Below are 72,089 nucleotides of genomic sequence, written 5' to 3'. Positions count from 1 at the left end.
GTCCTCCAGCCGAGTTGACGCCATGGGTCTATTGCTGCCTCGGGCACCTTATGGCCGTTCTGCTGTGAATCTAGATTATCGAATGGGACGAAAAACTGATAGTGAATTGTAACGTTCAGGGCCATCTAATGACGATGGATCACTCAAATTACGTCCCGATGCAATACATCGTCCCGAGCCGACTTGACTCCATGGGACTATTGCTGCCTCGGGCACCTTATGGCCGTTCTGCTGTGAGTCTAGATTATAGAATGGGATGAAAAACTGATAGTGAATTGTAACGTTCAGGGCCACCTAATGACGATGGATCACTCAAATTGCGTCCTGATTCAATCCCTCGTCCTCCAGCAGAATTGACTTCATGGGTCTATTGCTGCCTCGGGCACCTTATGGCCGTTCTGCTGTGAGTCAAAGATTTTCGAATCGGACGAAAAACTGATAGTGAATTGTAACTTTCAGGGCCACCTAATGACGATGGATCACTCAAATTGCGTCCCGATTCAATACATCGTCCTCCAGCAGACTTGTCTCCATGGGTCGATTGCTGCCTCGGGCACCTTATGGCCGTTCTGCTGTGAGTCTAGATTATAGAATGGGATGAAAAACTGATAGCGAATTGTAACGTTCAGGGGCACCTAATGACGATGGATCACTCAAATTGCATCCCGATTCAATACATCGTCCTCCAGCAGACTTGTCTCCATGCGTCTATTGCTGCCTCGGGCACCTTATGGCCGTTCGGCTGTGAGTCAAAGATTTTCGAATCGGACGAAAAACTGATAGTGAATTGTAACGTTCAGGGCCACCTAATGACGATGGATCACTCAAATTGCGTCCCGATTCAATACATCGTCCTCCAGCCGACTTGACTCCATGGGTCTATTGCTGCCTCGGGCACCTTATGGCCGTTCGGCTGTGAGTCAAAGATTTTCGAATCGGACGAAAAACTGATAGTGAATTGTAACGTTCAGGGCCTCCTAATGACGATGGAACACTCAAATTGCGTCCCGATTCAATACATCGTCCTCCAGCAGACTTATCTCCATGCGTCTATTGCTGCTCGGGCACCTTATGGCCGTTCGGCTGTGAGTCAAAGATTTTCGAATCGGACGAAAAACTGATAGTGAATTGTAACGTTCAGGGCCACCTAATGACGATGGATCACTCAAATTGCGTCCCGATTCAATACATCGTCCTCCAGCCGACTTGACTCCATGGGTCTATTGCTGCCTCGGGCACCTTATGGCCGTTCTGCTGTGAGTCTAGATTATCGAATGGGACAAAAAACTGATAGTGAATTGTAACGTTCAGGGCCTCCTAATGACGATGGATCACTCAAATTGCGTCCCGATTCAATACATCGTCCTCCAGCAGACTTGTCTCCTTGGGTCTATTGCTGCCTCGGGCACCTTATGGCCGTTCTGCTGTGAGTCTAGATTATCGAATGGGACGAAAAACTGATAGTGAATTGTAACGTTCAGGGCCACCTAATGACGATGGATCACTCAAATTGCGTCCCGATTCAATACATCGTCCTCCAGCCGACTTGACTCCATGGGTCTATTGCTGCCTCGGGCACCTTATGGCCGTTCTGCTGTGAGTCTAGATTATCGAATGGGACGAAAAACTGATGGTGAATTGTAACGTTCAGGGCCTCCTAATGACGATGGATCACTCAAATTGCGTCCCGATTCAATACATCGTCCTCCAGCCGACTTGACTCCATGGGTCTATTGCTGCCTCGGGCACCTTATGGCCGTTCTGCTGTGAGTCTAGATTATCGAATGGGACGAAAAACTGATAGTGAATTGTAACGTTCAGGGCCTCCTAATGACGATGGATCATTCAAATTGTTTCCCGATTCAATACATCGTCCTCTAGCAGACTTGTCTCCATGGGTCGATTGCTGCCTCGGGCACCTAATGGCCGTTCTGCTGTGAGTCAAAGATTTTCGATTCGGACGAAAAACTGATAGTGAATTGTAACATTCAGGGCCACCTAATGACGATGGATCACTCAATTTTCGTCCCGATTCAATTCCTCTGTCCTCCAGCCGAGTTGACTCCATGGGTCTATTGCTGCCTCGGGCACCTTATGGTCGTTCTGCTGTGAGTCTAGATTATCGAATGGAGTGAATTGTAACGTTCAGGGACTCCTCATGAGGATGGATCACTCAAATTGCGTCCCGATTCAATACATCGTCCTCCAGCAGACTTGTCTCCATGGGTCGATTGCTGCCTCGGGCACCTAATGGCCGTTCTGCTGTGAGTCAAAGATTTTCGATTCGGACGAAAAACTGATAGTGAATTGTAACATTCAGGGCCACCTAATGACGATGGACCATGCAAATTGCGTCCCGATTCAATACATCGTCCTCCAGCCGAGTTGACGCCATGGGTCTATTGCTGCCTCGGGCACCTTATGGCCGTTCTGCTGTGAATCTAGATTATCGAATGGGACGAAAAACTGATAGTGAATTGTAACGTTCAGGGCCATCTAATGACGATGGATCACTCAAATTACGTCCCGATGCAATACATCGTCCCCAGCCGACTTGACTCCATGGGACTATTGCTGCCTCGGGCACCTTATGGCCGTTCTGCTGTGAGTCTAGATTATAGAATGGGATGAAAAACTGATAGTGAATTGTAACGTTCAGGGCCACCTAATGACGATGGATCACTCAAATTGCGTCCTGATTCAAACCCTCGTCCTCCAGCAGAATTGACTTCATGGGTCTATTGCTGCCTCGGGCACCTTATGGCTGTTCTGCTGTGAGTCAAAGATTTTCGAATCGGACGAAAAACTGATAGTGAATTGTAACTTTCAGGGCCACCTAATGACGATGGATCACTCAAATTGCGTCCCGATTCAATACATCGTCCTCCAGCAGACTTGTCTCCATAGGTCGATTGCTGCCTCGGGCATCTTATGGCCGTTCTGCTGTGAGTCAAAGATTTTCGAATCGGACGGAAAACTGATAGTGATTTGTAACATTCAGGGCCACCTAATGACGATGGACCACACAAATTGCGTCCCGATTCAGTACATCGTCCACTAGCCGACTTGACTCCATGGGACTATTGCTGCCTCGGGCACCTTATGGCCGTTCTGCTGTGAGTCTAGATTATAGAATGGGATGAAAAACTGATAGCGAATTGTAACGTTCAGGGCCACCTAATGACGATGGATCACTCAAATTGCATCCCGATTCAATTCATCGTCCTCCAGCAGACTTGTCTCCACGGGTCTATTGCTGCCTCGGGCACCTTATGGCAGGCCTGCTGTGACTCAAAGATTTTCGAATCGGACGAAAAACTGATAGTGAATTGTAACGTTCAGGGCCTCCTAATGACGATGGAACACTCAAATTGCGTCCCGATTCAATACATCGTCCTCCAGCAGACTTGTCTCCATGCGTCTATTGCTGCCTCGGGCACCTTATGGCCGTTCGGCTGTGAGTCAAAGATTTTCGAATCGGACGAAAAACTGATAGTGAATTGTTAAGTTCAGGGCCACCTAATGACGATGGACCACTCAAATTGCGTCCCGATTCAATACATCGTCCTCCAGCCGACTTGACTCCATGGGTCTATTGCTGCCTCTTGCACCTTATGGCCGTTCTGCTGTGAGTCTAGATTATCGAATGGGACAAAAAACTGATAGTGAATTGTAACGTTCAGGGCCTCCTAATGACGATGGATCACTCAAATTGCGTCCCGATTCAATACATCGTCCTCCAGCAGACTTGTCTCCATGGGTCTATTGCTGCCTCGGGTACCTTATGACCGTTCTGCTGTGAGTCTAGATTATCGAATGGGACGAAAAACTGATAGTGAATTGTAACGTTCAGGGCCTCCTAATGACGATGGAACACTCAATTTGCGTCCCGATTCAATACTTCGTCCTCCAGCAGACTTGTCTCCATGCGTTCGGCTGTGAGTCAAAGATTTTCGAATCGGACGCAAAACTGATAGTGAATTGTAACGTTCAGGGCCACCTAATGACGATGGATCACTCAAATTGCGTCCCGATTCAATACATCGTCCTCCAGCCTACTTGACTCCATGGGTCTATTGCTGCCTCGGGCACCTTATGGCCGTTCTGCTGTGAGTCTAGATTATCGAATGGGACAAAAAACTGATAGTGAATTGTAACGTTCAGGGCCTCCTAATGACGATGGATCACTCAAATTGCGTCCCGATTCAATACATCGTCCTCCAGCAGACTTGTCTCCATGGGTCTATTGCTGCCTCGGGCACCTTATGGCCGTTCTGCTGTGAGTCTAGATTATGGAATGGGACGAAAAACTGATAGTGAATTGTAACGTTCAGGGCCACCTAATGACGATGGATCACTCAAATTGCGTCCCGATTCAATACATCGTCCTCCAGCCGACTTGACTCCATGGGTCTATTGCTGCCTCGGGCACCCTATGGCCGTTCTGCTGTGAGTCTAGATTATCGAATGGGACGAAAAACTGATAGTGAATTGTAACGTTCAGGGCCTCCTAATGACGATGGATCACTCAAATTGCGTCCCGATTTAATACATCGTCCTCCAGCCGACTTGACTCCATGGGTCTATTGCTGCCTCGGGCACCTTATGGCCGTTCTGCTGTGAGTCTAGATTATCGAATGGGACGAAAAACTGATAGTGAATTGTAACGTTCAGGGCCTCCTAATGACGATGGATCACTCAAATTGCGTCCCGATTCAATACATCGTCCTCCAGCAGACTTGTCTCCATGGGTCGATTGCTGCCTCGGGCACCTAATGGCCGTTCTGCTGTGAGTCAAAGATTTTCGATTCGGACGAAAAACTGATTGTGAATTGTAACATTCAGGGCCACCTAATGACGATGGACCATGCAAATTGCGTCCCGATTCAATACATCGTCCTCCAGCCGAGTTGACGCCATGGGTCTATTGCTGCCTCGGGCACCTTATGGCCGTTCTGCTGTGAATCTAGATTATCGAATGGGACGAAAAACTGATAGTGAATTGTAACGTTCAGGGCCATCTAATGACGATGGATCACTCAAATTACGTCCCGATTCAATACATAGTCCCCAGCCGACTTGACTCCATGGGACTATTGCTGCCTCGGGCACCTTATGGCCGTTCTGCTGTGAGTCAAAGATTTTCGAATCGGACGAAAAACTGATAGTGAATTGTAACATTCAGGGCCACCTAATGACGATGGACCACACAAATAGCGTCCCGATTCAGTACATCGTCCTCCAGCCGACCTGACTCCATGGGTCTATTGCTGCCTCGGGCACCTTATGGCCGTTCTGCTGTGAGTCTAGATTATCGAATGGGACGAAAAACTGATAGTGAATTGTAACGTTCAGGGCCACCTAATGACGATGGATCACTCAAATTGCGTCCCGATTCAATACATCGTCCTCCAGCAGACTTGTCTCCATGGGTCTATTGCTGCCTCGGGCACCTTATGGCCGTTCTGCTGTGAGTCTAGATTATCGAATGGGATTAAAAACTGATAGTGAATTGTAACGTTCAGGGCCACCTAATGACGATGGATCTCTCAAATTGCGTCCCGATTCAATACATCGTCCTCCAGCCGACTTGACTCCATTGGGCTACTGCTGCCTCGGGCACCTTATGGCCGTTCTGCTGTGAGTCAATGATTTTCGAAACGGACGAAAAACTGATAGTGAATTGTAACTTTCAGGGCCACCTAATGACGATGGATCACTCAAATTGCGTCCCGATTCAATACATCGTCCACCAGCCGACTTGTCTCCATGGGTCTATTGCTGCCTCGGGCACCTAATGGCCGTTCTGCTGTGAGTCAAAGATTTTCGAATCGGACGAAAAACTGATAGTGAATTGTAATGTTCAGGGCCTCCTAATGACGATGGAACACTCAAATTACGTCCCGATTCAATACATCGTCCTCCAGCAGACTTGTCTCCATGCGTCTATTGCTGCCTCGGGCACCTTATGGCCGTTCTGCTGTGAGTCAAAGATTTTCGAATCGGACGAAAAACTGATAGTGAATTGTAACATTCAGGGCCACCTAATGACGATGGACCACACAATTTGCGTCCCGATTCAATACATCGTCCTCCAGCCGACCTGACTCCATGGGTGTATTGCTGCCTCGGGCACCTTATGGCCGTTGTGCTGTGAGTCTAGTTTATCGAATGGGACGAAAAACTGACAGTGAATTGTAACTTTCAGGGCCACCTAATGACGATGGAACACTCAAATTGCGTCCCGATTCAATACATCGTCCACCAGCCGACTTGTCTCCATGGGTCGATTGCTGCCTCGGGCACCTAATGGCCGTTCTGCTGTGAGTCAAAGATTTTCGATTCGGACGAAAAACAGATAGTGAATTGTAACATTCAGGGCCACCTAATGACGATGGATCACTCAAATTGCGTCCCGATTCAATACATCGTCCTCCAGCAGACTTGTCTCCATGGGTCTAATGCTGCCTCGGGCACCTTATGGCCGTTCTGCTGTGAGTCAAAGATTTTCGAATCGGACGAAAAACTGATAGTGAATTGTAACTTTCAGGGCCACCTAATGACGATGGAACACTCAAATTGCGTCCCGATTCAATACATCGTCCTCCAGCCGACTTGTCTCCATGGGTCGATTGCTGCCTCGGGCACCTAATGGCCGTTCTGCTGTGAGTCAACGATTTTCGATTCGGACGAAAAACAGATAGAGAATTGTAACATTCAGGGCCACCTAATGACGATGGATCACTCAAATTGCGTCCCGATTCAATACATCGTCCTCCAGCAGACTTGTCTCCATGGGTCGATTGCTGCCTCGGGCACCTAATGGCCGTTCTGCTGTGAGTCAAAGAGTTTCGAATCGGACGAAAGACTGACAGTGAATTGTAACATTCAGGGCCACCTAATGACGATGGACCACGCAAATTGCGTCCCGATTCAATACATCGTCCTCCAGCCGAGTTGACTCCATGGGTCTATTGCTGCCTCGGGCACCTTATGGCCGTTCTGTTGTGAATCTAGATTATCGAATGGGACGAAAAACTGATAGTGAATTGTAACGTTCAGGGCCACCTAATGACGCTGGATCACTCAAATTGCGTCCCGATTCAATACATCGTCCCCAGCCGACTTGTCTCCATGGGTTTATTGCTGCCTCGGGCACCTTATGGCCGTTCTGCGGTGAGTCTAGATTATCGAATGGGACGAAAAACTGATAGTGAATTGTAAGGTTCAGGGCCACCTAATGACGATGGATCACTCAAATTGCGTCCTGATTCAATACATCGTCCTCCAGCAGACTTGACTTCATGGGTCTATTGCTGCCTCGGGCACCTTATGGCAGGCCTGCTGTGACTCAAAGATTTTCGAATCGGACGAAAAACTGAAAGTGAATTGTAACGTTCAGGGCCTCCTAATGACGATGGAACACTCAATTTGCGTCCCGATTCAATACATCGTCCTCCAGCAGACTTGTCTCCATGCGTCTATTGCTGCCTCGGGCACCTTATGGCCGTTCGGCTGACTGTCAAAGATTTTCGAATCGGACGCAAAACTGATAGTGAATTGTAACGTTCAGGGCCACCTAATGACGATGGATCACTCAAATTGCGTCCCGATTCAATACATCGTCCTCCAGCCTACTTGACTCCATGGGTCTATTGCTGCCTCGGGCACCTTATGGCCGTTCTGCTGTGAGTCTAGATTATCGAATGGGACAAAAAACTGATAGTGAATTGTAACGTTCAGGGCCTCCTAATGACGATGGATCACTCAAATTGCGTCCCGATTCAATACATCGTCCTCCAGCAGACTTGTCTCCATGGGTCTATTGCTGCCTCGGGCACCTTATGGCCGTTCTGCTGTGAGTCTAGATTATCGAATGGGACGAAAAACTGATAGTGAATTGTAACGTTCAGGGCCACCTAATGACGATGGATCACTCAAATTGCGTCCCGATTCAATACATCGTCCTCCAGCCGACTTGACTCCATGGGTCTATTGCTGCCTCGGGCACCCTATGGCCGTTCTGCTGTGAGTCTAGATTATCGAATGGGACGAAAAACTGATAGTGAATTGTAACGTTCAGGCCCTCCTAATGACGATGGATCACTCAAATTGCGTCCCGATTCAATACATCGTCCTCCAGCCGACTTGACTCCATGGGTCTATTGCTGCCTCGGGCACCTTATGGCCGTTCTGCTGTGAGTCTAGATTATCGAATGGGACGAAAAACTGATAGTGAATTGTAACGTTCAGGGCCTCCTAATGACGATGGATCACTCAAATTGCGTCCCGATTCAATACATCGTCCTCCAGCAGACTTGTCTCCATGGGTCGATTGCTGCCTCGGGCACCTAATGGCCGTTCTGCTGTGAGTCAAAGATTTTCGATTCGGACGAAAAACTGATTGTGAATTGTAACATTCAGGGCCACCTAATGACGATGGACCATGCAAATTGCGTCCCGATTCAATACATCGTCCTCCAGCCGAGTTGACGCCATGGGTCTATTGCTGCCTCGGGCACCTTATGGCCGTTCTGCTGTGAATCTAGATTATCGAATGGGACGAAAAACTGATAGTGAATTGTAACGTTCAGGGCCATCTAATGACGATGGATCACTCAAATTGCGTCCCGATTCAATACATCGTCCTCCAGCAGACTTGTCTCAATGGGTCTATTGCTGCCTCGGGCACCTTATGGCAGGCCTGCTGTGACTCAAAGATTTTCGAATCGGACGAAAAACTGATAGTGAATTGTAACGTTGAGGGCCTCCTAATGACGATGGAACACTCAAATTGCGTCCCGATTCAATACATCGTCCTCCAGCCGACTTGTCTCCATGGGTCTATTGCTGCCTCGGGCACCTTATGGCCGTTCTGCTGTGAGTCAAAGATTTTCGAATCGGACGAAAAACTGATAGTGAATTGTAACATTCAGGGCCACCTAATGACGATGGACCACACAAATAGCGTCCCGATTCAGTACATCGTCCTCCAGCCGACCTGACTCCATGGGTCTATTGCTGCCTCGGGCACCTTATGGCCGTTCTGCTGTGAGTCTAGATTATCGAATGGGACGAAAAACTGATAGTGAATTGTAACGTTCAGGGCCACCTAATGACGATGGATCACTCAAATTGCGTCCCGATTCAATACATCGTCCTCCAGCAGACTTGTCTCCATGGGTCTATTGCTGCCTCGGGCACCTTATGGCCGTTCTGCTGTGAGTCTAGATTATCGAATGGGATGAAAAACTGATAGTGAATTGTAACGTTCAGGGCCACCTAATGACGATGGATCTCTCAAATTGCGTCCCGATTCAATACATCGTCCTCCAGCCGACTTGACTCCGTGGGTCTACTGCTGCCTCGGGCACCTTATGACCGTTCTGCTGTGAGTCTAGATTATCGAATGGGACGAAAAACTGATAGTGAATTGTAACGTTCAGGGCCTCCTAATGACGATGGATCACTCAAATTGCGTCCCGATTCAATACATCGTCCTCCAGCCGACTTGACTCCATGGGTCTATTGCTGCCTCGGGCACCTTATGGCCGTTCTGCTGTGAGTCTAGATTATCGAATGGGACGAAAAACTGATAGTGAATTGTAACGTTCAGGACCTCCTAATGACGATGGATCACTGAAATTGCGTCCCGACTCAATACATCGTCCTCCAGCAGACTTGTCTCCATGGGTAGATTGCTGCCTCGGGCACCTAATGGCCGTTCTGCTGTGAGTCAAAGATTTTCGAATCGGACGAAAAACTGATAGTGAATTGTAACATTCAGGGCCACCTAATGACAATGGACCACGCAAATTGCGTCCCGATTCAATACATCGTCCTCCAGCCGAGTTGACTCCATGGGTCTATTGCTGCCTCGGGCACCTTATGGCTGTTCTGCTGTGAATCTAGATTATCGAATGGGACGAAAAACTGATAGTGAATTGTAACGTTCAGGGCCACCTAATGACGATGGATCACTCAAATTACGTCCCGATTCAATACATCGTCCCCAGCCGACTTGACTCCATGGGACTATTGCTGCCTCGGGCACCTTATGGCCGTTCTGCTGTGAGTCTAGATTATAGAATAGGATGAAAAACTGATAGTGAATTGTAACGTTCAGGGCCACCTAATGACGATGGATCACTCAAATTGCGTCCCGATTCAATACATCGTCCTCCAGCAGACTTGTCTCAATGGGTCTATTGCTGCCTCGGGCACCTTTTGGCCGTTCTGCTGAGAGTCAAAGATTTTCGAATCGGACGAAAAACTGATAGTGAATTGTAACATTCAGGGCCACCTAATGACGATGGACCACACAAATTGCGTCCCGATTCAGTACATCGTCCTCCAGCCGACCTGACTCCATGGGTGTATTGCTGCCTCGGGCACCTTATGGCCGTTGTGCTGTGAGTCTAGTTTATCGAATGGGACGAAAAACTGATAGTGAATTGTAACGTTCAGGGCCACCTAATGACGATGGAACACTCAAATTGCGTCCCGATTCAATACATCGTCCACCAGCCGACTTGTCTCCATGGGTCTATTGCTGCCTCGGGCACCTTATGGCAGGCCTGCTGTGACTCAAAGATTTTCGAATCGGACGAAAAACTAATAGTGAATTGTAACGTTCAGGGCCTCCTAATGACGATAGAACACTCAAATTGCGTCCCGATTCAATACATCGTCCTCCAGCCGACTTGTCTCCAGGGGTCTATTGCTGCCTCGGGCACCTTATGGCCGTTCTGCTGTGAGTCAAAGATTCTCGAATCGGACTTAAAACTGATAGTGAATTGTAACATTCAGGGCCACCTAATGACGATGGACCACACAAATTGCGTCCCGATTCAGTACATCGTCCTCCAGCCGACCTGACTCCATGGGTGTATTGCTGCCTCGGGCACCTTATGGCCGTTGTGCTGTGAGTCTAGATTATCGAATGGGACGAAAAACTGATAGTGAATTGTAACGTTCAGGGCCACCTAATGACGATGGATCACTCAAATTGCGTCCCGATTCAATACATCGTCCTCCAGCAGACTTGTCTCCATGGGTCTATTGCTGCCTCGGGCACCTTATGGCCGTTCTGCTGTGAGTCAAAGATTTTCGAATCGGACGAAAAACTGATAGTGAATTGTAACTTTCAGGGACACCTAATGACGATGGATCACTCAAATTGCGTCCCGATTCAATACATCGTCCACCAGCCGACTTGTCTCCATGGGTCTATTGCTGCCTCGGGCACCTTATGGCCGTTCTGCTGTGAGTCAAAGATTTTCGAATCGGACGAAAAACTGATAGTGAATTGTAATGTTCAGGGCCTCCTAATGACGATGGAACACTCAAATTACGTCCCGATTCAATACATCGTCCTCCAGCAGACTTGTCTCCATGCGTCTATTGCTGCCTCGGGCACCTTATGGCCGTTCTGCTGTGAGTCAAAGATTTTCGAATCGGACGAAAAACTGATAGTGAATTGTAACATTCAGGGCCACCTAATGACGATGGACCACACAATTTGCGTCCCGATTCAGTACATCGTCCTCCAGCCGACCTGACTCCATGGGTGTATTGCTGCCTCGGGCACCTTATGGCCGTTGTGCTGTGAGTCTAGTTTATCGAATGGGACGAAAAACTGATAGTGAATTGTAACGTTCAGGGCCACCTAATGACTATGGATCACTCAAATTGCGTCCCGATTCAATACATCGTCCTCCAGCAGACTTGTCTCCATGGGTCTAATGCTGCCTCGGGCACCTTATGGCCGTTCTGCTGTGAGTCAAAGGTTTTCGAATCGGACGAAAAACTGATAGTGAATTGTAATGTTCAGGGCCTCCTAATGACGATGGAACACTCAAATTACGTCCCGATTCAATACATCGTCCTCCAGCAGACTTGTCTCCATGCGTCTATTGCTGCCTCGGGCACCTTATGGCCGTTCTGCTGAGAGTCAAAGATTTTCGAATCGGACGAAAAACTGATAGTGAATTGTAACTTTCAGGGCCACCTAATGACGATGGATCACTCAAATTGCGTCCCGATTAAATACATCGTCCTCCAGCCGACTTGTCTCCATGGGTCTATTGCTGCCTCGGGCACCTTATGGCCGTTCTGCTGTGAGTCAAAGATTTTCGAATCGGACGAAAAACTGATAGTGAATTGTAACGTTCAGGGCCTCCTAATGACGATGGAACACTAAAATTGCGTCCCGATTCAATACATCGTCCTCCAGCAGACTTGACTTCATGGGTCTATTGCTGCCTCGGGCACCTTATGGCCGTTCTGCTGTGAGTCAAAGATTTTCGAATCGGACGAAAAACTGATAGTGAATTGTAACATTCAGGGCCACCTAATGACGATGGAACACTAAAATTGCGTCCCGATTCAATACATCGTCCTCCAGCAGACTTGACTTCATGGGTCTATTGCTGCCTCGGGCACCTTATGGCCGTTCTGCTGTGAGTCAAAGATTTTCGAATCGGACGAAAAACTGATAGTGAATTGTAACATTCAGGGCCACCTAATGACGATGGTCCACACAAATAGCGTCCCGATTCAGTACATCGTCCTCCAGCCGACCTGACTCCATGGGTCTATTGCTGCCTCGGGCACCTTATGGCCGTTCTGCTGTGAGTCTAGATTATCGAATGGGACGAAAAACTGATAGTGAATTGTAACGTTCAGGGCCACCTAATGACGATGGATCACTCAAATTGCGTCCCGATTCAATACATCGTCCTCCAGCAGACTTGTCTCCATGGGTCTATTGCTGCCTCGGGCACCTTATGGCCGTTCTGCTGTGAGTCTAGATTATCGAATGGGACGAAAAACTGATAGTGAATTGTAACGTTCAGGGCCACCTAATGACGATGGATCTCTCAAATTGCGTCCCGATTCAATACATCGTCCTCCAGCCGACTTGACTCCATGGGTCTACTGCTGCCTCGGGCACCTTATGACCGTTCTGCTGTGAGTCTAGATTATCGAATGGGACGAAAAACTGATAGTGAATTGTAACGTTCAGGGCCTCCTAATGACGATGGATCACTCAAATTGCGTCCCGATTCAATACATCGTCCTCCAGCCGACTTGACTCCATGGGTCTATTGCTGCCTCGGGCACCTAATGGCCGTTCTGCTGTGAGTCTAGATTATCGAATGGGACGAAAAACTGATAGTGAATTGTAACGTTCAGGGCCTCCTAATGACGATGGATCACTCAAATTGCGTCCCGATTCAATACATCGTCCTCCAGCAGAATTGTCTCCATGGGTAGATTGCTGCCTCGGGCACCTAATGGCCGTTCTGTTGTGAGTCAAATATTTTCGAATCAGACGAAAAAATTATAGTGAATTGTAACATTCAAGGCCACCTAATGACAATGGACCACGCAAATTGCGTCCCGATTCAATACATCGTCCTCCAGCCGAGTTGTCTCCATGGGTCTATTGCTGCCTCGGGCACCTTATGGCCGTTCTGCTGTGAGTCTAGATTATCGAATGGGACGAAAAACTGATAGTGAATTGTAACGTTCGCCCTGAACCTAATGACGATGGATCTCTCAAATTGCGTCCCGATTCAATACATCGTCCTCCAGCCGACTTGACTCCATGGGTCTACTTATGACCGTTCTGCTGTGAGTCTAGATTATCGAATGGGACGAAAAACTGATAGTGAATTGTAACGTTCAGGGCCTCCTAATGACGATGGATCACTCAAATTGCGTCCCGATTCAATACATCGTCCTCCAGCAGACTTATCTCAATGGGTCTATTGCTGCCTCGGGCACCTTATGGCAGGCCTGCTGTGACTCAAAGATTTTCGAATCGGACGAAAAACTAATAGTGAATTGTAACGTTCAGGGCCTCCTAATGACGATGGAACACTCAAATTGCGTCCCGATTCAATACATCGTCCTCCAGCCGACTTGTCTCCAGGGGTCTATTGCTGCCTCGGACACCTTATGGCCGTTCTGCTGTGAGTCAAAGATTTTCGAATCGGACGAAAAACTGATAGTGAATTGTAATGTTCAGGGCCTCCTAATGACGATGGAACACTCAAATTACGTCCCGATTCAATACATCGTCCTCCAGCAGACTTGTCTCCATGCGTCTATTGCTGCCTCGGGCACCTTATGGCCGTTCTGCTGAGAGTCAAAGATTTTCGAATCGGACGAAAAACTGATAGTGAATTGTAACTTTCAGGGCCACCTAATGACGATGGATCACTCAAATTGCGTCCCGATTAAATACATCGTCCTCCAGCCGACTTGTCTCCATGGGTCTATTGCTGCCTCGGGCACCTTATGGCCGTTCTGCTGTGAGTCAAAGATTTTCGAATCGGACGAAAAACTGATAGTGAATTGTAACGTTCAGGGCCTCCTAATGACGATGGAACACTAAAATTGCGTCCCGATTCAATACATCGTCCTCCAGCAGACTTGACTTCATGGGTCTATTGCTGCCTCGGGCACCTTATGGCCGTTCTGCTGTGAGTCAAAGATTTTCGAATCGGACGAAAAACTGATAGTGAATTGTAACATTCAGGGCCACCTAATGACGATGGAACACTAAAATTGCGTCCCGATTCAATACATCGTCCTCCAGCAGACTTGACTTCATGGGTCTATTGCTGCCTCGGGCACCTTATGGCCGTTCTGCTGTGAGTCAAAGATTTTCGAATCGGACGAAAAACTGATAGTGAATTGTAACATTCAGGGCCACCTAATGACGATGGTCCACACAAATAGCGTCCCGATTCAGTACATCGTCCTCCAGCCGACCTGACTCCATGGGTCTATTGCTGCCTCGGGCACCTTATGGCCGTTCTGCTGTGAGTCTAGATTATCGAATGGGACGAAAAACTGATAGTGAATTGTAACGTTCAGGGCCACCTAATGACGATGGATCACTCAAATTGCGTCCCGATTCAATACATCGTCCTCCAGCAGACTTGTCTCCATGGGTCTATTGCTGCCTCGGGCACCTTATGGCCGTTCTGCTGTGAGTCTAGATTATCGAATGGGACGAAAAACTGATAGTGAATTGTAACGTTCAGGGCCACCTAATGACGATGGATCTCTCAAATTGCGTCCCGATTCAATACATCGTCCTCCAGCCGACTTGACTCCATGGGTCTACTGCTGCCTCGGGCACCTTATGACCGTTCTGCTGTGAGTCTAGATTATCGAATGGGACGAAAAACTGATAGTGAATTGTAACGTTCAGGGCCTCCTAATGACGATGGATCACTCAAATTGCGTCCCGATTCAATACATCGTCCTCCAGCAGACTTATCTCAATGGGTCTATTGCTGCCTCGGGCACCTTATGGCAGGCCTGCTGTGACTCAAAGATTTTCGAATCGGACGAAAAACTAATAGTGAATTGTAACGTTCAGGGCCTCCTAATGACGATGGAACACTCAAATTGCGTCCCGATTCAATACATCGTCCTCCAGCCGACTTGTCTCCAGGGGTCTATTGCTGCCTCGGACACCTTATGGCCGTTCTGCTGTGAGTCAAAGATTTTCGAATCGGACGAAAAACTGATAGTGAATTGTAATGTTCAGGGCCTCCTAATGACGATGGAACACTCAAATTACGTCCCGATTCAATACATCGTCCTCCAGCAGACTTGTCTCCATGCGTCTATTGCTGCCTCGGGCACCTTATGGCCGTTCTGCTGTGAGTCAAAGATTTTCGAAATGGACGAAAAACTGATAGTGAATTGTAACATTCAGGGCCACCTAATGACGATGGACCACACAATTTGCGTCCCGATTCAGTACATCGTCCTCCAGCCGACCTGACTCCATGGGTGTATTGCTGCCTCGGGCACCTTATGGCCGTTGTGCTGTGAGTCTAGTTTATCGAATGGGACGAAAAACTGATAGTGAATTGTAACGTTCAGGGCCACCTAATGACTATGGATCACTCAAATTGCGTCCCGATTCAATACATCGTCCTCCAGCAGACTTGTCTCCATGGGTCTAATGCTGCCTCGGGCACCTTATGGCCGTTCTGCTGTGAGTCAAAGATTCTCGAATCGGACGAAAAACTAATAGTGAATTGTAACGTTCAGGGCCTCCTAATGACGATGGAACACTCAAATTGCGTCCCGATTCAATACATCGTCCTCCAGCCGACTTGTCTCCAGGGGTCTATTGCTGCCTCGGACACCTTATGGCCGTTCTGCTGTGAGTCAAAGATTTTCGAATCGGACGAAAAACTGATAGTGAATTGTAACTTTCAGGGCCACCTAATGACGATGGACCACACAAATTGCGTCCCGATTCAGTACATCGTCCTCCAGCCGACCTGACTCCATGGGTCTATTGCTGCCTCGGGCACCTTATGGCCGTTCTGCTGTGAGTCTAGATTATCGAATGGGACGAAAAACTGATAGTGAATTGTAACGTTCAGGGCCACCTAATGACGATGGATCTCTCAAATTGCGTCCCGATTCAATACATCGTCCTCCAGCCGACTTGACTCCATGGGTCTACTGCTGCCTCGGGCACCTTATGACCGTTCTGCTGTGAGTCTAGATTATCGAATGGGACGAAAAACTGATAGTGAATTGTAACGTTCAGGGCCTCCTAATGACGATGGATCACTCAAATTGCGTCCCGATTCAATACATCGTCCTCCAGCAGACTTATCTCAATGGGTCTATTGCTGCCTCGGGCACCTTATGGCAGGCCTGCTGTGACTCAAAGATTTTCGAATCGGACGAAAAACTAATAGTGAATTGTAACGTTCAGGGCCTCCTAATGACGATGGAACACTCAAATTGCGTCCCAATTCAATACATCGTCCTCCAGCCGACTTGTCTCCAGGGGTCTATTGCTGCCTCGGGCACCTTATGGCCGTTCTGCTGTGAGTCAAAGATTCTCGAATCGGACTTAAAACTGATAGTGAATTGTAACATTCAGGGCCACCTAATGACGATGGACCACACAAATTGCGTCCCGATTCAGTACATCGTCCTCCAGCCGACCTGAATCCATGGGTCTATTGCTGCCTCGGGCACCTTATGGCCGTTGTGCTGTGAGTCTAGATTATCGAATGGGACGAAAAACTGATAGTGAATTCTAACGTTCAGGGCCACCTAATGACGATGGATCACTCAAATTGCGTCCCGATTCAATACATCGTCCTCCAGCAGACTTGTCTCCATGGGTCTATTGCTGCCTCGGGCACCTTATGGCCGTTCTGCTGTGAGTCAAAGATTTTCGAATCGGACGAAAAACTGATAGTGAATTGTAACGTTCAGGGCCTCCTAATGACGATGGAACACTAAAATTGCGTCCCGATTCAATACATCGTCCTCCAGCAGACTTGACTTCATGGGTCTATTGCTGCCTCGGGCACCTTATGGCCGTTCTGCTGTGAGTCAAAGATTTTCGAATCGGACGAAAAACTGATAGTGAATTGTAACATTCAGGGCCACCTAATGACGATGGAACACTAAAATTGCGTCCCGATTCAATACATCGTCCTCCAGCAGACTTGACTTCATGGGTCTATTGCTGCCTCGGGCACCTTATGGCCGTTCTGCTGTGAGTCAAAGATTTTCGAATCGGACGAAAAACTGATAGTGAATTGTAACATTCAGGGCCACCTAATGACGATGGTCCACACAAATAGCGTCCCGATTCAGTACATCGTCCTCCAGCCGACCTGACTCCATGGGTGTATTGCTGCCTCGGGCACCTTATGGCCGTTGTGCTGTGAGTCTAGTTTATCGAATGGGACGAAAAACTGATAGTGAATTGTAACGTTCAGGGCCACCTAATGACTATGGATCACTCAAATTGCGTCCCGATTCAATACATCGTCCTCCAGCAGACTTGTCTCCATGGGTCTAATGCTGCCTCGGGCACCTTATGGCCGTTCTGCTGTGAGTCAAAGATTTTCGAATCGGACGAAAAACTGATAGTGAATTGTAACTTTCAGGGCCACCTAATGACGATGGACCACACAAATTGCGTCCCGATTCAGTACATCGTCCTCCAGCCGACCTGACTCCATGGGTCTATTGCTGCCTCGGGCACCTTATGGCCGTTCTGCTGTGAGTCTAGATTATCGAATGGGACGAAAAACTGATAGTGAATTGTAACGTTCAGGGCCACCTAATGACGATGGATCTCTCAAATTGCGTCCCGATTCAATACATCGTCCTCCAGCCGACTTGACTCCATGGGTCTACTGCTGCCTCGGGCACCTTATGACCGTTCTGCTGTGAGTCTAGATTATCGAATGGGACGAAAAACTGATAGTGAATTGTAACGTTCAGGGCCTCCTAATGACGATGGATCACTCAAATTGCGTCCCGATTCAATACATCGTCCTCCAGCAGACTTATCTCAATGGGTCTATTGCTGCCTCGGGCACCTTATGGCAGGCCTGCTGTGACTCAAAGATTTTCGAATCGGACGAAAAACTAATAGTGAATTGTAACGTTCAGGGCCTCCTAATGACGATGGAACACTCAAATTGCGTCCCAATTCAATACATCGTCCTCCAGCCGACTTGTCTCCAGGGGTCTATTGCTGCCTCGGGCACCTTATGGCCGTTCTGCTGTGAGTCAAAGATTCTCGAATCGGACTTAAAACTGATAGTGAATTGTAACATTCAGGGCCACCTAATGACGATGGACCACACAAATTGCGTCCCGATTCAGTACATCGTCCTCCAGCCGACCTGAATCCATGGGTCTATTGCTGCCTCGGGCACCTTATGGCCGTTGTGCTGTGAGTCTAGATTATCGAATGGGACGAAAAACTGATAGTGAATTGTAACGTTCAGGGCCACTTAATGACGATGGATCACTCAAATTGCGTCCCGATTCAATACATCGTCCTCCAGCAGACTTGTCTCCATGGGTCTATTGCTGCCTCGGGCACCTTATGGCCGTTCTGCTGTGAGTCAAAGATTTTCGAATCGGACGAAAAACTGATAGTGAATTGTAACGTTCAGGGCCTCCTAATGACGATGGAACACTCAAATTGCGTCCCGATTCAATACATCGTCCTCCAGCAGACTTGACTTCATGGGTCTATTGCTGCCTCGGGCACCTTATGGCCGTTCTGCTGTGAGTCAAAGATTTTCGAATCGGACGAAAAACTGATAGTGAATTGTAACATTCAGGGCCACCTAATGACGATGGAACACTAAAATTGCGTCCCGATTCAATACATCGTCCTCCAGCAGACTTGACTTCATGGGTCTATTGCTGCCTCGGGCACCTTATGGCCGTTCTGCTGTGAGTCAAAGAATTTCGAATCGGACGAAAAACTGATAGTGAATTGTAACATTCAGGGCCACCTAATGACGATGGTCCACACAAATAGCGTCCCGATTCAGTACATCGTCCTCCAGCCGACCTGACTCCATGGGTCTATTGCTGCCTCGGGCACCTTATGGCCGTTCTGCTGTGAGTCTAGATTATCGAATGGGACGAAAAACTGATAGTGAATTGTAACGTTCAGGGCCACCTAATGACGATGGATCACTCAAATTGCGTCCCGATTCAATACATCGTCCTCCAGCAGACTTGTCTCCATGGGTCTATTGCTGCCTCGGGCACCTTATGGCCGTTCTGCTGTGAGTCTAGATTATCGAATGGGACGAAAAACTGATAGTGAATTGTAACGTTCAGGGCCACCTAATGACGATGGATCTCTCAAATTGCGTCCCGATTCAATACATCGTCCTCCAGCCGACTTGAATCCATGGGTCTACTGCTGCCTCGGGCACCTTATGACCGTTCTGCTGTGAGTCTAGATTATCGAATGGGGCGAAAAACTGATAGTGAATTGTAACGTTCAGGGCCTCCTAATGACGATGGATCACTCAAATTGCGTCCCGATTCAATACATCGTCCTCCAGCCGACTTGACTCCATGGGTCTATTGCTGCCTCGGGCACCTTATGGCCGTTCTGCTGTGAGTCTAGATTATCGAATGGGACGAAAAACTGATAGTGAATTGTAACGTTCAGGGCCTCCTAATGACGATGGATCACTCAAATTGCGTCCCGATTCAATACATCGTCCTCCAGCAGAATTGTCTCCATGGGTAAATTGCTGCCTCGGGCACCTAATGGCCGTTCTGTTGTGAGTCAAAGATTTTCGAATCGGACGAAAAACTGATAGTGAATTGTAACATTCAGGGCCACCTAATGACAATGGACCACGCAAATTGCGTCCCGATTCAATACATCGTCCTCCAGCCGAGTTGTCTCCATGGGTCTATTGCTGCCTCGGGCACCTTATGGCCGTTGTGCTGTGAGTCTAGATTATCGAATGGGACGAAAAACTGATAGTGAATTGTAACGTTCAGGGCCACCTAATGACGATGGATCACTCAAATTGCGTCCCGATTCATTACATCGTCCTCCAGCCGACTTGACTCCATGGGTCTATTGCTGCCTCGGGCACCTTATGGCCGTTCTGCTGTGAGTCTAGATTATCGAATGGGACGAAAAACTGATAGTGAATTGTAACGTTCAGGGCCTCCTAATGACGATGGATCACTCAAATTGCGTCCCGATTCAATACATCGTCCTCCAGCAGAATTGTCTCCATGGGTTGATTGCTGCCTCGGGCACCTAATGGCCGTTCTGTTGTGAGTCAAAGATTTTCGAATCGGACGAAAAACTGATAGTGAATTGTAACATTCAGGGCCACCTAATGACAATGGACCACGCAAATTGCGTCCCGATTCAATACATCGTCCTCCAGCCGAGTTGTCTCCATGGGTCTATTGCTGCCTCGGGCACCTTATGGCCGTTCTGCTGTGAGTCTAGATTATCGAATGGGACGAAAAACTGATAGTGAATTGTAACGTTCAGGGCCACCTAATGACGATGGATCTCTCAAATTGCGTCCCGATTCAATACATCGTCCTCCAGCAGAATTGTCTCCATGGGTAGATTGCTGCCTCGGGCACCTAATGGCCGTTCTGTTGTGAGTCAAAGATTTTCGAATCGGACGAAAAACTGATAGTGAATTGTAACATTCAGGGCCACCCAATGACGATGGATCTCTCAAATTGCGTCCCGATTCAATACATCGTCCTCCAGCCGACTTGACTCCATGGGTCTACTGCTGCCTCGGGCACCTTATGACCGTTCTGCTGTGAGTCTAGATTATCGAATGGGACGAAAAACTGATAGTGAATTGTAACGTTCAGGGCCTCCTAATGACGATGGATCACTCAAATTGCGTCCCGATTCAATACATCGTCCTCCAGCAGACTTATCTCAATGGGTCTATTGCTGCCTCGGGCACCTTATGGCAGGCCTGCTGTGACTCAAAGATTTTCGAATCGGACGAAAAACTAATAGTGAATTGTAACGTTCAGGGCCTCCTAATGACGATGGAACACTCAAATTGCGTCCCGATTCAATACATCGTCCTCCAGCCGACTTGTCTCCAGGGGTCTATTGCTGCCTCGGACACCTTATGGCCGTTCTGCTGTGAGTCAAAGATTTTCGAATCGGACGAAAAACTGATAGTGAATTGTAATGTTCAGGGCCTCCTAATGACGATGGAACACTCAAATTACGTCCCGATTCAATACATCGTCCTCCAGCAGACTTGTCTCCATGCGTCTATTGCTGCCTCGGGCACCTTATGGCCGTTCTGCTGTGAGTCAAAGATTTTCGAATCGGACGAAAAACTGATAGTGAATTGTAACATTCAGGGCCACCTAATGACGATGGACCACACAATTTGCGTCCCGATTCAGTACATCGTCCTCCAGCCGACCTGACTCCATGGGTGTATTGCTGCCTCGGGCACCTTATGGCCGTTGTGCTGTGAGTCTAGTTTATCGAATGGGACGAAAAACTGATAGTGAATTGTAACGTTCAGGGCCACCTAATGACTATGGATCACTCAAATTGCGTCCCGATTCAATACATCGTCCTCCAGCAGACTTGTCTCCATGGGTCTAATGCTGCCTCGGGCACCTTATGGCCGTTCTGCTGTGAGTCAAAGATTTTCGAATCGGACGAAAAACGGATAGTGAATTGTAACTTTCAGGGCCACCTAATGACGATGGACCACACAAATTGCGTCCCGATTCAGTACATCGTCCTCCAGCCGACCTGACTCCATGGGTCTATTGCTGCCTCGGGCACCTTATGGCCGTTCTGCTGTGAGTCTAGATTATCGAATGGGACGAAAAACTGATAGTGAATTGTAACGTTCAGGGCCACCTAATGACGATGGATCTCTCAAATTGCGTCCCGATTCAATACATCGTCCTCCAGCCGACTTGACTCCATGGGTCTACTGCTGCCTCGGGCACCTTATGACCGTTCTGCTGTGAGTCTAGATTATCGAATGGGACGAAAAACTGATAGTGAATTGTAACGTTCAGGGCCTCCTAATGACGATGGATCACTCAAATTGCGTCCCGATTCAATACATCGTCCTCCAGCAGACTTATCTCAATGGGTCTATTGCTGCCTCGGGCACCTTATGGCAGGCCTGCTGTGACTCAAAGATTTTCGAATCGGACGAAAAACTAATAGTGAATTGTAACGTTCAGGGCCTCCTAATGACGATGGAACACTCAAATTGCGTCCCGATTCAATACATCGTCCTCCAGCCGACTTGTCTCCAGGGGTCTATTGCTGCCTCGTGCACCTTATGGCCGTTCTGCTGTGAGTCAAAGATTCTCGAATCGGACTTAAAACTGATAGTGAATTGTAACATTCAGGGCCACCTAATGACGATGGACCACACAAATTGCGTCCCGATTCAGTACATCGTCCTCCAGCCGACCTGAATCCATGGGTCTATTGCTGCCTCGGGCACCTTATGGCCGTTGTGCTGTGAGTCTAGATTATCGAATGGGACGAAAAACTGATAGTGAATTGTAACGTTCAGGGCCACCTAATGACGATGGATCACTCAAATTGCGTCCCGATTCAATACATCGTCCTCCAGCAGACTTGTCTCCATGGGTCTATTGCTGCCTCGGGCACCTTATGGCCGTTCTGCTGTGAGTCAAAGATTTTCGAATCGGACGAAAAACTGATAGTGAATTGTAACGTTCAGGGCCTCCTAATGACGATGGAACACTAAAATTGCGTCCCGATTCAATACATCGTCCTCCAGCAGACTTGACTTCATGAGTCTATTGCTGCCTCGGGCACCTTATGGCCGTTCTGCTGTGAGTCAAAGATTTTCGAATCGGACGTAAAACTGATAGTGAATTGTAACATTCAGGGCCACCTAATGACGATGGAACACTAAAATTGCGTCCCGATTCAATACATCGTCCTCCAGAAGACTTGACTTCATGGGTCTATTGCTGCCTCGGGCACCTTATGGCCGTTCTGCTGTGAGTCAAAGATTTTCGAATCGGACGAAAAACTGATAGTGAATTGTAACATTCAGGGCCACCTAATGACGATGGTCCACACAAATAGCGTCCCGATTCAGTACATCGTCCTCCAGCCGACCTGACTCCATGGGTCTATTGCTGCCTCGGGCACCTTATGGCCGTTCTGCTGTGAGTCTAGATTAACGAATGGGACGAAAAACTGATAGTGAATTGTAACGTTCAGGGCCACCTAATGACGATGGATCACTCAAATTGCGTCCCGATTCAATACATCGTCCTCCAGCAGACTTGTCTCCATGGGTCTATTGCTGCCTCGGGCACGTTATGTCCGTTCTGCTGTGAGTCTAGATTATCGAATGGGACGAAAAACTGATAGTGAATTGTAACGTTCAGGGCCACCTAATGACGATGGATCTCTCAAATTGCGTCCCTATTCAATACATCGTCCTCCAGCCGACTTGAATCCATGGGTCTACTGCTGCCTCGGGCACCTTATGACCGTTCTGCTGTGAGTCTAGATTATCGAATGGGACGAAAAACTGATAGTGAATTGTAACGTTCAGGGCCTCCTAATGACGATGGATCACTCAAATTGCGTCCCGATTCAATACATCGTCCTCCAGCCGACTTGACTCCATGGGTCTATTGCTGCCTCGGGCACCTTATGGCCGTTCTGCTGTGAGTCTAGATTATCGAATGGGTCGAAAAACTGATAGTGAATTGTAACGTTCAGGGCCTCCTAATGACGATGGATCACTCAAATTGCGTCCCGATTCAATACATCGTCCTCCAGCAGAATTGTCTCCATGGGTAGATTGCTGCCTCGGGCACCTAATGGCCGTTCTGTTGTGAGTCAAAGATTTTCGAATCGGACGAAAAACTGATAGTGAATTGTAACATTCAGGGCCACCTAATGACAATGGACCACGCAAATTGCGTCCCGATTCAATACATCGTCCTCCAGCCGAGTTGTCTCCATGGGTCTATTGCTGCCTCGGGCACCTTATGGCCGTTCTGCTGTGAGTCTAGATTATCGAATGGGACGAAAAACTGATAGTGAATTGTAACGTTCAGGGCCACCTAATGACGATGGATCTCTCAAATTGCGTCCCGATTCAATACATCGTCCTCCAGCAGAATTGTCTCCATGGGTAGATTGCTGCCTCGGGCACCTAATGGCCGTTCTGTTGTGAGTCAATGATTTTCGAATCGGACGAAAAACTGATAGTGAATTGTAACATTCAGGGCCACCTAATGACGATGGATCTCTCAAATTGCGTCCCGATTCAATACATCGTCCTCCAGCCGACTTGACTCCATGGGTCTACTGCTGCCTCGGGCACCTTATGACCGTTCTGCTGTGAGTCTAGATTATCGAATGGGACGAAAAACTGATAGTGAATTGTAACGTTCAGGGCCTCCTAATGACGATGGATCACTCAAATTGCGTCCCGATTCAATACATCGTCCTCCAGCAGACTTATCTCAATGGGTCTATTGCTGCCTCGGGCACCTTATGGCAGGCCTGCTGTGACTCAAAGATTTTCGAATCGGACGAAAAACTAATAGTGAATTGTAACGTTCAGGGCCTCCTAATGACGATGGAACACTCAAATTGCGTCCCGATTCAATACATCGTCCTCCAGCCGACTTGTCTCCAGGGGTCTATTGCTGCCTCGGGCACCTTATGGCCGTTCTGCTGTGAGTCAAAGATTCTCGAATCGGACTTAAAACTGATAGTGAATTGTAACATTCAGGGCCACCTAATGACGATGGACCACACAAATTGCGTCCCGATTCAGTACATCGTCCTCCAGCCGACCTGACTCCATGGGTCTATTGCTGCCTCGGGCACCTTATGGCCGTTGTGCTGTGAGTCTAGATTATCGAATGGGACGAAAAACTGATAGTGAATTGTAACGTTCAGGGCCACCTAATGACGATGGATCACTCAAATTGCGTCCCGATTCATTACATCGTCCTCCAGCCGAGTTGTCTCCATGGGTCTATTGCTGCCTCGGGCACCTTATGGCCGTTCTGCTGTGAGTCTAGATTATCGAATGGGACGAAAAACTGATAGTGAATTGTAACGTTCAGGGCCACCTAATGACGATGGATCTCTCAAATTGCGTCCCGATTCAATACATCGTCCTCCAGCAGAATTGTCTCCATGGGTAGATTGCGGCCTCGGGCACCTAATGGCCGTTCTGTTGTGAGTCAAAGATTTTCGAATCGGACGAAAAACTGATAGTGAATTGTAACATTCAGGGCCACCTAATGACGATGGATCTCTCAAATTGCGTCCCGATTCAATACATCGTCCTCCAGCCGACTTGACTCCATGGGTCTACTGCTGCCTCGGGCACCTTATGACCGTTCTGCTGTGAGTCTAGATTATCGAATGGGACGAAAAACTGATAGTGAATTGTAACGTTCAGGGCCTCCTAATGACGATGGATCACTCAAATTGCGTCCCGATTCAATACATCGTCCTCCAGCAGACTTATCTCAATGGGTCTATTGCTGCCTCGGGCACCTTATGGCAGGCCTGCTGTGACTCAAAGATTTTCGAATCGGACGAAAAACTAATAGTGAATTGTAACGTTCAGGGCCTCCTAATGACGATGGAACACTCAAATTGCGTCCCGATTCAATACATCGTCCTCCAGCCGACTTGTCTCCAGGGGTCTATTGCTGCCTCGGGCACCTTATGGCCGTTCTGCTGTGAGTCAAAGATTCTCGAATCGGACTTAAAACTGATAGTGAATTGTAACATTCAGGGCCACCTAATGACGATGGACCACACAAATTGCGTACCGATTCAGTACATCGTCCTCCAGCCGACCTGACTCCATGGGTCTATTGCTGCCTCGGGCACCTTATGGCCGTTGTGCTGTGAGTCTAGATTATCGAATGGGACGAAAAACTGATAGTGAATTGTAACGTTCAGGGCCACCTAATGACGATGGATCACTCAAATTGCGTCCCGATTCAATACATCGTCCTCCAGCAGACTTGTCTCCATGGGTCTATTGCTGCCTCGGACACCTTATGGCCGTTCTGCTGTGAGTCAAAGATTTTCGAATCGGACGAAAAACTGATAGTGAATTGTAACTTTCAGGGCCACCTAATGACGATGGATCACTCAAATTGCGTCCCGATTCAATACATCGTCCACCAGCCGACTTGTCTCCATGGGTCTATTGCTGCCTCGGGCACCTTATGGCCGGTCTGCTGTGAGTCAAAGATTTTCGAATCGGACGAAAAACTGATAGTGAATTGTAATGTTCAGGGCCTCCTAATGACGATGGAACACTCAAATTACGTCCCGATTCAATACATCGTCCTCCAGCAGACTTGTCTCCATGCGTCTATTGCTGCCTCGGGCACCTTATGGCCGTTCTGCTGTGAGTCAAAGATTTTCGAATCGGACGAAAAACTGATAGTGAATTGTAACATTCAGGGCCACCTAATGACGATGGACCACACAATTTGCGTCCCGATTCAGTACATCGTCCTCCAGCCGACCTGACTCCATGGGTGTATTGCTGCCTCGGGCACCTTATGGCCGTTGTGCTGTGAGTCTAGTTTATCGAATGGGACGAAAAACTGATAGTGAATTGTAACGTTCAGGGCCACCTAATGACTATGGATCACTCAAATTGCGTCCCGATTCAATACATCGTCCTCCAGCAGACTTGTCTCCATGGGTCTAATGCTGCCTAGGGGCACCTTATGGCCGTTCTGCTGTGAGTCAAAGATTTTCGAATCGGACGAAAAACTGATAGTGAATTGTAACTTTCAGGGCCACCTAATGACGATGGAACACTCAAATTGCGTCCCGATTCAATACATCGTCCACCAGCCGACTTGTCTCCATGGGTGTATTGCTGCCTCGGGCACCTTATGGCCGTTCTGCTGTGAGTCAAAGATTTTCGAATAGGACGAAAAACTGATAGTGAATTGTAACGTTCAGGGCCACCTAATGACAATGGACCACGCAAATTGCGTCCCGATTCAATACATCGTCCTCCAGCCGAGTTGTCTCCATGGGTCTATTGCTGCCTCGGGCACCTTATGGCCGTTCTGCTGTGAGTCTAGATTATCGAATGGGACGAAAAACTGATAGTGTATTGTAACGTTCAGGGCCTCCTAATGACGATGGATCTCTCAAATTGCGTCCCGATTCAATACATCGTCCTCCAGCAGAATTGTCTCCATGGGTAGATTGCTGCCTCGGGCACCTAATGGCCGTTCTGTTGTGAGTCAAAGATTTTCGAATCGGACGAAAAACTGATAGTGAATTGTAACATTCAGGGCCACCTAATGACGATGGATCTCTCAAATTGCGTCCCGATTCAATACATCGTCCTCCAGCCGACTTGACTCCATGGGTCTACTGCTGCCTCGGGCACCTTATGACCGTTCTGCTGTGAGTCTAGATTATCGAATGGGACGAAAAACTGATAGTGAATTGTAACGTTCAGGGCCTCCTAATGACGATGGATCACTCAAATTGCGTCCCGATTCAATACATCGTCCTCCAGCAGACTTATCTCAATGGGTCTATTGCTGCCTCGGGCACCTTATGGCAGGCCTGCTGTGACTCAAAGATTTTCGAATCGGACGAAAAACTAATAGTGAATTGTAACGTTCAGGGCCTCCTAATGACGATGGAACACTCAAATTGCGTCCCGATTCAATACATCGTCCTCCAGCCGACTTGTCTCCAGGGGTCTATTGCTGCCTCTGGCACCTTATGGCCGTTCTGCTGTGAGTCAAAGATTCTCGAATCGGACTTAAAACTGATAGTGAATTGTAACATTCAGGGCCACCTAATGACGATGGACCACACAAATTGCGTCCCGATTCAGTACATCGTCCTCCAGCCGACCTGACTCCATGGGTCTATTGCTGCCTCGGGCACCTTATGGCCGTTGTGCTGTGAGTCTAGATTATCGAATGGGACGAAAAACTGATAGTGAATTGTAACGTTCAGGGCCACCTAATGACGATGGATCACTCAAATTGCGTCCCGATTCATTACATCGTCCTCCAGCCGAGTTGTCTCCATGGGTCTATTGCTGCCTCGGGCACCTTATGGCCGTTCTGCTGTGAGTCTAGATTATCGAATGGGACGAAAAACTGATAGTGAATTGTAACGTTCAGGGCCACCTAATGACGATGGATCTCTCAAATTGCGTCCCGATTCAATACATCGTCCTCCAGCAGAATTGTCTCCATGGGTAGATTGCGGCCTCGGGCACCTAATGGCCGTTCTGTTGTGAGTCAAAGATTTTCGAATCGGACGAAAAACTGATAGTGAATTGTAACATTCAGGGCCACCTAATGACGATGGATCTCTCAAATTGCGTCCCGATTCAATACATCGTCCTCCAGCCGACTTGACTCCATGGGTCTACTGCTGCCTCGGGCACCTTATGACCGTTCTGCTGTGAGTCTAGATTATCGAATGGGACGAAAAACTGATAGTGAATTGTAACGTTCAGGGCCTCCTAATGACGATGGATCACTCAAATTGCGTCCCGATTCAATACATCGTCCTCCAGCAGACTTATCTCAATGGGTCTATTGCTGCCTCGGGCACCTTATGGCAGGCCTGCTGTGACTCAAAGATTTTCGAATCGGACGAAAAACTAATAGTGAATTGTAACGTTCAGGGCCTCCTAATGACGATGGAACACTCAAATTGCGTCCCGATTCAATACATCGTCCTCCAGCCGACTTGTCTCCAGGGGTCTATTGCTGCCTCGGGCACCTTATGGCCGTTCTGCTGTGAGTCAAAGATTCTCGAATCGGACTTAAAACTGATAGTGAATTGTAACATTCAGGGCCACCTAATGACGATGGACCACACAAATTGCGTCCCGATTCAGTACATCGTCCTCCAGCCGACCTGACTCCATGGGTCTATTGCTGCCTCGGGCACCTTATGGCCGTTGTGCTGTGAGTCTAGATTATCGAATGGGACGAAAAACTGATAGTGAATTGTAACGTTCAGGGCCACCTAATGACGATGGATCACTCAAATTGCGTCCCGATTCAATATATCGTCCTCCAGCAGACTTGTCTCCATGGGTCTATTGCTGCCTCGGACACCTTATGGCCGTTCTGCTGTGAGTCAAAGATTTTCGAATCGGACGAAAAACTGATAGTGAATTGTAACTTTCAGGGCCACCTAATGACGATGGATCACTCAAATTGCGTCCCGATTCAATACATCGTCCACCAGCCGACTTGTCTCCATGGGTCTATTGCTGCCTCGGGCACCTTATGGCCGGTCTGCTGTGAGTCAAAGATTTTCGAATCGGACGAAAAACTGATAGTGAATTGTAATGTTCAGGGCCTCCTAATGACGATGGAACACTCAAATTACGTCCCGATTCAATACATCGTCCTCCAGCAGACTTGTCTCCATGCGTCTATTGCTGCCTCGGGCACCTTATGGCCGTTCTGCTGTGAGTCAAAGATTTTCGAATCGGACGAAAAACTGATAGTGAATTGTAACATTCAGGGCCACCTAATGACGATGGACCACACAATTTGCGTCCCGATTCAGTACATCGTCCTCCAGCCGACCTGACTCCATGGGTGTATTGCTGCCTCGGGCACCTTATGGCCGTTGTGCTGTGAGTCTAGTTTATCGAATGGGACGAAAAACTGATAGTGAATTGTAACGTTCAGGGCCACCTAATGACTATGGATCACTCAAATTGCGTCCCGATTCAATACATCGTCCTCCAGCAGACTTGTCTCCATGGGTCTAATGCTGCCTAGGGGCACCTTATGGCCGTTCTGCTGTGAGTCAAAGATTTTCGAATCGGACGAAAAACTGATAGTGAATTGTAACTTTCAGGGCCACCTAATGACGATGGAACACTCAAATTGCGTCCCGATTCAATACATCGTCCACCAGCCGACTTGTCTCCATGGGTGTATTGCTGCCTCGGGCACCTTATGGCCGTTCTGCTGTGAGTCAAAGATTTTCGAATAGGACGAAAAACTGATAGTGAATTGTAACGTTCAGGGCCACCTAATGACAATGGACCACGCAAATTGCGTCCCGATTCAATACATCGTCCTCCAGCCGAGTTGTCTCCATGGGTCTATTGCTGCCTCGGGCACCTTATGGCCGTTCTGCTGTGAGTCTAGATTATCGAATGGGACGAAAAACTGATAGTGAATTGTAACGTTCAGGGCCTCCTAATGACGATGGATCTCTCAAATTGCGTCCCGATTCAATACATCGTCCTCCAGCAGAATTGTCTCCATGGGTAGATTGCTGCCTCGGGCACCTAATGGCCGTTCTGTTGTGAGTCAAAGATTTTCGAATCGGACGAAAAACTGATAGTGAATTGTAACATTCAGGGCCACCTAATGACGATGGATCTCTCAAATCGCGTCCCGATTCAATACATCGTCCTCCAGCCGACTTGACTCCATGGGTCTACTGCTGCCTCGGGCACCTTATGACCGTTCTGCTGTGAGTCTAGATTATCGAATGGGACGAAAAACTGATAGTGAATTGTAACGTTCAGGGCCTCCTAATGACGATGGATCACTCAAATTGCGTCCCGATTCAATACATCGTCCTCCAGCAGACTTATCTCAATGGGTCTATTGCTGCCTCGGGCACCTTATGGCAGGCCTGCTGTGACTCAAAGATTTTCGAATCGGACGAAAAACTAATAGTGAATTGTAACGTTCAGGGCCTCCTAATGACGATGGAACACTCAAATTGCGTCCCGATTCAATACATCGTCCTCCAGCAGACTTGTCTCCATGGGTCTATTGCTGCCTCGGGCACCTTATGGCCGTTCTGCTGTGAGTCAAAGAGTTTCGAATCGGACGAAAAACTGATACTGAATTGTAACTTTCAGGGCCACCTAATGACGATGGATCACTCAAATTGCGTCCCGATTCAATACATCGTCCACCAGCCGACTTGTCTCCATGGGTCTATTGCTGCCTCGGGCACCTTACGTTCGTTCTGCTGTGAGTCAAAGATTTTCGAATCGGACGAAAAACTGATAGTGAATTGTAATGTTCAGGGCCTCCTAATGACGATGGAACACTCAAATTACGTCCCGATTCAATACATCGTCCTCCAGCAGACTTGTCTCCATGCGTCTATTGCTGCCTTGGGCACCTTATGGCCGTTCTGCTGTGAGTCAAAGATTTTCGAATCGGACGAAAAACTGATAGTGAATTGTAACATTCAGGGCCACCTAATGACGATGGACCACACAATTTGCGTCCCGATTCAGTACATCGTCCTAAAGCCGACCTGACTCCATGGGTGTATTGCTGCCTCGGGCACCTTATGGCCGTTGTGCTGTGAGTCTAGTTTATCGAATGGGACGAAAAACTGATAGTGAATTGTAACGTTCAGGGCCACCTAATGACTATGGATCACTCAAATTGCGTCCCGATTCAATACATCGTCCTCCAGAAGACTTGTCTCCATGGGTCTAATGCTGCCTAGGGGCACCTTATGGCCGTTCTGCTGTGAGTCAAAGATTTTCGAATCGGACGAAAAACTGATAGTGAATTGTAACTTTCAGGGCCACCTAATGACGATGGAACACTCAAATTGCGTCCCGATTCAATACATCGTCCACCAGCCGACTTGTCTCCATGGGTGTATTGCTGCCTCGGGCACCTTATGGCCGTTCTGCTGTGAGTCAAAGATTTTCGAATCGGACGAAAAACTGATAGTGAATTGTAATGTTCAGGGCCTCCTAATGACGATGGAACACTCAAATTACGTCCCGATTCAATACATCGTCCTCCAGCAGACTTGTCTCCATGCGTCTATTGCTGCCTCGGGCACCTTATGGCCGTTCTGCTGTGAGTCAAAGATTTTCGAATCGGACGAAAAACTGATAGTGAATTGTAACTTTCAGGGCCACCTAATGACGATGGATCACTCAAATTGCGTCCCGATTAAATACATCGTCCTCCAGCCGACTTGTCTCCAGGGGTCTATTGCTGCCTCGGGCACCTTATGGCCGTTCTGCTGTGAGTCAAAGATTCTCGAATCGGACTTAAAACTGATAGTGAATTGTAACATTCAGGGCCACCTAATGACGATGGACCACACAAATTGCGTACCGATTCAGTACATCGTCCTCCAGCCGACCTGACTCCATGGGTCTATTGCTGCCTCGGGCACCTTATGGCCGTTGTGCTGTGAGTCTAGATTATCGAATGGGACGAAAAACTGATAGTGAATTGTAACGTTCAGGGCCACCTAATGACGATGGATCACTCAAATTGCGTCCCGATTCAATACATCGTCCTCCAGCAGACTTGTCTCCATGGGTCTATTGCTGCCTCGGACACCTTATGGCCGTTCTGCTGTGAGTCAAAGATTTTCGAATCGGACGAAAAACTGATAGTGAATTGTAACTTTCAGGGCCACCTAATGACGATGGATCACTCAAATTGCGTCCCGATTCAATACATCGTCCACCAGCCGACTTGTCTCCATGGGTCTATTGCTGCCTCGGGCACCTTATGGCCGGTCTGCTGTGAGTCAAAGATTTTCGAATCGGACGAAAAACTGATAGTGAATTGTAATGTTCAGGGCCTCCTAATGACGATGGAACACTCAAATTACGTCCCGATTCAATACATCGTCCTCCAGCAGACTTGTCTCCATGCGTCTATTGCTGCCTCGGGCACCTTATGGCCGTTCTGCTGTGAGTCAAAGATTTTCGAATCGGACGAAAAACTGATAGTGAATTGTAACATTCAGGGCCACCTAATGACGATGGACCACACAATTTGCGTCCCGATTCAGTACATCGTCCTCCAGCCGACCTGACTCCATGGGTGTATTGCTGCCTCGGGCACCTTATGGCCGTTGTGCTGTGAGTCTAGTTTATCGAATGGGACGAAAAACTGATAGTGAATTGTAACGTTCAGGGCCACCTAATGACTATGGATCACTCAAATTGCGTCCCGATTCAATACATCGTCCTCCAGCAGACTTGTCTCCATGGGTCTAATGCTGCCTAGGGGCACCTTATGGCCGTTCTGCTGTGAGTCAAAGATTTTCGAATCGGACGAAAAACTGATAGTGAATTGTAACTTTCAGGGCCACCTAATGACGATGGAACACTCAAATTGCGTCCCGATTCAATACATCGTCCACCAGCCGACTTGTCTCCATGGGTGTATTGCTGCCTCGGGCACCTTATGGCCGTTCTGCTGTGAGTCAAAGATTTTCGAATAGGACGAAAAACTGATAGTGAATTGTAACGTTCAGGGCCACCTAATGACAATGGACCACGCAAATTGCGTCCCGATTCAATACATCGTCCTCCAGCCGAGTTGTCTCCATGGGTCTATTGCTGCCTCGGGCACCTTATGGCCGTTCTGCTGTGAGTCTAGATTATCGAATGGGACGAAAAACTGATAGTGAATTGTAACGTTCAGGGCCTCCTAATGACGATGGATCTCTCAAATTGCGTCCCGATTCAATACATCGTCCTCCAGCAGAATTGTCTCCATGGGTAGATTGCTGCCTCGGGCACCTAATGGCCGTTCTGTTGTGAGTCAAAGATTTTCGAATCGGACGAAAAACTGATAGTGAATTGTAACATTCAGGGCCACCTAATGACGATGGATCTCTCAAATTGCGTCCCGATTCAATACATCGTCCTCCAGCCGACTTGACTCCATGGGTCTACTGCTGCCTCGGGCACCTTATGACCGTTCTGCTGTGAGTCTAGATTATCGAATGGGACGAAAAACTGATAGTGAATTGTAACGTTCAGGGCCTCCTAATGACGATGGATCACTCAAATTGCGTCCCGATTCAATACATCGTCCTCCAGCAGACTTATCTCAATGGGTCTATTGCTGCCTCGGGCACCTTATGGCAGGCCTGCTGTGACTCAAAGATTTTCGAATCGGACGAAAAACTAATAGTGAATTGTAACGTTCAGGGTCTCCTAATGACGATGGAACACTCAAATTGCGTCCCGATTCAATACATCGTCCTCCAGCCGACTTGTCTCCAGGGGTCTATTGCTGCCTCGGGCACCTTATGGCCGTTCTGCTGTGAGTCAAAGATTCTCGAATCGGACTTAAAACTGATAGTGAATTGTAACATTCAGGGCCACCTAATGACGATGGACCACACAAATTGCGTCCCGATTCAGTACATCGTCCTCCAGCCGACCTGACTCCATGGGTCTATTGCTGCCTCGGGCACCTTATGGCCGTTGTGCTGTGAGTCTAGATTATCGAATGGGACGAAAAACTGATAGTGAATTGTAACGTTCAGGGCCACCTAATGACGATGGATCACTCAAATTGCGTCCCGATTCATTACATCGTCCTCCAGCCGAGTTGTCTCCATGGGTCTATTGCTGCCTCGGGCACCTTATGGCCGTTCTGCTGTGAGTCTAGATTATCGAATGGGACGAAAAACTGATAGTGAATTGTAACGTTCAGGGCCACCTAATGACGATGGATCTCTCAAATTGCGTCCCGATTCAATACATCGTCCTCCAGCAGAATTGTCTCCATGGGTAGATTGCGGCCTCGGGCACCTAATGGCCGTTCTGTTGTGAGTCAAAGATTTTCGAATCGGACGAAAAACTGATAGTGAATTGTAACATTCAGGGCCACCTAATGACGATGGATCTCTCAAATTGCGTCCCGATTCAATACATCGTCCTCCAGCCGACTTGACTCCATGGGTCTACTGCTGCCTCGGGCACCTTATGACCGTTCTGCTGTGAGTCTAGATTATCGAATGGGACGAAAAACTGATAGTGAATTGTAACGTTCAGGGCCTCCTAATGACGATGGATCACTCAAATTGCGTCCCGATTCAATACATCGTCCTCCAGCAGACTTATCTCAATGGGTCTATTGCTGCCTCGGGCACCTTATGGCAGGCCTGCTGTGACTCAAAGATTTTCGAATCGGACGAAAAACTAATAGTGAATTGTAACGTTCAGGGCCTCCTAATGACGATGGAACACTCAAATTGCGTCCCGATTCAATACATCGTCCTCCAGCCGACTTGTCTCCAGGGGTCTATTGCTGCCTCGGGCACCTTATGGCCGTTCTGCTGTGAGTCAAAGATTTTCGAATAGGACGAAAAACTGATAGTGAATTGTAACGTTCAGGGCCACCTAATGACAATGGACCACGCAAATTGCGTCCCGATTCAATACATCGTCCTCCAGCCGAGTTGTCTCCATGGGTCTATTGCTGCCTCGGGCACCTTATGGCCGTTCTGCTGTGAGTCTAGATTATCGAATGGGACGAAAAACTGATAGTGAATTGTAACGTTCAGGGCCTCCTAATGACGATGGGTCTCTCAAATTGCGTCCCGATTCAATACATCGTCCTCCAGCAGAATTGTCTCCATGGGTAGATTGCTGCCTCGGGCACCTAATGGCCGTTCTGTTGTGAGTCAAAGATTTTCGAATCGGACGAAAAACTGATAGTGAATTGCAACATTCAGGGCCACCTAATGACGATGGATCTCTCAAATTGCGTCCCGATTCAATACATCGTCCTCCAGCCGACTTGACTCCATGGGTCTATTGCTGCCTCGGGCACCTTATGGCCGTTCTGCTGTGAGTCTAGATTATCGAATGGGACAAAAAACTGATAGTGAATTGTAACGTTCAGGGCCTCCTAATGACGATGGACCACACAATTTGCGTCCCGATTCAGTACATCGTCCTAAAGCCGACCTGACTCCATGGGTGTATTGCTGCCTCGGGCACCTTATGGCCGTTGTGCTGTGAGTCTAGTTTATCGAATGGGACGAAAAACTGATAGTGAATTGTAACGTTCAGGGCCACCTAATGACTATGGATCACTCAAATTGCGTCCCGATTCAATACATCGTCCTCCAGAAGACTTGTCTCCATGGGTCTAATGCTGCCTAGGGGCACCTTATGGCCGTTCTGCTGTGAGTCAAAGATTTTCGAATCGGACGAAAAACTGATAGTGAATTGTAACTTTCAGGGCCACCTAATGACGATGGAACACTCAAATTGCGTCCCGATTCAATACATCGTCCACCAGCCGACTTGTCTCCATGGGTGTATTGCTGCCTCGGGCACCTTATGGCCGTTCTGCTGTGAGTCAAAGATTTTCGAATCGGACGAAAAACTGATAGTGAATTGTAATGTTCAGGGCCTCCTAATGACGATGGAACACTCAAATTACGTCCCGATTCAATACATCGTCCTCCAGCAGACTTGTCTCCATGCGTCTATTGCTGCCTCGGGCACCTTATGGCCGTTCTGCTGTGAGTCAAAGATTTTCGAATCGGACGAAAAACTGATAGTGAATTGTAACTTTCAGGGCCACCTAATGACGATGGATCACTCAAATTGCGTCCCGATTAAATACATCGTCCTCCAGCCGACTTGTCTCCAGGGGTCTATTGCTGCCTCGGGCACCTTATGGCCGTTCTGCTGTGAGTCAAAGATTCTCGAATCGGACTTAAAACTGATAGTGAATTGTAACATTCAGGGCCACCTAATGACGATGGACCACACAAATTGCGTACCGATTCAGTACATCGTCCTCCAGCCGACCTGACTCCATGGGTCTATTGCTGCCTCGGGCACCTTATGGCCGTTGTGCTGTGAGTCTAGATTATCGAATGGGACGAAAAACTGATAGTGAATTGTAACGTTCAGGGCCACCTAATGACGATGGATCACTCAAATTGCGTCCCGATTCAATACATCGTCCTCCAGCAGACTTGTCTCCATGGGTCTATTGCTGCCTCGGACACCTTATGGCCGTTCTGCTGTGAGTCAAAGATTTTCGAATCGGACGAAAAACTGATAGTGAATTGTAACTTTCAGGGCCACCTAATGACGATGGATCACTCAAATTGCGTCCCGATTCAATACATCGTCCACCAGCCGACTTGTCTCCATGGGTGTATTGCTGCCTCGGGCACCTTATGGCCGGTCTGCTGTGAGTCAAAGATTTTCGAATCGGACGAAAAACTGATAGTGAATTGTAATGTTCAGGGCCTCCTAATGACGATGGAACACTCAAATTACGTCCCGATTCAATACATCGTCCTCCAGCAGACTTGTCTCCATGCGTCTATTGCTGCCTCGGGCACCTTATGGCCGTTCTGCTGTGAGTCAAAGATTTTCGAATCGGACGAAAAACTGATAGTGAATTGTAACATTCAGGGCCACCTAATGACGATGGACCACACAATTTGCGTCCCGATTCAGTACATCGTCCTCCAGCCGACCTGACTCCATGGGTGTATTGCTGCCTCGGGCACCTTATGGCCGTTGTGCTGTGAGTCTAGTTTATCGAATGGGACGAAAAACTGATAGTGAATTGTAACGTTCAGGGCCACCTAATGACTATGGATCACTCAAATTGCGTCCCGATTCAATACATCGTCCTCCAGCAGACTTGTCTCCATGGGTCTAATGCTGCCTAGGGGCACCTTATGGCCGTTCTGCTGTGAGTCAAAGATTTTCGAATCGGACGAAAAACTGATAGTGAATTGTAACTTTCAGGGCCACCTAATGACGATGGAACACTCAAATTGCGTCCCGATTCAATACATCGTCCACCAGCCGACTTGTCTCCATGGGTGTATTGCTGCCTCGGGCACCTTATGACCGTTCTGCTGTGAGTCAAAGATTTTCGAATAGGACGAAAAACTGATAGTGAATTGTAACGTTCAGGGCCACCTAATGACAATGGACCACGCAAATTGCGTCCCGATTCAATACATCGTCCTCCAGCCGAGTTGTCTCCATGGGTCTATTGCTGCCTCGGGCACCTTATGGCCGTTCTGCTGTGAGTCTAGATTATCGAATGGGACGAAAAACTGATAGTGAATTGTAACGTTCAGGGCCTCCTAATGACGATGGATCTCTCAAATTGCGTCCCGATTCAATACATCGTCCTCCAGCAGAATTGTCTCCATGGGTAGATTGCTGCCTCGGGCACCTAATGGCCGTTCTGTTGTGAGTCAAAGATTTTCGAATCGGACGAAAAACTGATAGTGAATTGTAACATTCAGGGCCACCTAATGACGATGGATCTCTCAAATTGCGTCCCGATTCAATACATCGTCCTCCAGCCGACTTGACTCCATGGGTCTACTGCTGCCTCGGGCACCTTATGACCGTTCTGCTGTGAGTCTAGATTATCGAATGGGACGAAAAACTGATAGTGAATTGTAACGTTCAGGGCCTCCTAATGACGATGGATCACTCAAATTGCGTCCCGATTCAATACATCGTCCTCCAGCAGACTTATCTCAATGGGTCTATTGCTGCCTCGGGCACCTTATGGCAGGCCTGCTGTGACTCAAAGATTTTCGAATCGGACGAAAAACTAATAGTGAATTGTAACGTTCAGGGTCTCCTAATGACGATGGAACACTCAAATTGCGTCCCGATTCAATACATCGTCCTCCAGCCGACTTGTCTCCAGGGGTCTATTGCTGCCTCGGGCACCTTATGGCCGTTCTGCTGTGAGTCAAAGATTCTCGAATCGGACTTAAAACTGATAGTGAATTGTAACATTCAGGGCCACCTAATGACGATGGACCACACAAATTGCGTCCCGATTCAGTACATCGTCCTCCAGCCGACCTGACTCCATGGGTCTATTGCTGCCTCGGGCACCTTATGGCCGTTGTGCTGTGAGTCTAGATTATCGAATGGGACGAAAAACTGATAGTGAATTGTAACGTTCAGGGCCACCTAATGACGATGGATCACTCAAATTGCGTCCCGATTCATTACATCGTCCTCCAGCCGAGTTGTCTCCATGGGTCTATTGCTGCCTCGGGCACCTTATGGCCGTTCTGCTGTGAGTCTAGATTATCGAATGGGACGAAAAACTGATAGTGAATTGTAACGTTCAGGGCCACCTAATGACGATGGATCTCTCAAATTGCGTCCCGATTCAATACATCGTCCTCCAGCAGAATTGTCTCCATGGGTAGATTGCGGCCTCGGGCACCTAATGGCCGTTCTGTTGTGAGTCAAAGATTTTCGAATCGGACGAAAAACTGATAGTGAATTGTAACATTCAGGGCCACCTAATGACGATGGATCTCTCAAATTGCGTCCCGATTCAATACATCGTCCTCCAGCCGACTTGACTCCATGGGTCTACTGCTGCCTCGGGCACCTTATGACCGTTCTGCTGTGAGTCTAGATTATCGAATGGGACGAAAAACTGATAGTGAATTGTAACGTTCAGGGCCTCCTAATGACGATGGATCACTCAAATTGCGTCCCGATTCAATACATCGTCCTCCAGCAGACTTATCTCAATGGGTCTATTGCTGCCTCGGGCACCTTATGGCAGGCCTGCTGTGACTCAAAGATTTTCGAATCGGACGAAAAACTAATAGTGAATTGTAACGTTCAGGGCCTCCTAATGACGATGGAACACTCAAATTGCGTCCCGATTCAATACATCGTCCTCCAGCCGACTTGTCTCCAGGGGTCTATTGCTGCCTCGGGCACCTTATGGCCGTTCTGCTGTGAGTCAAAGATTTTCGAATAGGACGAAAAACTGATAGTGAATTGTAACGTTCAGGGCCACCTAATGACAATGGACCACGCAAATTGCGTCCCGATTCAATACATCGTCCTCCAGCCGAGTTGTCTCCATGGGTCTATTGCTGCCTCGGGCACCTTATGGCCGTTCTGCTGTGAGTCTAGATTATCGAATGGGACGAAAAACTGATAGTGAATTGTAACGTTCAGGGCCTCCTAATGACGATGGGTCTCTCAAATTGCGTCCCGATTCAATACATCGTCCTCCAGCAGAATTGTCTCCATGGGTAGATTGCTGCCTCGGGCACCTAATGGCCGTTCTGTTGTGAGTCAAAGATTTTCGAATCGGACGAAAAACTGATAGTGAATTGCAACATTCAGGGCCACCTAATGACGATGGATCTCTCAAATTGCGTCCCGATTCAATACATCGTCCTCCAGCCGACTTGACTCCATGGGTCTACTGCTGCCTCGGGCACCTTATGACCGTTCTGCTGTGAGTCTAGATTATCGAATGGGACGAAAAACTGATAGTGAATTGTAACGTTCAGGGCCTCCTAATGACGATGGATCACTCAAATTGCGTCCCGATTCAATACATCGTCCTCCAGCAGACTTATCTCAATGGGTCTATTGCTGCCTCGGGCACCTTATGGCAGGCCTGCTGTGACTCAAAGATTTTCGAATCGGACGAAAACCTAATAGTGAATTGTAACGTTCAGGGCCTCCTAATGACGATGGAACACTCAAATTGCGTCCCGATTCAATACATCGTCCTCCAGCCGACTTGTCTCCAGGGGTCTATTGCTGCCTCGGGCACCTTATGGCCGTTCTGCTGTGAGTCAAAGATTCTCGAATCGGACTTAAAACTGATAGTGAATTGTAACATTCAGGGCCACCTAATGACGATGGACCACACAAATTGCGTCCCGATTCAGTACATCGTCCTCCAGCCGACCTGACTCCATGGGTCTATTGCTGCCTCGGGCACCTTATGGCCGTTGTGCTGTGAGTCTAGATTATCGAATGGGACGAAAAACTGATAGTGAATTGTAACGTTCAGGGCCACCTAATGACGATGGATCACTCAAATTGCGTCCCGATTCATTACATCGTCCTCCAGCCGAGTTGTCTCCATGGGTCTATTGCTGCCTCGGGCACCTTATGGCCGTTCTGCTGTGAGTCTAGATTATCGAATGGGACGAAAAACTGATAGTGAATTGTAACGTTCAGGGCCACCTAATGACGATGGATCTCTCAAATTGCGTCCCGATTCAATACATCGTCCTCCAGCCGACTTGACTCCATGGGTCTATTGCTGCCTCGGGCACCTTATGGCCGTTCTGCTGTGAGTCTAGATTATCGAATGGGACAAAAAACTGATAGTGAATTGTAACGTTCAGGGCCTCCTAATGACGATGGATCACTCAAATTGCGTCCCGATTCAATACATCGTCCTCCAGCAGACTTGTCTCCATGGGTCTATTGCTGCCTCAGGCACCTTATGGCCGTTCTGCTGTGAGTCTAGATTATCGAATGGGACGAAAAACTGATAGTGAATTGTAACGTTCAGGGCCACCTAATGACGATGGAACACTCAAATTGCGTCCCGATTCAATATATCGTCCTCCAGCAGACTTGTTTCCATGGGTCTATTGTTGCCTCGGGCACCTTATGGCCGTTCTGCTGTGAGTCAAAGATTTTCGAATCGGACGAAAAACAGATAGTGAATTGTAACTTTCAGGGCCACCTAATGACGATGGACCACGCAAATTGCGTCCCGATTCAATACATCGTCCTCCAGCCGAGTTGACTCCATCGGTCTATTGCTGCCTCGGGCACCTTATGGCCGTTCTGCTGTGAATCTAGATTATCGAATGGGACGAAAAACTGATAGTGAATTGTAACATTCAGGGCCACCTAATGACGATGGATCTCTCAAATTGCGTCCCGATTCAATACATCGTCCTCCAGCCGACTTGACTCCATGGGTCTACTGCTGCCTCGGGCACCTTATGACCGTTCTGCTGTGAGTCTAGATTATCGAATGGGACGAAAAACTGATAGTGAATTGTAACGTTCAGGGCCTCCTAATGACGATGGATCACTCAAATTGCGTCCCGATTCAATACATCGTCCTCCAGCAGACTTATCTCAATGGGTCTATTGCTGCCTCGGGCACCTTATGGCAGGCCTGCTGTGACTCAAAGATTTTCGAATCGGACGAAAAACTAATAGTGAATTGTAACGTTCAGGGCCTCCTAATGACGATGGAACACTCAAATTGCGTCCCGATTCAATACATCGTCCTCCAGCCGACTTGTCTCCAGGGGTCTATTGCTGCCTCGGGCACCTTATGGCCGTTCTGCTGTGAGTCAAAGATTCTCGAATCGGACTTAAAACTGATAGTGAATTGTAACATTCAGGGCCACCTAATGACGATGGACCACACAAATTGCGTCCCGATTCAGTACATCGTCCTCCAGCCGACCTGACTCCATGGGTCTATTGCTGCCTCGGGCACCTTATGGCCGTTGTGCTGTGAGTCTAGATTATCGAATGGGACGAAAAACTGATAGTGAATTGTAACGTTCAGGGCCACCTAATGACGATGGATCACTCAAATTGCGTCCCGATTCAATATATCGTCCTCCAGCAGACTTGTCTCCATGGGTCTATTGCTGCCTCGGACACCTTATGGCCGTTCTGCTGTGAGTCAAAGATTTTCGAATCGGACGAAAAACTGATAGTGAATTGTAACTTTCAGGGCCACCTAATGACGATGGATCACTCAAATTGCGTCCCGATTCAATACATCGTCCACCAGCCGACTTGTCTCCATGGGTCTATTGCTGCCTCGGGCACCTTATGGCCGGTCTGCTGTGAGTCAAAGATTTTCGAATCGGACGAAAAACTGATAGTGAATTGTAATGTTCAGGGCCTCCTAATGACGATGGAACACTCAAATTACGTCCCGATTCAATACATCGTCCTCCAGCAGACTTGTCTCCATGCGTCTATTGCTGCCTCGGGCACCTTATGGCCGTTCTGCTGTGAGTCAAAGATTTTCGAATCGGACGAAAAACTGATAGTGAATTGTAACATTCAGGGCCACCTAATGACGATGGACCACACAATTTGCGTCCCGATTCAGTACATCGTCCTCCAGCCGACCTGACTCCATGGGTGTATTGCTGCCTCGGGCACCTTATGGCCGTTGTGCTGTGAGTCTAGTTTATCGAATGGGACGAAAAACTGATAGTGAATTGTAACGTTCAGGGCCACCTAATGACTATGGATCACTCAAATTGCGTCCCGATTCAATACATCGTCCTCCAGCAGACTTGTCTCCATGGGTCTAATGCTGCCTAGGGGCACCTTATGGCCGTTCTGCTGTGAGTCAAAGATTTTCGAATCGGACGAAAAACTGATAGTGAATTGTAACTTTCAGGGCCACCTAATGACGATGGAACACTCAAATTGCGTCCCGATTCAATACATCGTCCACCAGCCGACTTGTCTCCATGGGTGTATTGCTGCCTCGGGCACCTTATGGCCGTTCTGCTGTGAGTCAAAGATTTTCGAATAGGACGAAAAACTGATAGTGAATTGTAACGTTCAGGGCCACCTAATGACAATGGACCACGCAAATTGCGTCCCGATTCAATACATCGTCCTCCAGCCGAGTTGTCTCCATGGGTCTATTGCTGCCTCGGGCACCTTATGGCCGTTCTGCTGTGAGTCTAGATTATCGAATGGGACGAAAAACTGATAGTGAATTGTAACGTTCAGGGCCTCCTAATGACGATGGATCTCTCAAATTGCGTCCCGATTCAATACATCGTCCTCCAGCAGAATTGTCTCCATGGGTAGATTGCTGCCTCGGGCACCTAATGGCCGTTCTGTTGTGAGTCAAAGATTTTCGAATCGGACGAAAAACTGATAGTGAATTGTAACATTCAGGGCCACCTAATGACGATGGATCTCTCAAATCGCGTCCCGATTCAATACATCGTCCTCCAGCCGACTTGACTCCATGGGTCTACTGCTGCCTCGGGCACCTTATGACCGTTCTGCTGTGAGTCTAGATTATCGAATGGGACGAAAAACTGATAGTGAATTGTAACGTTCAGGGCCTCCTAATGACGATGGATCACTCAAATTGCGTCCCGATTCAATACATCGTCCTCCAGCAGACTTATCTCAATGGGTCTATTGCTGCCTCGGGCACCTTATGGCAGGCCTGCTGTGACTCAAAGATTTTCGAATCGGACGAAAAACTAATAGTGAATTGTAACGTTCAGGGCCTCCTAATGACGATGGAACACTCAAATTGCGTCCCGATTCAATACATCGTCCTCCAGCAGACTTGTCTCCATGGGTCTATTGCTGCCTCGGGCACCTTATGGCCGTTCTGCTGTGAGTCAAAGAGTTTCGAATCGGACGAAAAACTGATAGTGAATTGTAACTTTCAGGGCCACCTAATGACGATGGATCACTCAAATTGCGTCCCGATTCAATACATCGTCCACCAGCCGACTTGTCTCCATGGGTCTATTGCTGCCTCGGGCACCTTACGTTCGTTCTGCTGTGAGTCAAAGATTTTCGAATCAGACGAAAAACTGATAGTGAATTGTAATGTTCAGGGCCTCCTAATGACGATGGAACACTCAAATTACGTCCCGATTCAATACATCGTCCTCCAGCAGACTTGTCTCCATGCGTCTATTGCTGCCTTGGGCACCTTATGGCCGTTCTGCTGTGAGTCAAAGATTTTCGAATCGGACGAAAAACTGATAGTGAATTGTAACATTCAGGGCCACCTAATGACGATGGACCACACAATTTGCGTCCCGATTCAGTACATCGTCCTAAAGCCGACCTGACTCCATGGGTGTATTGCTGCCTCGGGCACCTTATGGCCGTTGTGCTGTGAGTCTAGTTTATCGAATGGGACGAAAAACTGATAGTGAATTGTAACGTTCAGGGCCACCTAATGACTATGGATCACTCAAATTGCGTCCCGATTCAATACATCGTCCTCCAGAAGACTTGTCTCCATGGGTCTAATGCTGCCTAGGGGCACCTTATGGCCGTTCTGCTGTGAGTCAAAGATTTTCGAATCGGACGAAAAACTGATAGTGAATTGTAACTTTCAGGGCCACCTAATGACGATGGAACACTCAAATTGCGTCCCGATTCAATACATCGTCCACCAGCCGACTTGTCTCCATGGGTGTATTGCTGCCTCGGGCACCTTATGGCCGTTCTGCTGTGAGTCAAAGATTTTCGAATCGGACGAAAAACTGATAGTGAATTGTAATGTTCAGGGCCTCCTAATGACGATGGAACACTCAAATTACGTCCCGATTCAATACATCGTCCTCCAGCAGACTTGTCTCCATGCGTCTATTGCTGCCTCGGGCACCTTATGGCCGTTCTGCTGTGAGTCAAAGATTTTCGAATCGGACGAAAAACTGATAGTGAATTGTAACTTTCAGGGCCACCTAATGACGATGGATCACTCAAATTGCGTCCCGATTAAATACATCGTCCTCCAGCCGACTTGTCTCCATGGGTCTATTGCTGCCTCGGGCACCTTATGGCCGTTCTGCTGTGAGTCAAAGATTTTCGAATCGGACGAAAAACTGATAGTGAATTGTAACGTTCAGGGCCTCCTAATGACGATGGAACACTAAAATTGCGTCCCGATTCAATACATCGTCCTCCAGCAGACTTGACTTCATGGGTCTATTGCTGCCTCGGGCACCTTATGGCCGTTCTGCTGTGAGTCAAAGATTTTCGAATCGGACGAAAAACTGATAGTGAATTGTAACATTCAGGGCCACCTAATGACGATGGAACACTAAAATTGCGTCCCGATTCAATACATCGTCCTCCAGCAGACTTGACTTCATGGGTCTATTGCTGCCTCGGGCACCTTATGGCCGTTCTGCTGTGAGTCAAAGATTTTCGAATCGGATGAAAAACTGATAGTGAATTGTAACATTCAGGGCCACCTAATGACGATGGACCACACAAATAGCGTCCCGATTCAGTACATCGTCCTCCAGCCGACCTGACTCCATGGGTCTATTGCTGCCTCGGGCACCTTATGGCCGTTCTGCTGTGAGTCTAGATTATCGAATGGGACGAAACACTGATAGTGAATTGTAACGTTCAGGGCCACCTAATGACGATGGATCACTCAAATTGCGTCCCGATTCAATACATCGTCCTCCAGCAGACTTGTCTCCATGGGTCTATTGCTGCCTCGGGCACCTTATGGCCGTTCTGCTGTGAGTCTAGATTATCGAATGGGACGAAAAACTGATAGTGAATTGTAACGTTCAGGGCCACCTAATGACGATGGATCTCTCAAATTGCGTCCCGATTCAATACATCGTCCTCCAGCCGACTTGACTCCATGGGTCTACTGCTGCCTCGGGCACCTTATGACCGTTCTGCTGTGAGTCTAGATTATCGAATGGGACGAAAAACTGATAGTGAATTGTAACGTTCAGGGCCTCCTAATGACGATGGATCACTCAAATTGCGTCCCGATTCAATACATCGTCCTCCAGCCGACTTGACTCCATGGGTCTATTGCTGCCTCGGGCACCTTATGGCCGTTCTGCTGTGAGTCTAGATTATCGAATGGGACGAAAAACTGATAGTGAATTGTAACGTTCAGGGCCTCCTAATGACGATGGATCACTCAAATTGCGTCCCGATTCAATACATCGTCCTCCAGCAGACTTGTCTCCATGGGTAGATTGCTGCCTCGGGCACCTAATGGCCGTTCTGTTGTGAGTCAAAGATTTTCGAATCGGACGAAAAACTGATAGTGAATTGTAACATTCAGGGCTACCTAATGACAATGGACCACGCAAATTGCGTCCCGATTCAATACATCGTCCTCCAGCCGACCTGACTCCATGGGTCTATTGCTGCCTCGGGCACCTTATGGCCGTTCTGCTGTGAATCTAGATTATCGAATGGGACGAAAAACTGATAGTGAATTGTAACGTTCAGGGCCACCTAATGACGATGGATCACTCAAATTACGTCCCGATTCAATACATCGTCCTCCAGCCCACTTGACTCCATGGGACTATTGCTGCCTCGAGCACCTTATGGCCGTTCTGCTGTGAGTCTAGATTATAGAATGGGATGAAAAACTGATAGTGAATTGTAACGTTCAGGGCCACCTAATGACGATGGATCACTCAAATTGCGTCCCGATTCAATACATCGTCCTCCAGCAGACTTATCTCAATGGGTCTATTGCTGCCTCGGGCACCTTATGGCAGGCCTGCTGTGACTCAAAGATTTTCGAATCGGACGAAAAACTAATAGTGAATTGTAACCTTCAGGGCCTCCTAATGACGATGGAACACTCAAATTGCGTCCTGATTCAATACATCGTCCTCCAGCCGACTTGTCTCCAGGGGTCTATTGCTGCCTCGGGCACCTTATGGCCGTTCTGCTGTGAGTCAAAGATTTTAGAATCGGACGAAAAACTGATAGTGAATTGTAACATTCAGGGCCACTTAATGACGATGGATCACTCAAATTGCGTCCCGATTCAATACCTCGTCCTCCAGCAGACTTGTCTCCATGGGTCTATTGCTGCCTCGGGCACCTTATGGCCGTTCTGCTGTGAGTCAAAGATTCTCGAATCGGACTTAAAACTGATAGTGAATTGTAACATTCAGGGCCACCTAATGACGATGGACCACACAAATTGCGTCCCGATTCAGTACATCGTCCTCCAGCCGACCTGACTCCATGGGTCTATTGCTGCCTCGGTCACCTTATGGCCGTTGTGCTGTGAGTCTAGATTATCGAATGGGACGAAAAACTGATAGTGAATTGTAACGTTCAGGGCCACCTAATGACGATGGATCACTCAAATTGCGTCCCGATTCAATACATCGTCCTCCAGCAGACTTGTCTCCATGGGTCTATTGCTGCCTCGGGCACCTTATGGCCGTTCTGCTGTGAGTCAAAGATTTTCGAATCGGACGAAAAACTGATAGTGAATTGTAACTTTCAGGGCCACCTAATGACGATGGATCACTCAAATTGCGTCCCGATTCAATACATCGTCCACCAGCCGACTTGTCTCCATGGGTCTATTGCTGCCTCGGGCACCTTATGGCCGTTCTGCTGTGAGTCAAAGATTTTCGAATCGGACGAAAAACTGATAGTGAATTGTAATGTTCAGGGCCTCCTAATGACGATGGAACACTCAAATTACGTCCCGATTCAATACATCGTCCTCCAGCAGACTTGTCTCCATGCGTCTATTGCTGCCTCGGGCACCTTATGGCCGTTCTGCTGTGAGTCAAAGATTTTCGAATCGGACGAAAAACTGATAGTGAATTGTAACATTCAGGGCCACCTAATGACGATGGACCACACAATTTGCGTCCCGATTCAGTACATCGTCCTCCAGCCGACCTGACTCCATGGGTGTATTGCTGCCTCGGGCACCTTATGGCCGTTGTGCTGTGAGTCTAGTTTATCGAATGGGACGAAAAACTGATAGTGAATTGTAACGTTCAGGGCCACCTAATGACTATGGATCACTCAAATTGCGTCCCGATTCAATACATCGTCCTCCAGCAGACTTGTCTCCATGGGTCTAATGCTGCCTAGGGGCACCTTATGGCCGTTCTGCTGTGAGTCAAAGATTTTCGAATCGGACAAAAAACTGATAGTGAATTGTAACTTTCAGGGCCACCTAATGACGATGGAACACTCAAATTGCGTCCCGATTCAATACATCGTCCACCAGCCGACTTGTGTCCATGGGTGTATTGCTGCCTCGGGCACCTTCTGGCCGTTCTGCTGTGAGTCAAAGATTTTCGAATAGGACGAAAAACTGATAGTGAATTGTAACGTTCAGGGCCACCTAATGACAATGGACCACGCAAATTGCGTCCCGATTCAATACATCGTCCTCCAGCCGAGTTGTCTCCATGGGTCTATTGCTGCCTCGGGCACCTTATGTCCGTTCTGCTGTGAGTCTAGATTATCGAATGGGACGAAAAACTGATAGTGAATTGTAACGTTCAGGGCCTCCTAATGACGATGGATCTCTCAAATTGCGTCCCGATTCAATACATCGTCCTCCAGCAGAATTGTCTCCATGGGTAGATTGCTGCCTCGGGCACCTAATGGCCGTTCTGTTGTGAGTCAAAGATTTTCGAATCGGACGAAAAACTGATAGTGAATTGTAACATTCAGGGCCACCTAATGACGATGGATCTCTCAAATTGCGTCCCGATTCAATACATCGTCCTCCAGCAGACTTATCTCAATGGGTCTATTGCTGCCTCGGGCACCTTATGGCAGGCCTGCTGTGACTCAAAGATTTTCGAATCGGACGAAAAACTAATAGTGAATTGTAACGTTCAGGGCCTCCTAATGACGATGGAACACTCAAATTGCGTCCCGATTCAATACATCGTCCTCCAGCAGACTTGTCTCCATGGGTCTATTGCTGCCTCGGGCACCTTATGGCCGTTCTGCTGTGAGTCAAAGATTTTCGAATCGGACGAAAAACTGATAGTGAATTGTAACTTTCAGGGCCACCTAATGACGATGGATCACTCAAATTGCGTCCCGATTCAATACATCGTCCACCAGCCGACTTGTCTCCATGGGTCTATTGCTGCCTCGGGCACCTTATGTTCGTTCTGCTGTGAGTCAAAGATTTTCGAATCGGACGAAAAACTGATAGTGAATTGTAATGTTCAGGGCCTCCTAATGACGATGGAACACTCAAATTACGTCCCGATTCAATACGTCGTCCTCCAGCAGACTTGTCTCCATGCGTCTATTGCTGCCTCGGGCACCTTATGGCCGTTCTGCTGTGAGTCAAAGATTTTCGAATCGGACGAAAAACTGATAGTGAATTGTAACATTCAGGGCCACCTAATGACGATGGACCACACAATTTGCGTCCCGATTCAGTACATCGTCCTAAAGCCGACCTGACTCCATGGGTGTATTGCTGCCTCGGGCACCTTATGGCCGTTGTGCTGTGAGTCTAGTTTATCGAATGGGACGAAAAACTGATAGTGAATTGTAACGTTCAGGGCCACCTAATGACTATGGATCACTCAAATTGCGTCCCGATTCAATACATCGTCCTCCAGCAGACTTGTCTCCATGGGTCTAATGCTGCCTAGGGGCACCTCATGGCCGTTCTGCTGTGAGTCAAAGATTTTCGAATCGGACGAAAAACTGATAGTGAATTGTAACCTTCAGGGCCACCTAATGACGATGGAACACTCAAATTGCGTCCCGATTCAATACATCGTCCACCAGCCGACTTGTCTCCATGGGTGTATTGCTGCCTCGGGCACCTTATGGCCGTTCTGCTGTGAGTCAAAGATTTTCGAATCGGACGAAAAACTGATAGTGAATTGTAATGTTCAGGGCCTCCTAATGACGATGGAACACTCAAATTACGTCCCGATTCAATACATCGTCCTCCAGCAGACTTGTCTCCATGCGTCTATTGCTGCCTCGGGCACCTTATGGCCGTTCTGCTGTGAGTCAAAGATTTTCGAATCGGACGAAAAACTGATAGTGAATTGTAACTTTCAGGGACACCTAATGACGATGGATCACTCAAATTGCGTCCCGATTAAATACACCGTCCTCCAGCCGACTTGTCTCCATGGGTCTATTGCTGCCTCGGGCACCTTATGGCCGTTCTGCTGTGAGTCAAAGATTTTCGAATCGGACGAAAAACTGATAGTGAATTGTAACGTTCAGGGCCTCCTAATGACGATGGAACACTAAAATTGCGTCCCGATTCAATACATCGTCCTCCAGCAGACTTGACTTCATGGGTCTATTGCTGCCTCGGGCACCTTATGGCCGTTCTGCTGTGAGTCAAAGATTTTCGAATCGGACGAAAAACTGATAGTGAATTGTAACATTCAGGGCCACCTAATGACGATGGAACACTAAAATTGCGTCCCGATTCAATACATCGTCCTCCAGCAGACTTGACTTCATGGGTCTATTGCTGCCTCGGGCACCTTATGGCCGTTCTGCTGTGAGTCAAAGATTTTCGAATCGGATGAAAAACTGATAGTGAATTGTAACATTCAGGGCCACCTAATGACGATGGACCACACAAATGGCGTCCCGATTCTGTACATCGTCCTCCAGCCGACCTGACTCCATGGGTCTATTGCTGCCTCGGGCACCTTATGGCCGTAATGCTGTAAGTCTAGATTATCGAATGGGACGAAAAACTGATAGTGAATTGTAACGTTCAGGGCCACCTAATGACGATGGATCACTCAAATTGCTTCCCGATTCAATACATCGTCCTCCAGCAGACTTGTCTCCATGGGTCTATTGCTGCCTCGGGCACCTTATGGCCGTTCTGCTGTGAGTCTAGATTATCGAATGGGACGAAAAACTGATAGTGAATTGTAACGTTCAGGGCCACCTAATGACGATGGATCTCTCAAATTGCGTCCCGATTCAATACATCGTCCTCCAGCCGACTTGACTCCATGGGTCTACTGCTGCCTCGGGCACCTTATGACCGTTCTGCTGTGAGTCTAGATTATCGAATGGGACGAAAAACTGATAGTGAATTGTAACGTTCAGGGCCTCCTAATGACGATGGATCACTCAAATTGCGTCCCGATTCAATACATCGTCCTCCAGCCGACTTGACTCCATGGGTCTATTGCTGCCTCGGGCGCCTTATGGCCGTTCTGCTGTGAGTCTAGATTATCGAATGGGACGAAAAACTGATAGTGAATTGTAACGTTCAGGGCCTCCTAATGACGATGGATCACTCAAATTGCGTCCCGATTCAATACATCGTCCTCCAGCAGACTTGTCTCCATGGGTAGATTGCTGCCTCGGGCACCTAATGGCCGTTCTGTTGTGAGTCAAAGATTTTCGAATCGGACGAAAAACTGATAGTGAATTGTAACATTCAGGGCTACCTAATGACAATGGACCACGCAAATTGCGTCCCGATTCAATACATCGTCCTCCAGCCGACCTGACTCCATGGGTCTATTGCTGCCTCGGGCACCTTATGGCCGTTCTGCTGTGAATCTAGATTATCGAATGGGACGAAAAACTGATAGTGAATTGTAACGTTCAGGGCCACCTAATGACGATGGATCACTCAAATTACGTCCCGATTCAATACATCGTCCTCCAGCCCACTTGACTCCATGGGACTATTGCTGCCTCGGGCACCTTATGGCCGTTCTGCTGTGAGTCTAGATTATAGAATGGGATGAAAAACTGATAGTGAATTGTAACGTTCAGGGCCACCTAATGACGATGGATCACTCAAATTGCGTCCCGATTCAATACATCGTCCTCCAGCAGACTTATCTCAATGGGTCTATTGCTGCCTCGGGCACCTTATGGCAGGCCTGCTGTGACTCAAAGATTTTCGAATCGGACGAAAAACTAATAGTGAATTGTAACCTTCAGGGCCTCCTAATGACGATGGAACACTCAAATTGCGTCCCGATTCAATACATCGTCCTCCAGCCGACTTGTCTCCAGGGGTCTATTGCTGCCTCGGGCACCTTATGGCCGTTCTGCTGTGAGTCAAAGATTTTAGAATCGGACGAAAAACTGATAGTGAATTGTAACATTCAGGGCCACCTAATGACGATGGACCACACAAATTGCGTCCCGATTCAGTACATCGTCCTCCAGCCGACCTGACTCCATGCGTCTATTGCTGCCTCGGGCACCTTATGGCCGTTGTGCTGTGAGTCTAGATTATCGAATGGGACGAAAAACTGATAGTGAATTGTAACGTTCAGGGCCACCTAATGAGGATGGATCACTCAAATTGCGTCCCGATTCAATACATCGTCCTCCAGCAGACTTGTCTCCATGGGTCTATTGCTGCCTCGGGCACCTTATGGCCGTTCTGTTGTGAGTCAAAGATTTTCGAATCGGACGAAAAACTGATAGTGAATTGTAACTTTCAGGGCCACCTAATGACGATGGATCACTCAAATTGCGTCCCGATTCAATACATCGTCCACCAGCCGACTTGTCACCATGGGTCTATTGCTGCCTCGGGCACCTTATGGCCGTTCTGCTGTGAGTCAAAGATTTTCGAATCGGACGAAAAACTGATAGTGAATTGTAATGTTCAGGGCCTCCTAATGACGATGGAACACTCAAATTACGTCCCGATTCAATACATCGTCCTCCAGCAGACTTGTCTCCATGCGTCTATTGCTGCCTCGGGCACCTTATGGCCGTTCTGCTGTGAGTCAAAGATTTTCCAATCGGACGAAAAACTGATCGTGAATTGTAACATTCAGGGCCACCTAATGACTATGGATCACTCAAATTGCGTCCCGATTCAATACATCGTCCTCCAACAGACTTGTCTCCATGGGTCTATTGCTGCCTCGGGCACCTTATAGCCGTTCTGCTGTGAGTCAAAGATTTTCGAATCGGACGAAAAACTGATAGTGAATTGTAATGTTCAGGGCCTCCTAATGACGATGGAACACTCAAATTACGTCCCGATTCAATACATCGTCCTCCAGCAGACTTGTCTCCATGCGTCTATTGCTGCCTCGGGCACCTTATGGCCGTTCTGCTGTGAGTCAAAGATTTTCGAATCGGACGAAAAACTGATAGTGAATTGTAACTTTCAGGGCCACCTAATGACGATGGATCACTCAAATTGCGTCCCGATTAAATACATCGTCCTCCAGCCGACTTGTCTCCATGGGTCTATTGCTGCCTCGGGCACCTTATGGCCGTTCTGCTGTGAGTCAAAGATTTTCGAATCGGACGAAAAACTGATAGTGTATTGTAACGTTCAGGGCCTCCTAATGACGATGGAACACTAAAATTGCGTCCCGATTCAATACATCGTCCTCCAGCAGACTTGACTTCATGGGTCTATTGCTGCCTCGGGCACCTTATGGCCGTTCTGCTGTGAGTCAAAGATTTTCGAATCGGACGAAAAACTGATTGTGAATTGTAACATTCAGGGCCACCTAATGACGATGGACCACACAAATAGCGTCCTGATTCAGTACATCGTCCTCCAGCCGACCTGACTCCATGGGTCTATTGCTGCCTCGGGCACCTTATGGCCGTTCTGCTGTGAGTCTAGATTATCGAATGGGACGAAAAACTGATAGTGAATTGTAACGTTCAGGGCCACCTAATGACGATGGATCACTCAAATTGCGTCCCGATTCAATACATCGTCCTCCAGCAGACTTGTCTCCATGGGTCTATTGCTGCCTCGGGCACCTTATGGCCGTTCTGCTGTGAGTCTAGATTATCGAATGGGACGAAAAACTGATAGTGAATTGTAACGTTCAGGGCCTCCTAATGACGATGGATCACTCAAATTGCGTCCCGATTCAATACATCGTCCTCCAGCAGACTTGTCTCCATGGGTAGATTGCTGCCTCGGGCACCTAATGGCCGTTCTGCTGTGAGTCAAAGATTTTCGAATCGGACGAAAAACTGATAGTGAATTGTAACATTCAGGGCCACCTAATGACAATGGACCACGCAAATTGCGTCCCGATTCAATACATCGTCCTCCAGCCGACTTGTCTCCAGGGGTCTATTGCTGCCTCGGGCACCTTATGGCCGTTCTGCTGTGAGTCAAAGATTTTCGAATCGGACGAAAAACTGATAGTGAATCGTAACATTCAGGGCCACCTAATGACGATGGACCACACAAATTGCGTCCCGATTCAGTACATCGTCCTCCAGCCGACCTGACTCCATGGGTCTATTGCTGCCTCGGGCACCTTATGGCCGTTGTGCTGTGAGTCTAGATTATCGAATGGGACGAAAAACTGATAGTGAATTGTAACGTTCAGGGCCACCTAATGACGATGGATCACTAAAATTGCGTCCCGATTCAATACATCGTCCTCCAGCAGACTTGTCTCCATGGGTCTATTGCTGCCTCGGGCACCTTATGGCCGTTCTGCTGTGAGTCTAGATTATCGAATGGGACGAAAAACTGATAGTGAATTGTAACGTTCAGGGCCTCCTAATGACGATGGATCACTCAAATTGCGTCCCGATTCAATACATCGTCCTCCAGCAGACTTGTCTCCATGGGTAGATTGCTGCCTCGGGCACCTAATGGCCGTTCTGCTGTGAGTCAAAGATTTTCGAATCGGACGAAAAACTGATAGTGAATTGTAACATTCAGGGCCACCTAATGACAATGGACCACGCAAATTGCGTCCCGATTCAATACATCGTCCTCCAGCCGACTTGTCTCCAGGGGTCTATTGCTGCCTCGGGCACCTTATGGCCGTTCTGCTGTGAGTCAAAGATTTTCGAATCGGACGAAAAACTGATAGTGAATTGTAACTTTCAGGGCCACCTAATGACGATGGATCACTCAAATTGCGTCCCGATTCAATACATCGTCCACCAGCCGACTTGTCTCCATGGGTCTATTGCTGCCTCGGGCACCTTATGGCCGTTCTGCTGTGAGTCAAAGATTTTCGAATCGGACGAAAAACTGATAGTGAATTGTAATGTTCAGGGCCTCCTAATGACGATGGAACACTCAAATTACGTCCCGATTCAATACATCGTCCTCCAGCAGACTTGTCTCCATGCGTCTATTGCTGCCTCGGGCACCTTATGGCCGTTCTGCTGTGAGTCAAAGAATTTCGAATCGGACGAAAAACTGATAGTGAATTGTAACGTTCAGGGCCACCTAATGACGATGGATCACTCAAATTGCGTCCCGTTTCAATACATCGTCCTCCAGCCGACATGTCTCCATGAGTCTATTGCTGCCTTGGCACCTTATGGCCGTTCTGCTGTGAGTCAAAGACTTTCGAATCGGACGAAAAACTGATAGTGAATTGTAACGTTCAGGGCCACCTAATGACGATGGATCACTCAAATTGCGTGCCGATTTAATACATTGTCCTCCAGCAGACTGTCTCCTTGGGTCTATTGCAGCCTGGGGCACCTTATGGCCGTTCAGCTGTGACTCAAAGATTATCGAATGGGACGAAAAACTGATAGTGAATTGTAACGTTCAGGGCCTCCTAATGACGATGGAACACTCAAATTGCGTCCCGATTCAATACATCGTCCTCCAGCCGACTTGTCTCCATGGGTCTATTGCTGCCTCGGGCACCTTATGGCCGTTCTGCTGTGAGTCAAAGATTTTCGAATCGGACGAAAAACTGATAGTGAATTGTAACATTCAGGTTCACCTAATGACGATGGACCTCGCAAAATGCGTCCCGATTCAATACATCGTCCTCCAGCCGAGTTGACTCCTTGAGTCTATTGCTGCCTCGGGCACCTTATGGCCGTTCTGCTGTGAGTCAAAGATTTTCGAATCGGACGAAAAACTGATAGTGAATTGTAACGTTCAGGGCCACCTAATGACGATGGATCACTCAAATTGCGTCCTGATTCAATACATCGTCCTCCAGCAGACTTGACTTCATGGGTCTATTGCTGCCTCGGGTACCTTATGGCCGTTCTGCTGTGAGTCAAAGATTTTCGAATCGGACGAAAAACTGATAGTGAATTGTAACTTTCAGGGCAACCTAATGACGATGGATCACTCAAATTGCGTCCAGATTCAATACATCGTCCTCCAGCAGATTTGTCTCCATGGGTCGATTGCTGCCTCGGGCACCTTATGGCCGTTCTGCTGTGAGTCAAAGATTTTCGAATCGGACGGAAAACTGATAGTGATTTGTAACATTCAGGGCCACCTAATGACGATGGACCACACAAATTGCGTCCCGATTCAGTACATCGTCCACTAGCCGACTTGACTCCATGGGACTATTGCTGCCTCGGGCACCTTATGACCGTTCTGCTGTGAGTCTAGATTATAGAATGGGATGAAAAACTGATAGTGAATTGTAACGTTCAGGGCCACCTAATGACGATGGATCACTCAAATTGCGTCCCGATTCAATACATCGTCCTCCGGCCGACTTGACTCCATGGGTCTATTGCTGCCTCGGGCACCTTATGGCCGTTCTGCTGTGAGTCTAGATTATCGAATGGGACGAAAAACTGATAGGGAATTGTAACGTTCAGGGCCTCCTAATGACGATGGATCACTCAAATTGCGTCCCGATTCAATACATCGTCCTCCAGCCGACTTGACTCCATGGGTCTATTGCTGCATCGGGCACCTTATGGCCGTTCTGCTGTGAGTCTAGATTATCGAATGGGACGAAAAACTGATAGTGAATTGTAACGTTCAGGGCCTCCTAATGACGATGGATCACTCAAATTGCGTCCCGACTCAATACACCGTCCTCCAGCAGACTTGTCTCCATGGGTCGATTGCTGCCTCGGGCACCTAATGGCCGTTATGCTGTGAGTCAAAGATTTTCGAATCGGACGAAAAACTGATAGTGAATTGTAATGTTCAGGGCCTCCTAATGACGATGGAACACTCAAATTACGTCCCGATTCAATACATCGTCCTCCAGCAGACTTGTCTCCATGGGTCTATTGCTGCCTCGGGCACCTTATGGCCGTTCTGCTGTGAGTCAAAGATTTTCGAATCGGACGAAAAACTGATAGTGAATTGTAACGTTCAGGGCCACCTAATGACGATGGATCACTCAAATTGCGTCCTGATTCAATACATCGTCCTCCAGCAGACTTGACTTCATGGGTCTATTGCTGCCTCGGGTACCTTATGGCCGTTCTGCTGTGAGTCAAAGATTTTCGAATCGGACGAAAAACTGATAGTGAATTGTAACTTTCAGGGCAACCTAATGACGATGGATCACTCAAATTGCGTCCAGATTCAATACATCGTCCTCCAGCAGATTTGTCTCCATGGGTCGATTGCTGCCTCGGGCACCTTATGGCCGTTCTGCTGTGAGTCAAAGATTTTCGAATCGGACGGAAAACTGATAGTGATTTGTAACATTCAGGGCCACCTAATGACGATGGACCACACAAATTGCGTCCCGATTCAGTACATCGTCCACTAGCCGACTTGACTCCATGGGACTATTGCTGCCTCGGGCACCTTATGACCGTTCTGCTGTGAGTCTAGATTATAGAATGGGATGAAAAACTGATAGTGAATTGTAACGTTCAGGGCCACCTAATGACGATGGATCACTCAAATTGCGTCCCGATTCAATACATCGTCCTCCGGCCGACTTGACTCCATGGGTCTATTGCTGCCTCGGGCACCTTATGGCCGTTCTGCTGTGAGTCTAGATTATCGAATGGGACGAAAAACTGATAGTGAATTGTAACGTTCAGGGCCTCCTAATGACGATGGATCACTCAAATTGCGTCCCGATTCAATACATCGTCCTCCAGCCGACTTGACTCCATGGGTCTATTGCTGCATCGGGCACCTTATGGCCGTTCTGCTGTGAGTCTAGATTATCGAATGGGACGAAAAACTGATAGTGAATTGTAACGTTCAGGGCCTCCTAATGACGATGGATCACTCAAATTGCGTCCCGACTCAATACACCGTCCTCCAGCAGACTTGTCTCCATGGGTCGATTGCTGCCTCGGGCACCTAATGGCCGTTATGCTGTGAGTCAAAGATTTTCGAATCGGACGAAAAACTGATAGTGAATTGTAATGTTCAGGGCCTCCTAATGACGATGGAACACTCAAATTACGTCCCGATTCAATACATCGTCCTCCAGCAGACTTGTCTCCATGGGTCTATTGCTGCCTCGGGCACCTTATGGCCGTTCTGCTGTGAGTCAAAGATTTTCGAATCGGACGAAAAACTGATAGTGAATTGTAACTTTCAGGGCCTCCTAATGACGATGGAACACTCAAATTGCGTCCCGATTCAATAGATCGTCCTCCAGCAGACTTGTCTCCATTGGTCTATTGCTGCCTCGGGCACCTTATGGCCGTTCAGCTGTGACTCAAAGATTTTCGAATCGGACGAAAAACTGATAGTGAATTGTAACGTTCAGGGCCTCCTAATGACGATGGAACACTCAAATTGCGTCCCGATTCAATACATTGTCCTCCAGCCGACTTGTCTCCATGGGTCTATTGCTGCCTCGGGCACCTTATGGCCGTTCTGCTGTGAGTCAAAGATTTTCGAATCGGACGAAAAACTGATAGTGAATTGTAACTTTCAGGGCCTCCTAATGACGATGGAACACTCAAATTGCGTCCCGATTCAATACATCGTCCTCCAGCAGACTTGACTTCATGGGTCTATTGCTGCCTCGGGCACCTTATGGCCGTTCTGCTGTGAGTCAAAGATTTTCGAATCGGACGAAAAACTGATAGTGAATTGTAACGTTCAGGGCCACCTAATGACGATGGATCACTCAAATTGCGTCCCGATTCAATACATCGTCCTCCAGCAGACTTGTCTCCATGGGTCTATTGCTGCCTCGGGCACCTTATGGCCGTTCTGCTGTGAGTCTAGATTATCGAATGGGACGAAAAACTGATAGTGAATTGTAACGTTCAGGGCCACCTAATGACGATGGATCTCTCAAATTGCGTCCCGATTCAATACATCGTCCTCCAGCCGACTTGACTCCATGGGTCTACTGCTGCCTCGGGCACCTTATGACCGTTCTGCTGTGAGTCTGGATTATCGAATGGGACGAGAAACTGATAGTGAATTGTAACGTTGAGGGCCTCCTAATGACGATGGATCACTCAAATTGCGTCCCGATTCAATACATCGTCCTCCAGCCGACTTGACTCCATGGGTCTATTGCTGCCTCGGGCACCTTATGGCCGTTCTGCTGTGAGTCTAGATTATCGAATGGGACGAAAAACTGATAGTGAATTGTAACGTTCAGGGCCTCCTAATGACGATGGATCACTCAAATTGCGTCCCGATTCAATACATCGTCCTCCAGCAGACTTGTCTCCATGGGTAGATTGCTGCCTCGGGCACCTAATGGCCGTTCTGCTGTGAGTCAAAGATTTTCCAATCGGACGAAAAACTGATAGTGAATTGTAACATTCAGGGCCACCTAATGACAATTTACCACGCAAATTGCGTCCCGATTCAATACATCGTCCTCCAGCCGACTTGTCTCCAGGGGTCTATTGCTGCCTCGGGCACCTTATGGCCGTTCTGCTGTGAGTCAAAGATTTTCGAATCGGACGAAAAACTGATAGTGAATCGTAACATTCAGGGCCACCTAATGACGATGGACCACACAAATTGCGTCCCGATTCAGTACATCGTCCTCCAGCCGACCTGACTCCATGGGTCTATTGCTGCCTCGGGCACCTTATGGCCGTTGTGCTGTGAGTCTAGATTATCGAATGGGACGAAAAACTGATAGTGAATTGTAACGTTCAGGGCCACCTAATGACGATGGATCACTAAAATGGCGTCCCGATTCAATACATCGTCCTCCAGCAGACTTGTCTCCATGGGTCTATTGCTGCCTCGGGCACCTTATGGCCGTTCTGCTGTGAGTCAAAGATTTTCGAATCGGACGAAAAACTGATAGTGAATTGTAACTTTCAGGGCCACCTAATGACGATGGATCACTCAAATTGCGTCCCGATTCAATACATCGTCCACCAGCCGATTTGTCTCCATGGGTCTATTGCTGCCTCGGGCACCTTATGGCCGTTCTGCTGTGAGTAAAAGATTTTCGAATCGGACGAAAAACTGATAGTGAATTGTAATGTTCAGGGCCACCTAATGACGATGGAACACTCAAATTACGTCCCGATTCAATACATCGTCCTCCAGCAGACTTGTCTCCATGCGTCTATTGCTGCCTCGGGCACCTTATGGCAGTTCTGCTGTGAGTCAAAGATTTTCGAATCGGACGAAAAACTGATAGTGAATTGTAACGTTCAGGGCCACCTAATGACGATGGATCACTCAAATTGCGTCCCGATTCAATACATCGTCCTCCAGCCGACATGTCTCCATGGGTCTATTGCTGCCTTGGCACCTTATGGCCGTTCTGCTGTGAGTCAAAGACTTTCGAATCGGACGAAAAACTGATAGTGAATTCTAACGTTCAGGGCCACCTAATGACGATGGATCACTCAAATTGCGTCCCGATTTAATACATTGTCCTCCAGCAGACTGTCTCCTTGGGTCTATTGCAGCCTGGGGCACCTTATGGCCGTTCAGCTGTGACTCAAAGATTTTCGAATCGGACGAAAAACTTATAGTGAATTGTAACGTTCAGGGCCTCCTAATGACGATGGAACACTCAAATTGCGTCCCGATTCAATACATCGTCCTCCAGCCGACTTGTCTCCATGGGTCTATTGCTGCCTCGGGCACCTTATGGCCGTTCTGCTGTGAGTCAAAGATTTTCGAATCGGACGAAAAACTGATAGTGAATTGTAACTTTCAGGGCCACCTAATGACGATGGATCACTCAAATTGCGTCCCGATTAAATACATCGTCCTCCAGCCGACTTGTCTCCATGGGTCTATTGCTGCCTCGGGCACCTTATGGCCGTTCTGCTGTGAGTCAAAGATTTTCGAATCGGACAAAAAACTGATAGTGAATTCTAACGTTCAGGGCCACCTAATGACGATGGATCACTCAAATTGCGTCCCGATTCAATACATCGTCCTCCAGCCGACTTGTCTCCATGGGTCTATTGCTGCCTCGGGCACCTTATGGCCGTTCTGCTGTGAGTCAAAGATTTTCGAATCGGACGAAAAACTGATAGTGAATTTTAACGTTCAGGGCCTCCTAATGACGATGGAACACTAAAATTGCGTCCCGATTCAATACATCGTCCTCCAGCAGACTTGACTTCATGGGTCTATTGCTGCCTCGGGCACCTTATGGCCGTTCTGCTGTGAGTCAAAGATTTTCGAATCGGACGAAAAACTGATAGTGAATTGTAACATTCAGGGCCACCTAATGACGATGGACCTCGCAAATTGCGTCCCGATTCAATACATCGTCCTCCAGCCGAGTTGACTCCTTGAGTCTATTGCTGCCTCGGGCACCTTATGGCCGTTCTGCTGTGAGTCAAAGATTTTCGAATCGGACGGAAAACTGATAGTGATTTGTAACATTCAGGGCCACCTAATGACGATGGACCACGCAAATTGCGTCCCGATTCAATACATCGTCCTCCAGCCGACTTGACTCCATTGGTCTATTGCTGCCTCGGGCACCTTATGGCAGGCCTGCTGTGAGTCTAGATTATAGAATGGGATGAAAAACTGATAGTGAATTGTAACGTTCAGGGCCACCTAATGACGATGGATCACTCAAATTGCGTCCCGATTCAATACATCGTCCTCCAGCCGACTTGACTCCATGGGTCTATTGCTGCCTCGGGCACCTTATGGCCGTTCTGCTGTGAGTCTAGATTATCGAATGGGAACAAAAACTGATAGTGAATTGTAACGTTCAGGGCCTCCTAATGACGATGGATCACTCAAATTGCGTCCCGATTTAATACATCTTCCTCCAGCAGACTTGTCTCCATGGGTCTATTGCTGCCTCGGGCACCTTATGGCCGTTCTGCTGTGAGTCTAGATTATCAAATGGGCGAAAAACTGATAGTGCATTGTAACGTTCAGGGCCACCTAATGACGATGGATCACTCAAATTGCGTCCCGATTCAATACATCGTCCTCCGGCCGACTTGACTCCATGGGTCTATTGCTGCCTCGGGCACCTTATGGCCGTTCTGCTGTGAGTCTAGATTATCGAATGGGTCGAAAAACTGATAGTGAATTGTAACGTTCAGGGCCTCCTAATGACGATGGATCACTCAAATTGCGTCCCGATTCAATACATCGTCCTCCAGCCGACTTGACTCCATGGGTCTATTGCTGCATCGGGCACCTTATGGCCGTTCTGCTGTGAGTCTAGATTATCGAATGGGACGAAAAACTGATAGTGAATTGTAACGTTCAGGGCCTCCTAATGACGATGGATCACTCAAATTGCGTCCCGACTCAATACACCGTCCTCCAGCAGACTTGTCTCCATGGGTCTATTGCTGCCTCGGGCACCTTATGGCCATTCTGCTGTGAGTCAAAGATTTTCGAATCGGACGAAAAACTGATAGTGAATTTTAACGTTCAGGGCCTCCTAATGACGATGGAACACTAAAATTGCGTCCCGATTCAATACATCGTCCTCCAGCAGACTTGACTTCATGGGTCTATTGCTGCCTCGGGCACCTTATGGCCGTTCTGCTGTGAGTCAAAGATTTTCGAATCGGACGAAAAACTGATAGTGAATTGTAATATTCAGGGCCACCTAATGACGATGGACCTCGCAAATTGCGTCCCGATTCAATACATCGTCCTCCAGCCGAGTTGACTGCTTGAGTCTATTGCTGCCTCGGGCACCTTATGGCCGTTCTGCTGTGAGTCAAAGATTTTCGAATCGGACGAAAAACTGATAGTGAATTGTAACGTTCAGGGCCACCTAATGACGATGGATCACTCAAATTGCGTCCTGATTCAATACATCGTCCTCCAGCAGACTTGACTTCATGGGTCTATTGCTGCCTCGGGTACCTTATGGCCGTTCTGCTGTGAGTCAAAGATTTTCGAATCGGACGAAAAACTGATAGTGAATTGTAACTTTCAGGGCCACCTAATGACGATATATCACTCAAATTGCGTCCCGATTCAATACATCGTCCTCCAGCAGATTTGTCTCCATGGGTCGATTGCTGCCTCGGGCACCTTATGGCCGTTCTGCTGTGAGTCAAAGATTTTCGAATCGGACGGAAAACTGATAGTGATTTGTAACATTCAGGGCCACCTAATGACGATGGACCACACAAATTGCGTCCCGATTCAGTACATCGTCCACTAGCCGACTTGACTCCATGGGACTATTGCTGCCTCGGGCACCTTATGACCGTTCTGCTGTCAGTCTAGATTATAGAATGGGATGAAAAACTGATAGTGAATTGTAACGTTCAGGGCCACCTAATGACGATGGATCACTCAAATTGCGTCCCGATTCAATACATCGTCCTCCAGCCGACTTGACTCCATGGGTCTATTGCTGCCTCGGGCACCTTATGGCCGTTCTGCTGTGAGTCTAGATTATCGAATGGGAACAAAAACTGATAGTGAATTGTAACGTTCAGGGCCTCCTAATGACGATGGATCACTCAAATTGCGTCCCGATTTAATACATCTTCCTCCAGCAGACTTGTCTCCATGGGTCTATTGCTGCCTCGGGCACCTTATGGCCGTTCTGCTGTGAGTCTAGATTATCGAATGGGCGAAAAACTGATAGTGAATTGTAACGTTCAGGGCCACCTAATGACGATGGATCACTCAAATTGCGTCCCGATTCAATACATCGTCCTCCGGCCGACTTGACTCCATGGGTCTATTGCTGCCTCGGGCACCTTATGGCCGTTCTGCTGTGAGTCTAGATTATCGAATGGGACGAAAAACTGATAGTGAATTGTAACGTTCAGGGCCTCCAAATGACGATGGATCACTCAAATTGCGTCCCGATTCAATACATCGTCCTCCAGCCGACTTGACTCCATGGGTCTATTGCTGCATCGGGCACCTTATGGCCGTTCTGCTGTGAGTCTAGATTATCGAATGGGACGAAAAACTGATAGTGAATTGTAACGTTCAGGGCCTCCTAATGACGATGGATCACTCAAATTGCGTCCCGACTCAATACACCGTCTTCCAGCAGACTTGTCTCCATGGGTCGATTGCTGCCTCGGGCACCTAATAGCCGTTCTGCTGTGAGTCAAAGATTTTCGAGTCGGACGAAAAACTGATAGTGAATTGTAATGTTCAGGGCCTCCTAATGACGATGGAACACTCAAATTACGTCCCGATTCAATACATCGTCCTCCAGCAGACTTGTCTCCATGCGTCTATTGCTGCCTCGGGCACCTTATGGCCGTTCTGCTGTGAGTCAAAGATTTTCGAATCGGACGAAAAACTGATAGTGAATTGTAACTTTCAGGGCCTCCTAATGACGATGGAACACTCAAATTGCGTCCCGATTCAATACATCGTCCTCCAGCAGACTTGTCTCCATGGGTCTATTGCTGCCTCGGGCACCTTATGGCCGTTCAGCTGTGACTCAAAGATTTTCGAATCGGACGAAAAACTGATAGTGAATTGTAACGTTCAGAGCCTCCTAATGACGATGGAACACTCAAATTGCGTCCCGATTCAATACATCGTCCTCCAGCGGACTTGTCTCCATGGGTCTATTGCTGCCTCGGGCACCTTATGGCCGTTCTGCTGTGAGTCAAAGATTTTCGAATCGGACGAAAAACTGATAGTGAATTGTAACTTTCAGGGCCACCTAATGACGATGGATCACTCAAATTGCGTCCCGATTAAATACATCGTCCTCCAGCGGACTTGTCTCCATGGGTCTATTGCTGCCTCGGGCACCTTATGGCCGTTCTGCTGTGAGTCAAAGATTTTCGAATCGGACGAAAAACTGATAGTGAATTGTAACGTTCAGGGCCTCCTAATGACGATGGAACACTAAAATTGCATCCCGATTCAATACATCGTCCTCCAGCAGACTTGACTTCATGAGTCTATTGCTGCCTCGGGCACCTTATGGCCGTTCTGCTGTGAGTCAAAGATTTTCGAATCGGACGAAAAACTGATAGTGAATTGTAACGTTCAGGGCCACCTAATGACGATGGATCACTCAAATTGCGTCCCGATTCAATACATCGTCCTCCAGCAGACTTGTCTCCATGGGTCTATTGCTGCCTCGGGCACCTTATGGCCGTTCTGCTGTGAGTCTAGATTATCGAATGGGACGAAAAACTGATAGTGAATTGTAACGTTCAGGGCCACCTAATGACGATGGATCTCTCAAATTGCGTCCCGATTCAATACATCGTCCTCCAGCCGACTTGACTCCATGGGTCTACTGCTGCCTCGGGCACCTTATGACCGTTCTGCTGTGAGTCTAGATTATCGAATGGGACGAAAAACTGATAGGGAATTGTAACGTTCAGGGCCTCCTAATGACGATGGATCACTCAAATTGCGTCCCGATTCAATACATCGTCCTCCAGCCGACTTGACTCCATGGGTCTATTGCTGCCTCGGGCACCTTATGGCCGTTCTGCTGTGAGTCTAGATTATCGAATGGGACGAAAAACTGATAGTGAATTGTAACGTTCAGGGCCTCCTAATGACGATGGATCACTCAAATTGCGTCCCGATTCAATACATCGTGCTCCAGTAGACTTGTCTCCATGGGTAGATTGCTGCCTCGGGCACCTAATGGCCGTTCTGCTGTGAGTAAAAGATTTTCGAATCGGACGAAAAACTGATAGTGAATTGTAACATTCAGGGCCACCTAATGACAATGGACCACGCAAATTGCGTCCTGATTCAATACATCGTCCTCCAGCCGAGTTGACTCCATGGGTATATTGCTGCCTCGGGCACCTTATGGCCGTTCTGCTGTGAATCTAGATTATCGAATGGGACGAAAAACTGATAGTGAATTGTAACGTTCAGGGCCACCTAATGACGATGGATCACTCAAATTGCGTCCCGATTCAATACATCGTCCTCCAGCAGACTTGTCTCAATGGGTCTATTGCTGCCTCGGGCACCTTATGGCAGGCCTGCTGTGACTCAAAGATTTTCGAATCGGACGAAAAACTAATAGTGAATTGTAACGTTCAGGGCCTCCTAATGACGATGGAACACTCAAATTGCGTCCCGATTCAATACATCGTCCTCCAGCCGACTTGTCCCCATGTGTCTATTGCTGCCTCGGGCACCTTATGGCCGTTCTGCTGTGAGTCAAAGATTTTCGAATCGGACGAAAAACTGATAGTGAATTGTAACATTCAGGGCCACCTAATGACGATGGATCACTCAAATTGCGTCCCGATTCAATACACCGTCCTCCAGCAGACTTGTCTCCATGGGTCTATTGCTGCCTCGGGCACCTTATGGCCGTTCTGCTGTGAGTCAAAGATTTTCGAATCGGACGAAAAACTGATAGTGAATTGTAACGTTCAGGGCCACCTAATGACGATGGATCACTCAAATTGCGTCCCGATTCAATACATCGTCCACCAGCCGACTTGTCTCCATGGGTCTATTGCTGCCTCATGCACCTTATGGCCGTTCTGCTGTCAGTCAAAGATTTTCGAATCGGACGAAAAACTGATGGTGAATTGTAACGTTCAGGGCCACCTAATGACGATGGATCACTCAAATTGCGTCCCGATTCAATACATCGTACACCAGCCGACTTGTCTCCATGGGTCTATTGCTGCCTCATGCACCTTATGGCCGTTCTGCTGTGAGTCAAAGTTTTTCGAATCGGACGAAAAACTGATAGTGAATTGTAATGTTCTGGGCCTCCTAATGACGATGGAACACTCAAATTACGTCCCGATTCAATACATCGTCCTCCAGCAGACTTGTCTCCATGCGTCTATTGCTGCCTCGGGCACCTTATGGCCGTTCTGCTGTGAGTCAAAGATTTTCGAATCGGACGAAAAACTGATAGTGAATTGTAACGTCCAGGGCCACCTAATGACGATGGATCACTCAAATTGCGTCCCGATTCAATACATCGTCCTCCAGCCGACATGTCTCCATGGGTCTATTGCTGCCTTGGCACCTTATGGCCGTTCTGCTGTGAGTCAAAGACTTTCGAATCGGACGAAAAACTGATAGTGAATTGTAACGTTCAGGGCCACCTAATGACGATGGATCACTCAAATTGCGTCCCGATTCAATACATTGTCCTCCAGCAGACTGTCTCCTTGGGTCCATTGCAGCCTCGGGCACCTTATGGCCGTCAGCTGTGACTCAAAGATTTTCGAATAGGACGAAAAACTGATAGTGAATTGTAACGTTCAGGGCCTCCTAATGACGATGGAACACTCAAATTGCCTCCCGATTCAATACATCGTCTTCCAGCCGACTTGTCTCCATGGGTCTATTGCTGCCTCGGGCACCTTATGGCCGTTCTGCTGTGAGTCAAAGATTTTCGAATCGGACGAAAAACTGATAGTGAATTGTAACGTTCAGGGCCTCCTAATGACGATGGAACACTAAAATTGCGTCCCGATTCAATACATCGTCCTCCAGCAGACTTGACTTCATGGGTCTATTGCTGCATCGGGCACCTTATGGCCGTTCTGCTGTGAGTCAAAGATTTTCGAATCGGACGAAAAACTGATAGTGAATTGTAACATTCAGTCCCACATAATGACGATGGACCACACAAATGGCGTCCCGATTCAGTACATCGTCCTCCAGCCGACCTGACTCCATGGGTCTATTGCTGCCTCGGGCACCTTATGGCCGTTCTGCTGTGAGTCTAGATTATCGAATGGGACGAAAAACTGATAGTGAATTGTAACGTTCAGGGCCACCTAATGACGATGGATCACTCAAATTGCGTCCCGATTCAATACATCGTCCTCCAGCAGACATGTCTCCATGGGTCTATTGCTGCCTCGGGCACCTTATGGCCGTTCTGCTGTGAGTCTAGATTATCGAATGGGACGAAAAACTGATAGTGAATTGTAACGTTCAGGGCCACCTAATGACGATGGATCTCTCAAATTGCGTCCCGATTCAATACATCGTCCTCCAGCCGACTTGACTCCATGGGTCTACTGCTGCCTCGGGCACCTTATGACCGTTCTGCTGTGAGTCTAGATTATCGAATGGGACGAAAAACTGATAGTGAATTGTAACGTTCAGGGCCTCCTAATGACGATGGATCACTCAAATTGCGTCCCGATTCAATACATCGTCCTCCAGCCGACTTGACTCCATGGGTCTATTGCTGCCTCGGGCACCTTATGGCCGTTCTGCTGTGAATCTAGATTATCGAATGGGACGAAAAACTGATAGTGAATTGTAACGTTCAGGGCCACCTAATGACGATGGATCACTCAAATTACGTCCCGATTCAATACATCGTCCCCAGCCGACTTGACTCCATGGGACTATTGCTGCCTCGGGCACCTTATGGCCGTTCTGCTGTGAGTCTAGATTATAGAATGGGATGAAAAACTGATAGTGAATTGTAACGTTCAGGGCCACCTAATGACGATGGATCACTCAAATTGCGTCCCGATTCAATACATCGTCCTCCAGCAGACTTGTCTCAATGGGTCAATTGCTGCCTCGGGCACCTTATGGCCGTTCTGCTGTGACTCAAAGATTTTCGAATCGGACGAAAAACTAATAGTGAATTGTAACGTTCAGGGCCTCCTAATGACGATGGAACACTCAAATTGCGTCCCGATTCAATACATCGTCCTCCAGCCGACTTGTCTCCATGTGTCTATTGTTGCCTCGGGCACCTTATGGCCGTTCTGCTGTGAGTCAAAGATTTTCGAATCGGACGAAAAACTGATAGTGAATTGTAACATTCAGGGCCACCTAATGACGATGGTTCACTCAAATTGCGTCCCGATTCAATACATCGTCCTCCAGCAGACTTGTCTCCATGGGTCTATTGCTGCCTCGGGCACCTTATGGCCGTTCTGCTGCGAGTCAAAGATTTTCGAATCGGACGAAAAACTGATAGTGAATTGTAACGTTCAGGGCCACCTAATGACGATGGATCACTCAAATTGCGTCCCGATTCAATACATCGTCCACCAGCCGACTTGTCTCCATGGGTCTATTGCTGCCTCAATGCACCTTATAGCCGTTCTGCTGTGAGTCAAAGATTTTCGAATCGGACGAAAAACTGATAGTGAATAGTAATGTTCAGGGCCTCCTAATGACGATGGAACACTCAAATTACGTCCCGATTCAATACATCGTCCTCCAGCAGACTTGTCTCCATGCGTCTATTGCTGCCTCGGGCACCTTATGGCCGTTCTGCTGTGAGTCAAAGATTTTCGAATCGGACGAAAAACTGATAGTGAATTGTAACTTTCAGGGCCTCCTAATGACGATGGAACACTCAAATTGCGTCCCGATTCAATACATCGTCCTCCAGCAGACTTGTCTCCATGGGTCTATTGCTGCCTCGGGCACTTTATGGCCGTTCTGCTGTGAGTCAAAGATTTTCGAATCGGACGAAAAACTGATAGTGAATTGTAACGTTCAGGGCCACCTAATGACGATGGATCACTCAAATTCCGTCCCGATTCAATACATCGTCCTCCAGCCGACATGTCTCCATGGGTCTATTGCTGCCTTGGCACCTTATGGCCGTTCTGCTGTGAGTCAAAGACTTTCGAATCGGACGAAAAACTGATAGTGAATTGTAACGTTCAGGGCCACCTAATGACGATGGATCACTCAAATTGCGTCCCGATTCAATACATTGTCCTCCAGCAGACTGTCTCCTTGGGTCTATTGCAGCCTCGTGCACCTTATGGCCGTCAGCTGTGACTCAAAGATTTTCGAATCGGACGAAAAACTGATAGTGAATTGTAACGTTCAGGGCCTCCTAATGACGATGGAACACTCAAATTGCGTCCCGATTCAATACATCGTCCTCCAGCCGACTTGTCTCCATGGGTCTATTGCTGCCTCGGGCACCTTATGGCCGTTCTGCTATGAGTCAAAGATTTTCGAATCGGACGAAAAACTGATAGTGAATTGTAACTTTCAGGGCCACCTAATGACGATGGATCACTCAAATTGCGTCCCGATTAAATACACCGTCCTCCAGCCGACTTGTCTCCATGGGTCTATTGCTGCCTCGGGCACCTTATGGCCGTTCTGCTGTGAGTCAAAGATTTTCGAATCGGACAAAAACTGATGGTGAATTGTAACGTTCAGGGCCACCTAATGACGATGGATCACTCAAATTGCGTCCCGATTCAATACATCGTCCACCAGCCGACTTGTCTCCATGGGTCTATTGCTGCCTCATGCACCTTATGGCCGTTCTGCTGTGAGTCAAATATTTTCGAATCGGACGAAAAACTGATAGTGAATTGTAATGTTCAGGGCCTCCTAATGACGATGGAACACTCAAATTACGTCCCGATTCAATACATCGTCCTCCAGCAGACTTGTCTCCATGCGTCTATTGCTGCCTCGGGCACCTTATGGCCGTTCTGCTGTGAGTCAAAGATTTTCGAATCGGACGAAAAACTGATAGTGAATTGTAACTTTCAGGGCCTCCTAATGACGATGGATCACTCAAATTGCGTCCCGATTCAATACATCGTCCTCCAGCCGACATGTCTCCATGGGTCTATTGCTGCCTTGGCACCTTATGGCCGTTCTGCTGTGAGTCAAAGACTTTCGAATCGGACGAAAAACTGATAGTGAATTGTAACGTTCAGGGCCACCTAATGACGATGGATCACTCAAATTGCGTCCCGATTCAATACATTGTCCTCCAGCAGACTGTCTCCTTGGGTCTATTGCAGCCTCGGGCACCTTATGGCCGTCAGCTGTGAGTCAAAGATTTTCGAATAGGACGAAAAACTGATAGTGAATTGTAACGTTCAGGGCCTCCTAATGACGATGGAACACTCAAATTGCGTCCCGATTCAATACATCGTCCTCCAGCCGACTTGTCTCCATGGGTCTATTGCTGCCTCGGGCACCTTATGGCCGTTCTGCTGTGAGTCAAAGATTTTCGAATCGGACGAAAAACTGATAGTGAATTGTAACGTTCAGGGCCTCCTAATGACGATGGAACACTAAAATTGCGTCCCGATTCAATACATCGTCCTCCAGCAGACTTGACTTCATGGGTCTATTGCTGCCTCGGGCACCTTATGGCCGTTCTGCTGTGAGTCAAAGATTTTCGAATCGGACGAAAAACTGATAGTGAATTGTAACATTCAGTCCCACCTAATGACGATGGACCACACAAATAGCGTCCCGATTCAGTACATCGTCCTCCAGCCGACCTGACTCCATGGGTCTATTGCTGCCTCGGGCACCTTATGGCCGTTCTGCTGTGAGTCTAGATTATCTAATGGGACGAAATACTGATAGTGAATTGTAACGTTCAGGGCCACCTAATGACGATGGATCACTCAAATTGCGTCCCGATTCAATACATCGTCCTCCAGCAGACTTGTCTCCATGGGTCTATTGCTGCCTCGGGCACCTTATGGCCGTTCTGCTGTGAGTCTAGATTATCGAATGGGACGAAAAACTGATAGTGAATTGTAACGTTCAGGGCCACCTAATGACGATGGATCTCTCAAATTGCGTCCCGATTCAAT

This window comes from Schistocerca cancellata, unplaced genomic scaffold (genome assembly GCF_023864275.1).
Source record: "Schistocerca cancellata isolate TAMUIC-IGC-003103 unplaced genomic scaffold, iqSchCanc2.1 HiC_scaffold_1114, whole genome shotgun sequence".
Taxonomy (NCBI): domain Eukaryota; kingdom Metazoa; phylum Arthropoda; class Insecta; order Orthoptera; family Acrididae; genus Schistocerca; species Schistocerca cancellata.
Note: the sequence above shows the minus strand (reverse complement) of the source record.